The following is a 72,089-nucleotide window of genomic DNA, read 5'->3' on the forward strand; positions in this document are numbered from 1 at the left end:
GTTGACGCGATCGGTAAGAGCAGTGCGAGATTCCAAATGGGATGAGGACGCCAAGAGATGGAGGGTACAGGCCATTGAGGTAGATAAGTTGTACCCAGTGAGAGAGGTGGTAGGAGAGCGATTCGGAGGACAATTTGATAAATAGATTGCTGATGGATAGACCGCCTCCGAGAGTTGGGGAGATAGAAAGTAGAGGACTAGCGAGGGAAGAGGGGGCTGCCATAGAGGGGTATGTACCGCTTCCTATATCGGAATGGACACCTATCAAAGGCGAGGAGACACCTCAACATAGTACAGCACAGAGTGTGGTTGGAAGGTTTGTGGTACAGAAGACACCAACCACTGAGAAGGTTGAGTCTTATGGATTGCCAGATGCTCTCCAAGTACCTGTTACCATAGGACCTATAGTATCGATTTACAACCCTGAGAGAGAAAGAGAGGAAGAACAGATACGGTTAGATAGAGAGAGAGTTGAAATGGAAAGGAGAAATAACACGACAAATGCCTGGAGGCAATTGCCAAGACCAGTAACGTGGAACACCCCATTCGATTCAGCAGTGGGTCCCACATCAGGACAGGAGGATCAGAGAGGACCGATGGACCTAAGGGGACCACGGCCGAAAACTTTTAAAGAGTTGAGAGCTGATTTGAGGGAATGGGATGGGTCCGCAGAAGCACCGAGCAACAGGTCAAGAGCAGAGGCAGAATGGGGAAGTCGAGGCAACGGGACAGTATCTCACTGCGGGGCTAGCGAAAGCAGTCAGGAGCGTGAGGGTCAAAGTCAGGAGAACAGAGGAGTTACACGTCCTATGGATGATAGGGAACAGCAGGAGCGGAACGGTAGAGGTATCGAGTGTGAAGAGATGTCTCGTCTCTGGGAAAAGGGTGGAGACCAAATGGTACTAGCTTACAGAGATAGGTTTAGGTGCGCTCACCACGCACTTGGAGAAGATGTACAACACTGGAAGAGAGGGAACAGTGAGAGATCTCGCCATACATCGGGTAGTCAGAGATCACAGGCAAACTGTGAGGAAAGGGGGAGTAATGGGATGTCTTGCCATGCACCCAGAGAAACCAGGCAGGATGGGGAATGTAGGACCATGAGGCCCAATGGAGTGTTTCATCATCCGCCCCGAGAGGACGGAACTGCATGGGACCTGGAGGGGTGGGAGCATGGGAGGACTCCTCGTAACTCGCCTGAGCCCAGACGTAGAACCCGGAATTGGGATGGGAGAGATGTGAATGGACCCCCTAGAGCTAGCGCCATGAAACCGATTCTGGTAAAAGAGCGCTCTATAAATATTTTAAAATTCAAATTCAAATTCAAATTAGCATACTGAAAGCTGCAGTGAAGGCCAAAAGACTCGATGTTACCAGCTTAAAATCAGATGTGGATGAGATTATAGATGGTACGTTGGCCTTAGAAAGAATTGATTTGTACGAACAAGATGAGTTGCTGTTTATAGCAAAGGACATTACCCGAAAGGCAAGAGCAATTCATGGTGACCCACTTGTGGGACACCCCCGCGCCGCACGGCCACCAGCTGCTGCGTGTGCCCCCTCGCTCTGCCTAGCTGCCTCGCCGACGGCCTCGCGGCCGCTCTGCTTCTCCCCGTGTGTTAGTTTGTCAGTTTCCTTCTGTTTTGACCGTCACTTGTGCTTGTTTTGAATTGTCAGGATTTCTGTTTTGCTGTTTTTGACCGCCATTTGTGCTTGCATTTTTGTTGAGGTTTTTGTGTCTCTCCGCCTCTTGTGATCGTTTCTGACCCTCGTTCCCTGCCTCCTTTCCCGCCTTCCTCGCCGCGCTCCCTCCCCGCTTCCCGCCACCGCCATCAGCCCCGCCCCTTTCTCTTCTGTACCCTCCCCGCTCCCGCCTCCCAGCTGCTCCGCCCACCCGCGCACTTCGCCTTAAATGGCGACCGTGCGAACGCGCAGCGGGCGCGCCGATTGTGCGCCGAAGGCACGCCAAAGGTAAGCCCGTCTGCGCCCGTCCGCGACCGGATCGCGACCAGGGCCAGGACCCCTGGCCCACGAAGACCCCGACCGACCCGCCTGACGTACCCTGCCACCACCCTCACCGCTCTCAACACCGGCCGACTCCCGGATTGCCATCAAGCCACCCCACGACGCACCCACGGACCTTTCAGCTGCCACGCCTGCAAGTTCGCCTGCATCCGGACCTGCCTCACACCAGCACCCGCCAAGTCGAACACCAACAGCACCCACCTCAAGTGCATCTTGCTCAACACCCGCTCCGTCCACAGACACGCCATCGAACTCTGGAACCTCCTAGACGCCACAGCCCCTGACGTTGCCTTCCTCACGGAGACCTGGATGAACGCCTCTTCAGCTCCCGACATCGCCATCGCTATCCCAGAGGGCTACAAGATCATCCGGAGGGACCGCAACGCCAACCAGATGGGAGGAGGCATCGCCATCATCCACAGGAACACCATCCGTCTCACGACCAGCACCGACAACACCCTGACCAGCGCCGAACACCTGCATTTCCAGATCCACACCAACCCGAACACCACCCTCAGAGGCACCCTGATCTACCGACCCCCTGGACCACGCACACATTTCAGCGAGGACATCGCCGACTTCGTCAGCCCGCATGCCATCCCCTCCGCTGACTACATCCTCCTGGGAGACCTCAACTTCCATCTGGAGAACAACAACGACCGCAACACCAGCACCCTGCTCGACAACCTCGCCAACCTGGGACTCAAGCAACTGGTGTCCACCCCCACCCACCGCGCCGGACACACACTCGACGCAGTCTTCTCCTCCAGCAAAGACGTCAGCTTCAGCCACGCCACAGAGCTTCAATGGACGGACCACAGCTGCGTCCACTTCACCTTCAAGAGAACGACGACCCACCAACACCAGCAACAGGCCGCCCGCAGAAGCTGGAACAAGATCACAACAGACCAGCTCGCCACCTCCCTGAGCCAGCACCCTCCTGCCAGCTCAGCAGACCCCAGCCAGGCCGCCGTCAACCTCACGAAGTGGATCAGCATCTGCGCGGACGAGCTCGCCCCTCTGAGGACCCCGCCTAGCAGACCCGGCAGCAAGAAGGCCCCATGGTTCACCGACGAACTCAAGAGCTCCAATAAGAACTGCCGAGCCCTCGAGAAAGTCTGGAAAAGGGAACCGACACCGGACAACAGGACCTCCTTCAAACTCGCCACCCGGAAACACCACCAGCTGATCCGCGCCGCCAAGAAAACAGCATTCAAGGACCGGCTGGACAACAACGCACACAACTGCAAGGAACTCTTCAACATCGTGAAAGAGCTTTCCAACCCCAGCGCAGGAAACAACGACATCACCCCATCGCAAGACCTCTGCAACTCCCTCGCTTCATACTTCCACAACAAGATCGCGGACATACACAACAGCTTCAACAACCAACCAACGCACACCATGACCGAACAACCACCCCCCACCACCACCCTCCACGCCTGGACCCCGATCAGCACCGAAGACACCATCCGCACGATGAACTCCATCCACTCCGGATCACCGACCGACCCCTGCCCTCACCACGTCTTCAACAAGGCCGACGCCGTCATCGCACCCCACCTACGAGACATCATCAACACATCCTTCGACACCGCCACCTTCCCTGAGAGCTGGAAGCACGCCGAACTCAGCGCTCTACTCAAGAAACCAACAGCGGACCCCACCGACCTCAAGAATTACCGCCCCATCTCGCTCCTCCCGTTTCCAGCCAAAGTCATTGAGAAGAACGTCAACAAGCAGATGGCCGCCTTCCTCGAGACGAACGGATCCCTCGACCCCTCACAGTCCGGCTTCCGAGCCAATCACAGCACCAAGACCGCCCTCATCGCCGCCACCGATGACATCCGAACCCTGATGGACAATGGAGAAACAGCGGCCCTCATCCTCCTAGACCTCTCCGCGGCCTTCGACACGGTCTGCCACCGCACCCTAGTGCAGCGCCTCGACAACGCCGGAATCCAGGGGAAGGCACTGGAATGGATCATCTCCTTCCTCGACGGAAGAACACAGAGAGTCCGCCTACCACCGTACAAGTCAGAGGCCACCGAAGTCATCTGCGGCGTCCCCCAAGGATCCTCTCTGAGCCCCACCCTCTTCAACGTCTACATGAGCCCCCTCGCGGCCATCGTACGCAAACACAACCTCAGCATAATCTCCTACGCCGACGACACCCAGCTGATCCTCTCCCTGACCAACAACCCCGCCGCCGCCAGAGCCAACCTGCACGAAGGGATGAAAGAGGTAGCCGAGTGGATGACGACCAGCCGCCTGAAACTGAACTCGGACAAGACGGAGGTCCTCATCCTGGGTTCCTCACCCTCCGCCTGGGACGACTCCTGGTGGCCTCCGCATCCAAACCGACAGACCATGCACGCAACCTGGGCGTCATCCTGGACTCCTCCCTCTCCATGACCAGGCAAGTCAACAACGTCTCCTCGGCGTGCTTCAACATCCTACGCATGCTACGGAAGATCTTCTGGTGGATCCCCACCGAGACCAGGAAGACCGTCACCCAGGCCCTCGTCACCAGCCGGCTGGACTACGGCAACGCCCTCTACGCCGATACCACCGCCAAGCTCCAGAAGAGACTCCAGCGGATCCAGAACGCCTCAGCCAGACTCATCCTCGACATCCCACAAACCAGCCACATCTCCGGACATCTGAGAGACCTTCACTGGCTCCCCGTCAACAAAAGAATCACGTTCCGTCTCCTCACCCACGCACACAAAGCCCTACACGACCAAGGCCCGAGCTACCTCAACAGCCGAGTCAACTTCTACGCTCCCAAACGCCACCTCCGATCAGCCAACCACGCCCTCGCCGCCGTCCCCCGCATTCGAAGAGCGACAACAGGAGGAAGGTCCTTCTCCTACCTGGCCGCCAAGACCTGGAACTCCCTCCCGACCGACCTGCGCCTGACCCAAGACCACCTCTCCTTCAGGAAGAAGCTGAAGACCTGGCTGTTCGAGCAGTAGCGGCACCCCCCCCCCCCAGCGCCTTGAGACCCTTCGGGTATGTAGCGCGCTTTATAAGTGTCACTGATTGATTGATTGATGAAAAACTGTCTGAACTGGCAGACAAATATATGGTAGATTTGTCCAGAACAAAGACCCTACAGAGTAACCATAGGTTGCAGTATACAGACCAATATTTAGATGAGAAGAGAACTACAGGATTAAAAACACACATAAGGGAACTGATAACAGGAATAAGAGTGTGGAGGGATCTGGACAAATGGGAAGAGAGGTGGGCAAAAAGGGGCACTGTCAGACGGAGCACGAGTGTGATGTCTCCGGAAGGAAGAGTAATGCAGATGGAGGCATTTCCTCTGAGAGAAATATCGAATGGGAATTACGTACATGTGCCCTGGAGTAGAGGAGATTTAGCTGCATTTACCAACTCATTTCCGAAGTTAAGGGACAATCCGGTTGAGTGGTACAAGCAGGTAGAAAGGTTTGTGAAGATCTCAAAAGTATTGTGGATTGATTTGAACACCTTGTTTGACTTTGTGGTCCCAGGAGATTTGTGGACAGCATGCAAGACTAGTGTCGAATGGCCAGCTGCAGAGCCAGAAAGGGATGCTGCTACAAATGGACCGGCTGAAATTGTGATGCAAAAGTATGAAAGGGTAATAACTTGGCTGAAAGATAAGGTGCCACCACAAGACATAGATTGGGTAAAAATAGACCGAACAAGACAGGAACCCAAGGAGACAGTTCATGAGTTTTATGAGAGATTGCTGAAAACATTCAAACAATACAGTGGACTCGATGTAATGGACCCCAAAGATATAGGACAGTTTGTATCAAAGTTCGTTTTGGGGTTGAGATCTGATATTTGTTTAATGATTCAGCAACATTTGATTTGCTGGCAGAACTGACCACTGGATGAGATTTTGAGGTATGCAAGGTACTGCAGCAATGAAATAGATTCCAAAGCAAAGAAGCTGAAAGAAAAACTAATGGTAGTGCAGATGCAGTCAGCTGGAAAGGGCGGACAGCAGGGAACAGGGACAATGGGACGGAAATCGAGTAATCAGAATAAGGACAGTGAGGATAACTCGAGACCTAGAATTGACATTGCTACGTTGAAGAAAACGACAAAGTGCCACCAGTGTCAGCAGGTGGGACACTGGAGACGCGAGTGTCCCTATAACCCTGAAAACGGAGAATTAGAGGTAGAGGAGGAAGTTCAAGAGGTTCCAGTTCAATGGGTGACAGGGCCAAGGAACAAGGTGGCCAAAGGGGGGACTTCGGCTCCACGAGCTCAGTTTCCGCAGCCACCTAAGATTGCGACAGGGGGAAAGGTCTATAAACAAATGCCTCTTTTTATAGATGAAGAAAAGTGTTACTACATTGACCCTTTGACGGGACAACGGGTAAGCAAAGAAGAGGACTGTACCCTCGGGGCAGTTCTAGAAGTGGATCAGAGAGGGCCATTTGTTGAGGCAGAGGTAGCAGGGTGCCCCACAACATTCTTGGTGGATACTGGAGCTACTCGATCAACTCTGAGATCTGCAGTGGTTCCTGATCTACCAATGTCGGGGGAAACAATTCAGGTGGTTGGAGTCGCAAACAAGAGAATGAGTAGTCCTTTGACGGAACCAGTATCAGTGAGAATTGGAAACTACATGAATGAACATCAGTTTGTAGTATGTGATTCAAGTCCTGTGTGCCTGTTAGGAAGGGACTTGTTGTGCAAATTGAACTGCACCATATACTGCACACCTCAGGGAGTGGAGGTACAGACTACAGACGATGATGCGACTTTTAAGGTTGTTAATTCAAGAACATGCATAGAACTGTATCCAACTCTGACTGTGGAGGAACTTCCTTGGGATTTACGCAAGGCAGTATCATCAGAAGTATGGGACTTTACTGGAGAAGAGATAGGATTGATCAAAGGGGTAGAGCCAGTGAAGATCATGGTGAAACCAAATGTCGTTTATCCAAGAACACCTCAATACAAACTGTCCCAAGAGACGATTGCAGGAATAAAGCCTGTGATCGATTCTATGATTCAACAGGGAATTCTGAAGGAAATCGTGGGTAGTCCATGCAACTCCCCGATTATGGGTTTGCAGAAACCTAGTGGGAAGTTCAGAATAGTTCAAGATCTTCGAAAAATCAATGAGATAGTTGTTTCATGTTGTCCAGTGGTACCGAATCCATCAGTGATACTGTTTCAGATACCATTCCAAGCTGAGTGGTTCACAGTGATAGATCTTTGTCAGGCCTTCTTTTCAATCCCATTAGATGAAGAAAGCCAGTACCTTTTTGCTTTTAAAATGGAAGATCGCGTCTTAACATGGTGTAGAATCCCACAAGGATTCATAGACAGTCCTTCAATCTTCAACCAGCTGTTGAAGAAGAATCTTGAAAGTCTAGTACTGCCACGGAGCTCAGTTCTGGTCCAGTACATAGACGACCTACTTGTTGCGTCAGAAACAGAGGAAGCGTGTAAGACAGATTCCATCGCCCTACTGAATCATTTAGCTGAAAATGGACATAAGGTATCTCCGAGCAAATTGCAGTACTGTCTGACAGAAGTACAGTACTTGGGTCACAGGTTGGAAAAAGGAAAGCGCAAGGTGTCACCAGACTGAATAGAAGCGATAATGAAAATGAGTGCACCCACAACACAGAGAGAAGTCAGGATGTTTCTAGGAATGGTTGGTTATTGTCGACAGTGGATAGCTAACTTTTCACTGAAAGCAAAACCCTTACAGAAACTGACGCACAAGGAGGTGAGTGATCCGGTACCATGGGACAATGAGTGCTTGATGGCGTTCCTACAGTTGAGAGATGACCTATGTCGTGCTCCGGCTCTAGGGATGCCAGATTATGAAAAACCTTTTTCACTTTATTGCTGCGAGAGAGAGGGATGTGCTTTGTCAGTTCTTGTCCAAGTCCATGGAAATGGCCGTAGACCAGTTGCATATTTTTCGGCTACATTAGATCCGGTAGCCGCAGCGTTGCCCGGATGTCTCAAATCCGTTGCTGCAACGGGTGTCAGCATTGAGCGTTGTGAAAGCATTGTTATGGGACACCAGTTAGTGGTGTATGTACCTCATTCTGTGGAATTGTTAATGACCCGGACCAAGACACAGCACTTGACCAATAGTAGGCTCACGCGCTATGAGCAAGTTATTCTTGCTGCTGAGAACGTGACCCTTAAGAGGTGCTCTGTCTTGAATCCTGCTACGTTGATGCCACTTCCCAATGATATAGAAGGCGAAGAATGTGAAGATCACGATTGCCTTGATGTGACTGAACTATGCACGAAGCCCAGACCAGATATTGTGGATGAGCCATTGATCGACCCTGATGAAATTTACTTTGTTGATGGCTCATGTTTAAGAGACGATACTGGTCGGTTGAGAGCAGCTTATGCTGTTTGCACCATTACTGGAGTTGTGGAAGCCGCTTGCCTGGAAGGAGTACACTCCGCACAGGTAGCAGAAATCATTGCATTAACCCGTGCCTGTATAGCAGGTAATAAAAATAGAGTCACCATATATACTGATAGCCAATATGGTTTCGGTGTTGTTCATGATTTCAGGCAATTGTGGTCTCAGAGAGGTTACATGACCTCCTCTGGTTCGCCAATTCGAAATGGAGAATTTGTGCGGCTGTTGTTGGAAGCATTACAGGGTCCAGCCGAAATAGCTATTGTAAAATGTGTAGCTCATACAAAAAATACTGATTTTGTGTCACAAGGAAACAGATATGCCGATGAGGTTGCCCGCTATTGTGCGGAGCATGGATATTCGTTCACAAAAGTGGAAATAGATGGGGCTCAGGAGAAAACAGAACTGAATATGATGTTAGAAACTGTGGACACTTGGGAGGATTTAAGAGTAATGCAAGAGAATGCACCAGAATCAGAGAAACGGGCATGGGAAACAGCAGGTTGTGTAAGAAGCGAAGTGGATTTTTGGGTTTCAGCAGATGGAAGAGCAGTGCTACCTGAGGAGTTAGCGAGTCCAATGGCACGACAGATACATGGTCCAGTACACTTGGGAAGGGATGCCACGCTGAGGGTATTCAGGCAAACTTGGTACTGCCCTAAGTTTAGGATTGCAGCAGAGGCAGTGTGTAAACGATGCGTTACTTGTCAACAGTTGAACGTAGGGAAAAGAACACCAGTTACACTGAGTCACATTGGGAGGTCTGGGGGGCCTTTCAACAGGATGCAATTGGATTTTATTGAGATGCCAAAAGTCAACCGCCTTAGGTATGTTCTGGTGATTGTTTGCTTATTTTCCAGATGGGTTGAAGCATACCCTACACGCAGGTGCGATACACTCACAGTAGCAAAGTTGTTGCTTAGAGAGTTGATACCGCGCTTCGGGGTGCCTGCCTCTCTGGAATCGGACAGAGGGACTCATTTTAACAGCGAAATTGTGAAGATGCTTTGCTCTGCATTGAACATTGATCAGAAATTGCATTGTAGCTATCGACCAGAGGCCTCAGGTGTTGTGGAGCAGATAAATGGGACACTGAAATGTCGATTAGCTAAAGTATGCTCATCAACTTCCTTGAGTTGGCCTGATGCTCTTCCTTTAGTACTTATGAGCATGCGCAGCACACCCGACAGGAGGACAGGTCTCTCTCCACACGAGGTGCTGATGGGGAGGGCAATGAGACTTCCTTCTGTCCCAACTGCCGCATTATTGAACATTACAGATGACCTGATCCTGGATTATTGCAAAGGGTTGTCTGACGACATTCATTCTGTGTCTCTTCAGGTACAGGCTGCAGAAGTTCCGTCTTCAAGAAATTTGTGTCACGACCTGTGCCCAGGAGATTGGGTCCTGGTGAAGAAGCACGTCCGGAAGAATTGTTTAGACGTGCGCTGGAAGGGACCCTATCAGGTGATCTTGGTGACGAACACTGCTGTCAAGTGCGGAGGACTGCCTAATTGGATCCACGCATCCCATACTCGAAAGGTTCCAGCACCCCTGGAAGAAACAGCTCCTCTCACAGACGAAAATCCAATTGTGGAAGAAGAATCACAGGAGGGGATCAGTCAAGCTGTGGGGGTGTCTGAAGAAGTTGGGAGTGCAACAGATCTAGAAGAAGAAAGGCAGGACGGCAGTGAAACTGAAGTTGCCACAGAAGGAGAAAGTTGTTGTGACTACGACTCAGACACAGACCAGTACCAGAGTGATCAAGAACAGAGTGTGAGGACAAGAAGTAGGAGAACAAGACGTGGAGAAGTTAGTTGGCCCGAAAGAAAACAAAGGCCGAACTTGAAGCTGACTTCAGAAAGAACTCTTGCTCCTATATCCGAAGACTCAGATCCAGAAGAAAGTGCACAAGAACAGGAACAGGAAGGTCCGAGAAGATCAGGGAGAGTGCGAGTGCCTTGCAGAAGATATGCTACTCCTGAGTGGACCTACCTCGCTACAGATGTCCTCAGCGGGACGCAGAACTGGGAGGGTGAGAGAAGTGACCCTGACCAGAACTGACCCAATAATCACAGTGGAAGTAAGGTTCCTGTTACCAGGATTGGAGGTCGAAAGACTGCTGACACTCAACATCGTCTATCCTCCTCTCCTGAGCGGAATAAGAAAATTGATCTTTGAGACAGTTGAATTTCCGTGTTGCTGTTCAAGGTGTCCAATACTGGAGGGAATCCTTCTTCGTATGGAAATATTTGAGCTAGTGGTGGAAGTTCGGGGAACACGCATAGTCTCGGACTATTAAAGACTTTGTAAAGAACTTTGTAAATATCGATTGAAAGATAACCTAGCGCCGAGTGGAAGAAGAAAGAATTAGGGACTTTCCTTTTAGTGGATGGAGAAGGGCTAGGGTTGTCTGTTGCTACAGAACTCAGAGACTGTTCTTGCGGAGGGAAGTATCAGCTTCCAGGTGTGAACAAAAAGGAGAGACATTGTGCAAAGAAAAGTGACACTGGAGTCTAGCAAGAGACTTTGGCTGAGAACGAAAACCAGAGTTACACTGTTTTGAGATCATGGAGGCTGGCAACCCGAACCGCAGGGCAAAATGCATAGTAGGCACACTTTTAGTGGTAATGATTTTTCTTATAGTTTTAGTAGTTACTATATCATATGTAGTGGGACATGAAAATGAAGCAAAGGCAAGAGAAGAAGCTAAAAGAGTATCGACACAGAGGCCTACTACTGCTGTACAAAGTAGAGTTAACACAGAGAAGGAGAAGGCTTTGTTAGATGCTGAGATTAAGAGATTACACACTGATGAATCCCAGGGGAATTTTAAGTCAAATGCTTATGCTAAACTGCTGTACGAATACGTTGATGTCATGGAGGCGAAAAATTGCTACGTTTGCATGAAATTGCCAGCATCGGTAGATGAGGGTATTAGATACCACCATCTTCCATTGACTTATGGAATCACATGTAGTTTGCTGCTGAGCATATTTTATGAACGGGATGGGTTCGAGTATTACTTCTCGAACTTTGATTCCGTGTTGCCAGAGGTGCCAAACTATAAACATCTTAATAAGTGGGATTATTACAAGAGTGAAGACAGGTTACAGAAATGTTTCCTACCATGGAGAACATTAGACACTTCACATGCCCGAAGGAATAATTTGACATGTTCCGTGTCAGAAATTGAGAAAAAGTTTATAGGGCAGGTGGATACTCGATACAGGAGACAAAAGATTCTAAAGTCTTCAGGTCAATGGGAAACAGATTGGACTGAAGTAGAACGAGCACACAAGAGCAAGGGTAGCAGTGGTCCAATAGCATTAGATCGAGAGAAGAAAGGGAAACTATGTATACATAGGGGTCAAACCTATTACGAGAATGTGTTCGTGGGAGAAGTCAGCTGTGAACATGCTTTCCAGTTGGAGTACTATTCTAAGGATTTCTTGAAAGAGATGCAGGTGATCCCCAATGTATATTTTGTTTGTGGAGGAAATGCATATGTGAAACTACCAGATAATTGGTATGGATCATGTTATTTGGCGATTGTCTTCCCGAAACTATATCATGCTGAAGAATTAGAATCTAAAAAGGGAGGAGCTCAAGCAAGAGGAAGGAGAGATGCAAGCTCTGAAGTAATTGGAGACATATTTGGAGCTGCATTTCCTCTTTTAGGGTTAATACTGAATGACATCAAAATTAGAAGGTTGGCAACAGTCGTAGATAGATTATCTGCCAGCACTGCTAGATCTTTGATGCTGGTGGAGGGAGAGATGCAATCGATAAGGGCAATGGTTCTTCAGAATCGACTTGCTCTAGACGTTCTGTTAGCCAAAGAGGGCGGAGTCTGTAAGGCTTTGAAGGTCCAGGAATGTTGCACTTACATTCCAGACAATTCAAAACCTCTAGAGAAGTACATACGAAACATTACTTCGATTCACCGTGAGATTGAGGATTTGGCGCAGGTAAATGTGTGGGAAAAAGTAGGACAAGTAATGGTAAAGGTTGGAGGTTGGTTTGCAAACCTGGGAAAGGGTTTCGTTTGGTACATATTAAAACCTATCATCATAATAGTGATTTGTGTAATCACTTTGTGGGGATTGATGCGACTGTACAAATGGTATAGAGCAAACAAGTTGCAGAAATCCATGCGAGATCAGGGGAGGAGATTAGCTGCGATGCAGGAGAATCAGTACAGGAGTCTGAGGGCTCTAGAAGAGATGAAACGAGGGAATATTGCAACGACTTCAGTTTGACAATCTATACCTAAATGAGGGTGTTGCGATGATGATGACTACTGGAAGTCATCAAAGGGGGGATTGAGAGAGCGCAGATCTGAAAAATGTATAAGTGCACCATATTTACAAGCACGTAGTATTAGTTTAAATATAGATTGCACCAGAGTGTTATATTCATAGAGTGAAAATGGTAAAAGTGGTTTAGTTAGAATAGAAATATATATATCTGTGTGACAACTAATGTAGAAGTTTATAGAAATGTTAGGATGATGTGAAACTTCATGTTCCTCATGTTAAGTGACTATGTGAAGGAGAAACGAAACTCTGCAAACCATTGAAAATGTGTAGGCCCATGCAATTCACAGTAAACCTATAAGTGCTGCTACACTGACATGAGACGTGGACATAACATTTTTCCAAGGTATTATTAATCATAGAATTGAAATATATGTTTTATATAGATGTGTTACTTTATAGAAATGTGTGTTAGTTAGAATACTGTTTAAACACAGAAATTAAAATGTTTTCAGAGTGTAGAGGCCTGCTTCATGTAATTTAGTAGGCCTGAATAGATAAAGTTGCTTCTTTGATCTGCATGTGCTCGTTAAGGAGAGATCGCACGGAGCACAAACGAAGACATAGTTAATGACTTACAGATATGGTAGAGGCCGGAATTTGGGGCCCACAGTAGAACGGTTTGTTTGCAGGTGCGAGGGGGTTTAATCAGCTCGGTGATGAATGGGCTTTGTTCAGAGACGCCTGGCACAGGCCTGGAGGAGGCTTCAGGAATTTCCTGGGGGGTACCGACCAGCGGAGAAGAAGCCTGGGAAGCAAGGTCAACTTTAACGAAGGGTCCAGAGGAGCACCAGTGTGGAATTTACCGCCAGAACCGATACCACGTGAGGGGCGTCTCTAGGGGCGTTCCTATGGGAAATGTGATTTTGTATTAGGGACAGCACCCCGGGGAGTAGGCAGAGCAGATGATCTGGGGAGCCTAAGAAAGCGGATGGGTAGGCAGATAGACTGAACTTAAGAGAACGATTCACCAAGAAGACTAAGAGAAGTGCGTGATCTTCTTTGGAAGTCACCACAGCTGACACCTTTTTAGGTAAAGATCTTGTTAAGTAGGGATGTCACTTAGTCTAGTGTAGGGACAGACTAATCTGAATTTTTCCTTTTTGTAAATGACTCTTAAGTTGCAACTTATAGCGATACTTGCAACTCTCATGGTATTTGAGATATTTTTGATCATTTCTTTTTGCCGATTGAGAGCATTCCGAGAGTTCCTTTTCATATTGATACCTGTATACCTTTTGAATCTTATTCTGAGATGTTTGTATCTTCAGATATTGTTGACTTTATAATAAACTTTTGAACTCATTTGGTAGTCAGTGGTTCTTTAGAGTGGTTTAAGTTCTTAATTGATTAACCTAGTAGTGGATTGCCTTTTACTCAATGACAGGTACCAACGATCTAGTCGACCTGAATTGGGATCTGGAATAATAATAATAGACCAGAAATCCCGCGTTAACACCCTTTCACATGGCACACTTTGCTGGAGTTGCGTCACTTTTGTGACACACTCCAGCAATGCGTCACTTTTGTGCCTACAGATACGTCAGAAATACTGACGTATCTGTAACTCATTGCGGCGTGGTGCGTCATACTGTAAATATGACACATCATTGGTGTCGCAAGGAGGGCGCAATGAAAAGTGACACATCGCTGTTTTCACGCAGCGATGCGTCACTTTTTATAAATGAGGCCCTAAATGTATATTCTGAAAAATGAAAAGTGACTACTAAAGGTGTCGAAGTAAGCAATATTAACGTGATGTATGATTATTGATAAGTATTAAAGCATAATGAGCTAAGAATATTGCTGAATGATGTAATCTAAAAAGAGTTATATTGACAGTTACAGTTACTGTAGTCATTTTAACAGTTTTTGTGTTGCATGATGATTTATGCATATTTTGTCTCATTAATATATTAATCTGACAGATTGATTCATCACATAACACCCTTAAAATCATAGAAATTACATTGGATGAAGTCTAAATGAAAGACTAACGATTTAACATTCTAATATGTATGAAAGGGTCCACGTCCTTCAAGAACTGTAAAAGAATTTGAAGATGTTTTCGCACCTTTCATTGCAAACTCTGTCAATAATTATTTTATGTGGATTAGACTACAGGATAAAGTGAAGCAAGCATGGGTCACCATCTTGCTCAAGAATATCACTATACAGCGATTCAGACACCATAAATGAGCAACCCATTTCACAAGTGCCCTTCCTCCTAAAAGTGTTGAGGAAAACAGCAACATTACAATTCAAAAACTCCTTGAGACAAAGGATCTTAGGGAAGTGGCAGTGTGGGTTTACACCCGATATGGTTATCTGAAGAGGTGTAGTCTTCTATCCTGGACATTACGGATGAAGAAGACCTTGCGATATTTATGCTGAAGGACCTCTTTGTGGCTTTTCAAACACTCATCCACACCTTTATGACAGAAGGAGTCAGAACAAGCTGTGAAATGGTTTGCCTCTGTTTGTAAGCAATAAACTATGTATTCTCAGGCCTCAATCTGCACCAATATGATTAGGTTTTGGATTGCTTCACCCATCTCATCCTTGTTTTGAAAGGTCTCCACAAGATTTGTTGAGTAAAAGGAACACAACCTTATATGACTGCCCAATGACACACAAGTTGTGTTTCATCTATCTAAGGACACATATGCCAATCAGAAACTGTTTATCGAAATCTTTCTGGCAATAAAATTATTGATGAATAACAAGTAAATGAGCTACAATGAGGGTGAAACCATTTTTTGTGATTTTGAGTTGAGGCCATCCTTACACAGATTACCTGCTGCTAGCCAATCTTCTAAAGCCAATCCTTCAGAATCAAATTCAAGGAGTGTATTCTAACGTCGCTATATTGTTGATGCATTGCCAAGACAACCCATTTGTTTTCGGCAGCATTTGGGATTGAAATAATACATTTGAAACCTTTGACTTATATACCTCTAGCTCCGTGTCAACTAACTTAAAGTCAAAGGCACACCTCACCAGTTTCTGCCCATTACCATAACGAAAAGAGACTATTATATTAATAGACAAGTTAAAAAACGTAGGGCTTCCCATTCAATGCATGCCCACCTAAAATATGTCCTAGCTTCGAACAGGCCAAAAGTGTTGACACTTCTTACGTGTGTATAGCCAAATTGTGGAGTTATATCTCTAATGCTCTTAAAGAAACTAAAAACCCAGCCCAAATTTAAATGCAATTTTAGGAAAATTCCTATTTTTGCTCGGTTACTGATATTTTTCTGACTAAATGTACTGGCATTTCGGTAATGGGAGACTTCTACACAGGCCCCAGTGCATGTGCTCTGAGCATTAGATATGGTGAAAGGTGAGTCCCCTGCTGCATATGCTACAGCAACATGTGCTACACTAACATGGCCCAGGAAGTAAAACCGAAGCATAATACTGAAGGCCCAGATTTATTAAAATTCTGTTTTGAGGTTGCATCAGTTTTTTGGCGCAGTCCTGACGCAAAATATATTTCGGGATTTACAAAGCCATGCAAATCCCCATAGCGCTGCCTTGCCTTACCCTGCGTCAGGTAGGCATTACATGGGTGGTGCATGGGCATTTCTGTGCGTCCAGACGTTCACCCACATATTTTCAAAGGCTTGTAAATATGGATTTGTTCCAAAATGGCGTGACAACCTCTGTGTGTCATAACAAGGAGAAATATCTTTATTTCTCCTCATTATTTCTTCTTTGTACGTGAGCTGCATTGTGCATTCCGACGCAAACATTATCCTGACTACAACTCAGGCACCCTTACACCATGATGCAAGAGTGCCTGCGTTGGTGCTTGGCTGCCAGAAGTGCGTTAGCACTAGGAGACAGTATCGTTGATAATATGTCACTGTTCTGCTCTCTCCCTTTCACGCAACGCAGCAACTTCAGTTGCTGCGCTGCATTGTGTGAAAGGTTAGTACATATGCCCTTAAATGTCCCGTGTGAGCTGCAGTATCATCTTACACCATCCACATTGGTGACTTTAAAAATAATAGCTTCATAACTGCCAATGATGGCCTGAGTGAATGCAGCTTAAACTGCAGCCTGCACGTGTAGAAATGATCACTTTATACATTAGCTAAAATACTCCTAAGGTATGTCTTAGAGCCCACAAAGGCAGAGTGCATAATCTAAAAGGAGTGTACGTGCACAATATTGGGATCGGCCTGTCCTTGCATAGATTGTGATAGCTATAGTAAAAGCCTACTTGTGAAAACAAGCCATGAGTTGCTTTTCGGAGCAGCAACACAAACATGCACATTATTGTAATACTTCAAATCTAAACCTAAGGGCAATGTAAAGTTTTTGTTAAATGTACTGCAGAGGGGATATTGCTAAAAGTTTCTCAGCTCTGTCTGGAAGCCTGGACAGTAATTAGCTCTTCCTTCCCTAGTGTGAGTCAGTGATTAAATATTTCACGAGGCATGAGATAGCTTTTTGGAAAAGAACAATAGGTGTGAACTGTCGACAGGTCTCTTGTAGAATGACATAGAGGTGTTAAATACAGGCCATCCCTCTCCCAGTTCTTTTGGAATGAGGGAGATGGCTCTGGTATGAGAAATGCCTTTGATGTGGCCTGCTCTTTGACAAGCTGACTCTGCTCTCAAGGGGAAGCAACTCTGCTTTAAAATCATATCAGGTTGGTGTTCAAGGGTAGTACTTTTACTAAGACAGCCTATGGGTGTGAATTCCGAGCTCCCCACGCTGTCACTGAGGTCCTGGTATTTTCGAAAGACCCCAGAGCAGGCATTTCTAAGATTGATTGCACTAAGGGAACGCATCCTACTGCAAGTGGCTGGCATGTCTGGGAGTGTTTTTGGGGACTGGATTAGGATCTACCGCTAAAAGCTTGATACTGTCCACTGTAAGAAGAGCATCTCGCCACCAGCAACTTAGATTACTGTTGGATTTGGAGGAAAAACCTGGTGTTATATCTGCGCATATAGCAACTGAGAGCTGGACTTGTTCTCCATTGCAACCTAGGTCTAGAAATGCTTCTTAAAGGGAATATCATTTGGCCTCGTGTAGTCCCAGTGAGATTAAACCCGTAGGAAAGGCACTGTGTTGGAAGACCTGAAGGGAGAAAGTGGTTGATCCTTTCTCTCACTGATGACTATGGCCTGAGACCATAGAATCCTCCTCCTTTGTTGAGTATATGGAGGAGTGATCAGAAAGAACCTATTCAGCCTTTCCAAAAGAAGTGACTTGTAAAAAATGGGACCATCGGGGACTGGAATATGGTGCGAAAGCTCCCTATAAAAGACATTACATTGGTGTCCAAGATTTGCTGGGTTGTCTCGCTTGGAGCATTTTAGCAGGACGTTCGAGACTAGCACGGGATTGCTGGAATCCGGTGTTCTACTTCTTGAAGCTGTCGTCCGCTCAAGCACACTGCATTACACCGCTGGAGCATTATGAGCTCATTAACTCTTGTCCTTTTATTTGCTAAACTGATGTGCGTGTTTTACTGTTTGGCTTATTGGCTTTAATGCTGTCGGTTGCTGCTTAAATGCTTTGTTTTCTTGTGCCATCGCTACCAGAGGTAATCCCAGATTTTCTCACTGACGGTGTGTTTATCTTGCATGTCACGGGTTTACTAATTTAGGTCATCAATAAAAGCGGCCACTCAATGTGCATGGGGCTAGTAACATTAGTTACCAGTCCTATAAGAATTATGAGATCTGGTGGAACACTGCAGATCTGTTTAATTTCAACCAAAACTAGGTGAAAGTTTGGGGCAAAATGAGGATTTGCTGGTAGGATTTTGACCAAGAACGACCAATTACCCCAGTATTTTCGCATCCTTTAGCGGCCACTCAGGGTCTAACTCGTGATAGGTCAGATTTCCCCAGCTCTTGCTGATAGCTGCAGTATCGGTAACTCTGGTACCAGGGAAATAATGTCCAATTTACAGGACAGCTACTGCGGTCCTTGGTGGGAGCTCATGCCATAACCTGCTTGACAAATGTTCCGGAAGCACACAGCAATATCAAAACACATCTACTTGCACATGCATCAACGTTGGCTTAGAATTATGAGATCTGGTGGAACACTGCAGATCTGTTTAATTTCAACCAAAACTAGGTGAAAGTTTGGGGCAAAATGAGGATTTGCTGGTAGGATTTTGACCAAAAATGACAAATTACCCCAGTATTTTCGCATCCTTTAGCGGACACTCAGGGCCCAACTCGTGATAGGTCAGATTTCCCCAGCTCTTGCTGATAGCTGCAGTATCTGTAACTCTGGTAGCAGGGAAATAATGCCCAATTTACAGGACAGCTACTGCGGTCCTTGGTGGGAGCTCATGCCATAACCTGCTTCACATATATTCCGGAAGCACACAGCAATCTCAAAACACATCTACTGGCACATGCATCCACGTAGGCTTTTGCGATTCCTTAATTGCGATTATTAAGGAATCGCAATAAAGGAATCAGAAAAGCCTTTGCAAGTAGGAATCGCAATAAAAATAGCGATTCCAACTCGCAAATTGCTAGTCGCAATTAAGGAATGCTGTCCTATTCATTCCTATGGGCCTCCAGGCCATAGGAATGAATTGGAGATTGCGTGAGCAATTTACGAGTACCAGTAGGTACTCGCAAATTGCTCATGCAATTTCAAGGGTGCAAGGGTGTCAAAATGACACCCTGTTGCACCCTTGAAATTGATCTGTGCACATATGTTGCACACACACCTGCCCTAAGGGCAGGTGTGTGCGCAACATGAAACTTTTGTTTTTGCAAATTACCATGAAGTTCAACTTCATGGTGATTTGCTACTCCTATTAGCGAAATCGCTAATTTTTTTACTTTGATGCATTGCATTTAAGGAATCTCAATTTGGGATTCCTTAAATGCAATCGCATATTAAGGAATCGCAATTTAGAGATTCCTTAAATTGCGATTTTTGCATTTGGGATTATGCATCCCAAATGCAAAATTACCGATCCCAAAGGGGCAGATTCTGAGAATCTGCCCGTTTGCGACCAGTTTTTCCTTTGATGCATGTGCCTGCTAATCTGTTAGATGTTCCTATTTTGATATACAACACCAACTTTTTCAGTCATAACTGCAGTGATTGATGCTGTCTTCATTCTCATATTAGCAAGACACTAGTTTTGTAGTAGTACAATAGCTAGTGCAATGATTTGAACTTAACTTGTAAAGTGCTACAAGTAGATAGTACTCTGAAGAAATTTAGGAAACTCCAGCGAGTACACAGTGCAGCCAGTGCAGTGCTTGATTTTCATAATATACATATGTTTGTATGAATTGTGATTTGTATATCATAGACCTATCAAGCAGGGCCAAACTGGCAACCCGTCAACGCCCTGGGGGGCTAGTCTGTATAAATTGTCAGGGTGGCTTTGGGTTCCCAGTCCGACCTAGCTATCAAGGAAGCAGTGGCGCGATGGACAATAGGCGAAACCCCCACAGAAAAAAAAACATCACTCCTACCCTGAGGACATTACATTGGCTCCCATTAGGACCCAGCGTTCAATTTAAAACTTTAGCTCATAAATGTATACACAGGAATATCTATAATAGTTTTAACTCTAAACTCTAAATGTACTATTATAAACACACCTAATGCCCAATTGTAGGTATTTACTGATCCAACCGTCATTCGAACACCTAGGGTAGGAGATTTCTTTTACTTCTTCAGAGCTGTGAACTGTGGTCCAAACTGCCTGACAAGACTAGACTGTATGAACACCAAATACTACTTAGGAAGAATATAAAGACTCTACCCTTCTGATGAATCATGTTTCAAAGGGGCCAACCTTTGAAACAACCAAGGCTTTTGATCGCGTGAATTGGCGATATTTGGAGGAAATTCTGAGGCTATCTAACTTAGGAGGAAAATTCTGTAATGCCATAATGCAACTGTACAAAGCCCCCTCTGCAAAAATATTATTAAATGGAAGCTTATCAAAGAAGTTTAACATTTGTAGGGGGACAAGACAAAGGTGCCCGTTATCCCCACTACTTTTTAATTTATATATTGAGCCCCTAGCGGAAAAGATTAGGAAGCATGTCAAAATTATTCTGAATGCTGGATTTGGACAGCCTTTCTGAATCGTGCTGTCCGACACGAATCAGCAGTCGGAATCAGACTTTGGGGGCCCGTAGTGGGCCCCCCTGCACCCAGAGCCTTCCCAATCGGGCCCGTGGGGGTACCGATGGGTCCCCCCTTACCGGCCATGCACAGTGTGGCAAGCCCCAGCGGGTGCCCGCCACAGGGTGCCCGATTTTCCCCAGCCACCCTTTCTTCAATGGGAGCCTATGCATGCGGTCGGAACAAAGGCTCCCATTGAGTCAATGGGAGCCCAACCAAATCATATTTGGAGGCATCCAGATGCATCGGTCTGTTGGACTCTCTTGATCCGATTTCGTCGGAAACCATTCCCAAACCCATTCGGTCAGGAAGCTTTCCAAACCGCATCAGAATCGGGCATAAAATCGGAAATACACGTTCCCGATCGGATTTGGATGGAGCAAATGCTGTTAGGAGGCCTTCCTAACCACATCAGAATCAGGCCCTGAGGGCCCAATTGCGATCTCGCTAGGAAAATCCTCCGTACGACTCGGATCCGGAGGGCTTTCCAAGCGAAACGTGCTCCAGGAGTCCGAACAAGCGAATACAATGCAGCTGTATGCTTATGGACTCGGTTCGCTCAGACTTCCATTGAACTCTATGGGAGCCCGTGTACAGATGCGCACACTTGCTCCCATAGCAAAAAGGCGTGGGTGGGGAAAAGCGTACACCCTGTGGTGCCCGCCACACTGTGCATGCCTGGATCAGAGGGACCCTTGGGAACACCCCTGTGACAGATTCGGAGGGCCCCGGGTGAAAGGTGGCCTGCTTCAGACCCCCGATGTACGATTCCAACAGCCATTTCGTCTCGCTGAGACTGAGGCAAAGCGGCTGTCCGAATCTTGCATCGTGCTTGCTCGGTCGGTATTCAGTTCCATTGCGCAGCACGATTCGGCTATGAATGAGTCATACGGACAGTTTCAGGTCCCGGAAACGATTTGGTCGACTCGTTTGCGATCTTCGTATCGTACTTGGTCATTCTGACCTGTGTACGATTCGGTCGGAAACAAGGGCTACAAGTCGGATCCGGAAAAACCAAATGCGATTCAGAGTTCTTCCAACCGACATTGGAATCGGACCCTTAGAGTTAGAGCTGTTGGTTTATGAAGTCAGTGTTAGACTACACCTTGAAGAATAAAAAGTAAATTATGACACCTGTATTATTGGTTTCTATATATAAATATACATTCACATATACATGTTTTTTGGTCTGGGTTTTGAGACGGGTTTCATCATTTCACTAGACTATTTCTCTTCCCAAACAATCATACATAATATACATACATATAAAGACTTTCCATCAGCAGACTTCATCCATTGGTCTGTTACATTGACATTCACATTAATATTGCATATAGCATGGGGCAGTGGGGCGGCACGCTATACATATTGGCTCCCTTCACTTAGAGTGAAGGGACAAAGCATGTACATATTGTTCCCATCTGTCTAAATGGTTTGCCTCTCATTAGTTGCAAAGCTGGTCCAAAATGTGTTTTTCTAAATGCACTTTTAGTAATTTTAAATACCAGCTATTTATTTTGCCTTCCGTCTTTTTTCAAACGTTTATGTTATAAAGGTTTGATGACATTGTACTATTGCTGCTACCTGCAAATTTAGGTGCTTGGTTAGGTGGTGTTTTATATTTTTCACCTTGGCAAAAAATAATAAAATACATGGCACGACTGAAAGACTTGTTGATTAAAACATATCAGTCGCAAAACAGCTGCGTCAGTGAACATTTGTTAAATTTAGAATTTTTATTACAAGCAAAAGGTGGCCAAGCTTAGGTGACCCCATATTTTTCTTTTTTCCTTTTTATTTTTGTGAAATTGGCTTGCAGTAAAAGCACCAGCTTGCCAAGGCCAAGCCTATTGGGTCTTCCAATGTTTTTTCTGTAGTAACATTGATTGTGTCATATCTTGTAGACGAGTCTGCCAGACTGATTTAAGATCCCACCAAATGTAAAGGTGGTTAGAAGCAAAGTGCACAAGTTGAGCACTATGCACCACAACATGTTTGCTGACAGATACGTTCAATAAAATAGCTACAGATTTAATAAGCCTAGCATTTTGAGTATTTGATGTTGATACCGCATTTCTGAATTGTCGAAACGGTTTATTTCCATGTCTTTGTACTGAATCTTTGTTTCCTAGCATGGCGATCAGTTGAGATGTATTCATTCTTTTATATATGTGTTCTCCCTTACAGTAGTGTGTACCGTGTTGTTTAATCGTTAGAGCTAAGCACCCATTGGATGGGTATGCAGTAATTTCATTTTGTAACTGCAGTATACTACATCGTTCTAAGAGTCACATTTTCCAAGATTTTAGTTAATCAAAACACTTTTGATCCTGGAGCTCTTTCAATTCAGTTATTGAAATGAAACTTTTATTTCGGAGGACTGCAGTGTAAGAATATAACAAAACGTGTATACTCCATTGAGGCATATTCGTCCTTGAACTTAATACATTATGGTAGTTAATATTTCTAACAATGCCTGCAATGCTATTCATACGTCAATTCATACATTTGTATCACAAGCATTACATTGGTTAGTCGAATTTTTAAAAAAGTGTATTATTCTGAATTTGGCTCCAGATTTTATGCTTTTTCACTGTCAAGCTGAGTATGCTGGACGTGGTAGTAAATACTAGAGCGGAAGAAGGGCGAAGTGTTTTATCTATGGTCAGCTTTGTTCAGTGATCTTAGGACACTTTTATGTTGCGGCGGACTGAAATGATTAATTCCTCACAATGCTTACAGTCGTCATCTTAAAAATTGGTAATGGGCTCACCCTTGCGTACAAGATGGCCTTCTCTTGTGAATCATAAAGAATACTCAAACTCTACATTACCAACGTTAAAAAACTGGTTTAAGTATTTAACTTGCAGGGTGTAAATACAAATTACATTAAAGACTCAAAGTACATATATTTTATTATTTGCTGGTTGTAAATTATTTCTAACAGTATACATGCAAACTAATATTGTTTACAATAGTGCATTCAAGGTTTATATTTACTGGGAACCGGGGGGCATATTACCAACGATTAGCGATATTTATCGCTAACGATGCTTAGCAACAAATTTTTTAACGCTAAGCATCGCCAGAAATTATCGCAGAGATAACTTGCTATTAGCAAGGTTTATCTCAGAAGTGATAAAAATCCTCGCGCTAACTGCCAAATGAGAGATTATCGCTGGAAAACCAACGATAATCTCTAGAAGTTTGGCATTAGCTTGATGATAGGGGCTCACAAACTTAGCCATGATATCCACCTTCCATAGGATATCATGGCTACGTCAGGAAAATACCAGGTGTAAAAAAAGCAGTGCTAACCGCGGTTAGCGCTGCTTTTTTTTATCACTAACAGGGTTAGCGAAATCCTTGATAATAGGATAAATGTCGCTTAACAACATTTCTCCTATTATTTTGCTCTGGAACGCCCCCTTTGCATCTCATTAGAGATGCAAGGGGAAGCATAGAGAAAAACGGTGCTAACATGCGAATTTGCGGGTTAGCACCCTGTTGCTGATAGGGAGATAATTTTATCTCCGCTTTCTTGGCTTTTAAAGCCAAAAAAGCGGGGATAAATCCCTTGATAATATGCCCCCCAGTGCTTAGTTTATATTTCTATTTTATTACTTTTCAAAGAATAAACAACTTTATAGTTTTGTTTATTGCATTGCAATTCAATACATACCACTATAATAATACCCCAGCATAGCATACATGCACAATCTTGCATAAATATATTTTTACGGCCAGACTCTGACAAAATTCAGGAATCTCATGCTCTGTAGACATATTCCTCTGCTTTGCGAACATGCAGTACCTCATTAAGAGTTGCCATGTAATTGATGTGGTATTTGTCACACTTGATAAAATCCGACTCTAGCCAGTTACGAGTTCATGGGGAATAACATGCAGATGTTTGTGTTTACTGCACAAAAGTGTGCACGTTGCACCAACATCTACATTCCACTAACTGCTGTGCATTTTTCCCCTGATAAATATTGGCAGGTTTGATACTTGATTCCGTGTGGAACGTCTAAACTTCTATGTGACAACTATAAATGGAAAACTGCTCAGATCCCACAAGTCTGAATTGGAAAATGAGCTGCCTAAATTGTTGAAGCTCTCCTCTAACTTACATCATGCTTGCACATGGAGAAGCCTTTGAGTATCGAGTCCATAGATTATAGAAATAATATTTCTGCCCTTAAAACAAAATAATACTATATACTGATCCGATATTTAGTTTTTGCCAACATGATGTTAATGATAGTAGGTGAGGTGTGCACACAGAATTTTAAAAGCCAGCTTTCCTTGTTATCCGTAAATATGCCTTGGGAGGGGATGCAATGCTGTGGATAAATTGCTAATCCTGGAATCTAAACACTTAGGGCCAGATTATTCTAGTTAGACAGACGGTGTACTCCTTTCCAAACGTCACAGAGTACCCTGTCCACCAAAACCTTGGTCTGCCTGCTCAACTCTAAGTCTGTTATACCATCAGCCTTCCTACGGCAATGCCCCACTGAGTCCACCACCAGACAACTTACTTTAAAACCCAATAGTGGAGGGGCCGGTGTAATAAAATGTTCAGACTGCCCAACCTACTGTGGGCTCTCAGTGTGAGGGGAATTGTTTCTGTCTTCTACCGCCAAGAAGAAATCTGGCTATCATGAACAGAAATAAATAATGACTTCCACAAACAGGAACAACACTCCCTGGTGTAGTGTCATTATTTGCTTGTTTTTCAAAAAGAGACTCCCACTTTGAAATGCAAAATGATTGGTGGATAGCCATCAAAATCGGCGATAGAAAAAGAAAGACTATTCTCAAAAAATATAAATACGGAGCTTCATCAGGTCCAGTAAAAGGTGGGTGGTGAACCTACCCCAAACCAATGATGTGATGTAGGTATTCCACTAAGGTAAAGAACCCGGTGTAGAAGTAGATAGGTTATGATTGTCCACCTAAAAATGTGTAAGTAAACAATGAAAATTAGAAGATAGCATATCTCATATGATATGTCATTGGATTCCTGAGAAGGCCAGTTAAAACGGCTCTGCCTGTAGACGTGTACATGCTTTGGGTAGCATTCACAGTTGCCCGAAAGATGTGGACAGTAAAAACGGTCATCTCTTATAAGCGGTGTGGATCCATTGGGGACAGTCAGGTGCAAAACATGTTGACCTGATTACACTATTTCCTATTTACAGCAAGTTGGGCACATTACGCTCCACCAGTAGCTTTAACCAGTTTCTTGCTCCTTTTAATCCAGTCAGGAGAACCTCCACATTAAAATAGTTGCTTGGTATCTCCTAGACTATTTTATTCTCTATTCTCTTACTTTTGACAACCTACAGGCCCATCACATCCTTGCACACACCTTTTAATTATACGGCAATACCAAAAAAGATGTCTGCCAAAGTGACCCTATGTAGGGCCCGTAGGGCATTGCAGCCCCAGCCTGACAAGGAGCGATGTACAATGATGAGGCATGAATGACATTATTAGGGTTGTGGGAGGGCAAAAATGAATAATCTGTAGGATCCTCCTCATGCTCTAATATTTATATTTTTTTGAGATTCATCCTTCTTTTTCTTTGACCTCTCCTTTCTTTACCAACAGTACATTCATGGTTGACATTACGATTGTTCTCGGAGCATGGGTGCAGGACCTTTATTGTCTTCTAGCCCCCCCCCCTTTCTCTTTGTCAGTAAAATCGGCAACCAAAACTGATTGACAGACTACTACAAATCAAAAACTAAATCTGGCGCTTGATTTTTAATAATGGCTACTGCATTTGACCAAAATTATGGATATCTGTAATGGGATGCCCAACTGTCCAGTGTCTTCTATGCATGTTTCCACCCTCCCTCACAGCCCACATACTGTTTAGTGTCCAGGACTTCATGTTCGGCATGAACACATTATCAATGTAATTGACTACAATAGCAATTGTTTCTCTCATTTTTAATAATGCTTTAGTAAAAATTGGTTTGGATCGAAATATATTACACTATTTGTGTGTAGGACAAGGTAAGTATATACATATAGATATTCAAAGAGTCCAATATAAAAAGAGTGGTACATCATCTGCTGATAGTATACTAAAATGTTACTTTACTCAACAGAACATAATTCTCCAGCTGAAGCAGATTTAATTATTTCAGGCCATGCCCAAAAGGCGGGTTATATTTCTCCACTTATTCTCCTTTTCTTTTAATTAAAACAACTAGTGAATTACTCTGGCAAATCATTAAAAAAGAAAAAACTGCATTGAGGAACCTAGCATATAGCAGGTAAATCAAGACATTGTTACATTATTGTGACAGTGTGGAACACTTATTCAATCTGCAGCAGTATGTAAGTTCCCACGGCATTGACCACATTTTTAAATAGCACTCATTGTATAGTTTAATGGATGTTAATATATTTCAGCTGCATGCACTATGAATACAGAGCTACGTAGTGGTTATGTAAACAATGATGAAATGTGTATTCTTTTTACATTTACTTGTCTTTATCTCCGAGTTCTTCTTGTAGATAAATATGTATTTCTTATAAATGAAGATTCTTCATCTTACTGAAAACGAAAATTTCTGTCTTGCTAAGCACTAAAGATTTAAGACAGGGATGTCCAACACTGGTCCCAAAGGACAAGGTCAATACTAGGTGTAGGCAATAAATTCTGTTTAACCAATGGAGTTCGCAGAGTTTTTGCCACTCCGTATTACACTTGTAACGTGGAGTTCTGGCCAAACTTTACCAACCGACATGCGCTAGAGTTTTGTTCCTGCACGTGGCTCGCCAACAGTGAGTTAGCGAGCACTAGCGAGAATTGCCATCCCATAGTGGCATTTTCAGGTGCCTGGAGGGAACCTAGCAAGATTTTCTCAATATAGGAGGAGTCGACCATTCATGGTGAAAAAGCTGACGTTCGAGTAGAAAATCTACTCCAGCAGCAGGAAAGAATAGGCGCCCTCTGGCGTGCCGCATGGCGCCGTTCGCGCTGATTTTGCAGCGCAGAACAAGCTCCCGGAGCTAATAATCAGCACAAGGAACAGGATGTGCTGATTTTCGCCCAATCGCTGAAGTCTGCAGAATCTCACTGAGTTTTCATGTAACTCCACGAAATTCCTCAAAGTGACACTCTGAAAGTTCCGCCCATCCTACTCATTACTTAATTTTGAAACCATTGTTTCTGAATGAGAATCAGATACATAATCAGTAGTTTTCATAAAACTCTGTCATTGGGACAGTGTTTCCAGATCAATATTGGACAGGCATCAATTAAGTTATATTCTACCAGACTGTTTAACAAACATAAATATACATGTATGCTTGCTCATGTGTATATTTACTCCTACACCTAAGTATTATGCTCCACTCTTTTGCTCTGCACCTTTTCCCAGTGGAGATTTACACCTGAGTGTAGACTTACTTGTCTCCACCACCTCAAACAAGGGCACGGAGCCTCCTACAACAGAATTTATGACTGTAAAGCTACTTTTGCTGCCTTTACACCTCTTTATGGAGAGTCCTGCCACTGAGGTAAAGATCTCACTTTGGGAAAGCATATGGAAAATTATTAAAGTTTATTATTATATATATATATATATATATATATATATATATTCTCTCCCACCGATCTCCGGTATAGTCGGGTTTCTGTCGTCGGGCGGTCCGAGCAGGGACACCGGAAGTCCCAAATGTACTCTCCACAATCTCCTCTCCTCCAAGAAAGATTACTCGGACACCTTCCTTATGCAAGTAAAAATATAGATTTATTTGGCACAAACAACGCGTTTCGGCAATTAAGCCTTGATCACTCTTGTAGATCTCCACGTACACAGTGAAATTTAAATCCATGAATATAGAAATAAACATAGGACTATTTCATAGGTAACTTGTGAATGACAGTAATCATGTCGGCCATTTTGTAGTGTTGTTAAATACCCAAACACTATATAATACCATGCAATCAGTTCAGAGAAATATAGACAGAATGCAAGTTAATACTTTCATATTTGGCAGACATTCCCACAACATCATTGGTGATCCGTCTATCGACAAATAAAACAGTGATGTGATATTTCATGTTGTAATAAAGAAACAAGGGTAAACGGAAGGTCTTGCCCAAGTGGGCTTGTCACCATTAACACAACACTGCGTCTTACAGGGGTGGGAACCAAGAACTGTCCCTATGTAAACTTGAATCGACTTACATTATTGATTTTGAGAGCATTGTGCCTAATGGATTGAACATCACTGAAGAATTAGCAGTACATTTACATTAAACAAGAATATGAATTTGGTTATATGAATTAGAGAATCGCAGCTGCTGTTTTAAGTAATTTTAAAATTTCTATTTTCTAGGTGCTTCTACTTGTTTAGGACGATGTGGCCATACGAATGTTCATTATGCATGAAGTTTCTATCTGGTAGCGGAAATGCGAGATATGTGTCTTGTGTTGGAGTACCTTGCCTCCCTTCGCCCACATGGGCTAGAGGACAGATGAAATACTTTTTGTGATCTGTAAGACGCAGTGATGTGTTAATGGTGACAAGCCCACTTGGGCAAGACCTTCCGTTATTCAAGTTATTAATTGTTAAGAAATCATGAATGATTACATATCATTTTTCTCACTTATAATGTGTGCATGTTTCCCCCTGTTTATGACACCTTTAAGGCTGCAGTAACTTAAGAAGTTTATTTTGGAAATTCAAATTCTCATACTCTTTTGGGAGTGTGTTTTGTATCAGCATTTCCCTTCCCAAAGCCCTACTTAAATTTCCCTAACCTCCTTCCCGTTAGGAGTATCATTCCCCATTTTTCCCACCGCTCTCCCTTGTCCTACATTTACTACAAGGTAGTATACTTACATGTGCAGAGACCGCAGCCCAGAAAGTATAGGAGAGGTGGAGGTCTCCCGATGTAAATTTGTGAATTGCATTTTGGAGGACTTGTTGGATATTTACATCATGCGACTAAGGGGCTCATTATGATGGCGGGTGGACATCAGTCCGCCCGCCATCATAGAGGTGCTGGGACCGCCCGCCAGACATGCAGTGGTCCCACCAGTCCAATTAGGATGCACCCACCAGAATGGCAGGCGCATCCTAGCCTTTTGACATTGTGGACGGTGCTGCTGGCTGCAGCACTGTTCGCAATGCTCATCAGCACCGTTCTCAATGCCAAAATGCCACGATGTGCACTTCCATGCACAACGTGGCAGGCACCACGCGGTGCCTGCCACCTTGCGCATGGGAATGTACCCCCCAGTGCACCTACACCGTCCCCCCACATTGAGGGGGTCCGCAATGGGCCCCCAAACCCAATCCCCACCAGCCTTTCCATGGCTGCGGTGCCACCATGGAAAGTCATCTCAAAGGTCACATCCTAATATGGCGGACGGTACCTACTAGGCATTGCCACCATATTAGTGGCCCTTTTCCATCCGCCAGGAAATCGGTGCGATTACCACCGGCGGAAAAGTGGCGGACGGAATTTGCGTCTGCCTGAATACCCACGCCATTCTAATTTGGCGGTGGGTGAAATGCTCAGTGATGGCGGAAGGACCGCCGACACGGCGGTGGCGGTCCTTCCAACCATCATAATGAGCCCCTCAGTTCTTACATTACTAATGAGTCTGAGAAAGTGTTATTGGTTGTGTCAACAGAACCAAAACTGAGAGGTTTTGAGTTTCTTCCTCACCTAGGAAGTTTCAATCACAATAACTTTTCGAGTGGGAAATCCTCCAAATTTACAATGGACTGTAAGTGTGAATGCGAATGATGCAAAATAATCTGTGTGTATCATTTATCACCTTAGGGGGAATTGTGGGCAAAAAGTAGAGAACATACCTTGTTCTTGTTGCCTTTTAAACCATTTTTCATTACATCATTTTATCTTCATAATCTTCTTGTGTTAAATATAGGCAGATATTTTCTTTCCTAAAACTCTGTATGCTGAAGCATGTTCTCCATTAAAAAGTGCCTATAAGCTTCGAACAACACAAAAAGCTCCAGAGAGTTGCAGAAGAATATTAGCTCAGTCAATCCTTTAAATTATTAATTATTATACCAACAGTATTTTGAAGTTGATGGGTGTTTGTTTGCACTATCCAGCGCCGTTTTTTCAGTAACTGCCAATTCAGATTTGTATTTGAATATCCTACACAGTATCAGGAAAATGTCAATATTATTTCGTTTTATTATTTATTACCCGCCAAATGCTGACCATACAATCAGGTGTGAGGAGAGACATGTATAGAAAACAAACTCTTGCTTTAACTATGAAAGAAGAACTACTAAAAAGATATTGCTATCATTTCGATTTATTACGAATTACAGAAGGTGAGGATGGTTGTGCTGCACAGGTGATACAGTTCCAAGTGAATGGCCATGCAGGAGAGCTAAGAGTATAATGAAAACTAGTCTGCTTGAAGTCTCCCTTTAAAGGTGGAATGGTGTATTTTATTTACTCCAAGGCCAGAGCAGAGGATTGTTACATCTGTGTGGGACTGTGGAGATATGATCCCTCTCCTGTGACAGGCATGTGCTCATGCTCCTCTCTCTGACTGGGCAGACCTGCGTGGCAGCTTCTGCTGGTGCGCTTGAGTTTTCTAGCATGTTCAGGTGTCTACAGAATCTCAGCAGCTGATGGCGTCTTCTTTCCATACCGGCACTCAGCCGTTCGGTGCCTATGACAACTGTCCTCATTTTATCTTTATTTTGTATTCACAGCCACTAGTTGTAACCAGGTATTGCACCCCAAAGTGTAATCCTGTCTCAACACGAGTATTGCTGCGGTGGTACCACTGGACACCATTACCCTGTGGGCATTGTGCAGAACTGGGGCTGTGACGTAGTAAAAGAACCACAAATGATGAATGGAATGCAAAACAAATCCAAACATTCACCCCCAGTCAAGAGATCTGGGTTAAATCGATCATTATTTTGCTCACCATGCCACCCGAGTTTAGACCTGGCCATATGCAAATCAGTCTTGACCCTGTGCTTCATGGAACTAGTCCAGGACGAACTGCCAAGCCAGGACCTCCCTGGACCGTAAACATGCACTCGAGGTCCGGTTTTATCAGCCAGGATAGCTTAAATCCAGTGAGCCCGGGACCCACGTCTGGGCATACTCGCAGCACTTAGGACGAGAAAGCAAAAGACACACAGTTGATGGACGAAATGCAGAACAAATCAAAGCATTCACCCCCCAGTCAAGAGATCTGGGTTAAATTCATCATTCTTTTGCTCACCATGCCACCCCAGTTTAGACCTGGCCATATGCAAATGAGTCTAAACCCTGTGCGTCATGGGAACAGTCCAGACCGAACTGCCTAGCCAGGTCCTCCCTGGATGGGAAAAAAGCATCTTAGGACTGGTTTCGGGGTTTCACCCCCTCATCAGCCAGGATAGCTTGAATCCAGTGGCACAGTGAGCCCAGGACCCACGTCTGGGCATACCCAGTGCACTTAGGACAGGAAAGCAAAAGACACACAACTGATGGATGGAATGCAGAACAAATAAAAATATTCACCCCCAGTTGAGAGATCTGGGATAAATCCATCAATCTTTTGCTCACCATGCCACCCCAGTTTAGACTTGGCCATATGCAAATCAATCTTGACCCTGGGCCTCATGGGAACAGTCCAGACCGAACTGCCAAGCCAGGTTCTCCCTGGACCGGAAACAAGCATCCTAGGACCGGTTTTGAGGTTTCACCCCTCATCAGCCAGGATTTGATGCAATTCCGTGACAGTCAGTCAAGCATGTGGAGTAAACTCTTTGTAGACAGCCATAAGAGAAAAAAGGTGACCAGGAGTGTGGTGAGTAGAGGCAACAATATTTCCTCTAAAACTATTGTGTAAGGGTTTGTGAAAAGTAAGTATTGCCGTCAGCAAAAAAGAAACAGTATCAAAAAATGCAACTGTCGGTGGAAAATGTGAAAAGTGGTGGGAAACTAACCCTGCGTTGCCCTAGAGGAAGTGTGGGGGGTGGGGGGGGTCGTACACAGTGCCTCGCACTCCATGCTCAACAAACCCCTAGGAGAAAGTAAAAAAATAAAGAACCGGACATTTTTCTGTTAGCCCTCCTCCATAAGAGATTTTGTTGGGAAGCACTTTGGGGAAATAATCTAAATATGGCCCCACACATTCAATATGGAAGACAGCTCTTTCGTTCTCGAATCAGAGAAGCAGCTTACCTACCAGCCATCTATGTCACTCAAGCCCCGATTATCTTCATCTCCTGAGAGCTCTCCATTAAGCTTGTCAGACCAACAGAAAGAGGCTACTTCAACTGTTGGAGTCGTTCTGATCGGGGGCAATCATGCCCACAGGATTTTGAGGTTCATCACACAGACACAATAGAGGGAATTCACATGTTGAGGGTAATCCCAACTTTAACGACAATCACAGAATCAATCTAATCAGCTTTTATTTTCCTCTATGGACACCTCCACTGCCCCAGTAGACTTAAGTAATGATGAAGTCAAAAAAACTAAACGGGATTCTGAAAAGTATATCAAGGGAGTTACAAGCAATAAATATGTGTATGCCATCCACTGTTTGACCAACTGAGAGGCTCCCAATCTAAGCGGCATATTACCAAGGGCCATTTCACCGCTTTTTTGGCTTTAAAAGCAAAAAAGCAGCGAAAATGACTACAAGGGGATGCTAACGCATTAGTGCATGTTAGCACCCATTTTCCCGACGCCTCGCTTTGCATCTCTAATGAGATGCAAAGTGGGCGTCGCTGGGTAGTACTCCTTGTAAATTATCGCTGATGTGCACGTCACAATATTTACAAGGAGGCCCATGCATTTTTGCAGACATTAGTTTTTTGGCAAAACCGCGCTTTTCGCCAAAAACTAACGTCTGCTAAAATGCTGACTTAGGTATACTTACCATTGGGGGTGGAGTATGCTGATACAACCACAGGGTTTCCCCGGGTAGCCAATCGTTTCCTGCTTGGAATGCTCCCGGCCTAAGTCATCTGATGCACTGAGATTTTTTTCAGTATATTCTCGAAGAGAATATTATTATATGTTTCCAAGACACTTGGCTATCAGGGGATAAACTAGTTTTCCAAGGTTTTACTCAAATTTATTTAAAAGCAACCCCAAATAACTCAGACGTCATTCTGATAGCTTGATAACGATAATTTTGCTACAAATAGCAAGAAATGTGACCCAATTTCAAACTAATTGTGAGGGGTTGCAGGCTGGTAGAATTGAGCTGTATAGTAAAATGAAAACCATAGAAAACATTATAATTGTAAATGCATACATACGTTTACACGAGAGTCCATATAATATCAGGCATTTCCGGGGTCGCAGGACGCCCTTCTCATCGCAACCCAAGCCAAAGCATATAAATCAGTCTTCTCATTCCCAAGGTCGGCAAGGAAGTCAAGGCTAAGATTGGAGCTAGGCCTGTTAAGGCCTGACTTGATGTGCTAAGGGGAGAATATAAAACTATACTTAAGAATTACAAGGGCCCCAACAATTCCTTAAGACATCAACTGAGAGTCATCTTCGAGGGGCCAAGTTCAGTATGGCACACCCATCTCGGCAAAGCGCTCAAGACTTTAAAGATCGAGGAAAAGAGCATACCATTGCCTGAAATCCCACTAAATGCCTGGAAAAAAGCCATAAACAGACAAGTCAGCGAAACCTCATTTGATCTATTTTTTAAATCTCTTCGCTCTAGCCCCTACTTAGTCCCGCTGAACAGCTCCTATATGGTAGGCAAGGGACAACCCTACCTAAACAAGGCTCTGACATCAAAAGCCCGAACCAAAATTCTCGCCATGAGATTTTGCACATTAGGAATCACCAGTTGTAACCCCGCATGGGCTCGCAAGGGGGGACTAACTAACTACAGAATGTGCTCCTACATGAGGGAATCCTGGCTACACCTTCTGTGCTGCTGCCCCGCCCTTAGGAACAAATGCCAAGGAAACCAAGACATGCAACAAAGCATCAGCCTTGTGCTTTTCTAAAACAACCACGAGTACCGTGGCGAGACTGGGGAAATTTACTCACTTGATTAGAATGGCTTTAAAGGCTGCAAACGAACACAATTAAGCCAGGGTGTCCAGCACGGTTCCATGATGAAATATCCATGACAAAAATATCGCCACAAATACATCGTCTACAAAAATATCGTAACCATATACTTAAACAAGGATTTACACAAATATCGATATTTTTTTATCGACTACTCTAATATCGTTAACAATTATATCGACTACATAAATATCGACTACTACATTATCGACAATATTTAAAATAACATTACCTTCTACACTAATATCGACAACACTAATATCGACTACCTTTCTACTTATAATAATATAAAAAAAATATCGTCATTTTCTTTATAACCTTATATACACATTACCTTTCTGTTATTCACTTTTTCATAGTTATTTAAATTCAAAAAAGCTTTTCTAACATATATGTATATACAATATGTATTATTTATTTATATATAATAAGAAAAAATACATTAGTAATATAAAGTATGTATGACGTTACAACGCATACTTTTACAACGCATACCTTTACAACGAAATTTTTACAACGCAAAAACCATTACAACGCATGTATTTACAACGCATGTTTTTACAACACAGGTACCTTTACAACGCATACCATTACAACGTAAGTATTAGTAAATATATAATCATTTTTTAATATAAATTAATTAAAATGAATAGATTTTAATTAAATTTAATTTAATTTCATTTAATTTATTTAATTAATATATTAATTATTTTTTTTACCCTGTACCCCAAAAACACAAAACTGAGCCTGAACCCTAAAAATACCCCTTTACCCAAAAACTAAAAACTGACCCTGACCCCTTAAAATACCCCTTTACCCAAAAACTAAAAACTGACCCTGACCCCTTAAAATACCCCTTTACCCAAAAAGTAAAAACTGACCCTGAACCCTAAAAATACCCCTTTACCCAAAAACTGAAAACTGACCCTGAACCCTAAAAATTCCCCTTTAACCAAAAACTGAAAACTGACCCTGAACCCTAAAAATACCCCTTTACCCAAAAACAGAAAACTGACCCTGAACCCTAAAAATACCCCTCTGCCCAAAAACTGAAAACTGACCCTGAACCCTAAAAATACCCCTTTACCCAAAAACTGAAAACTGACCCTTAACCCTAAAAATACCCCTTTACCCAAAAACTGAAAACTGACCCTGAACCCTAAAAATACTCCTTTACCCAAAAACTGAAAACTGACCCTGAACTCTAAAAATTCCCCTTTACCCAAAACTGAAAACTGACCCTGAACCCTAAAAATACCCCTTTACCCAAAAACTGAAAACTGATCCTGAACCCTAAAAATACCCCTTTACCCAAAAACGTAAAACTGACCCTGAACCCTAAAAATACCCCTTTACCCAAAAACTGAAAACTGACCCTGAACCCTAAAAATATCCCTTTACCCAAAAACTGAAAACTGACCCTGAACCCTAAAAATACCCCTTTACCCAAAAACTGAAAAATTACCCTGAACCCTAAAAATACCCCTATACCCAAAAACTGAAAACGGACCCTGAACCCTAAAAATAGCCCTTTTCCCAAAAACACAAAACTGACCCTGAACCCTAAAAATACCCCTTTTCCCTAAAAGCCAAAACTGACCCTGAACCCTAAAGATATCCCTTAAAAAACCCCAAACATATTACATTTTAAATATAATTATATACTTACCAATACTTACGTTGTAATGATATGCGTTGTAAAGGTACCTACGTTGTAAAAACATGCCTTGTAAATACATGCATTGTAATGGTTTTTGCATTGTAAAAGTTTGGTTGTAATGGTAGTGCGTTGTAAAAGTTGCGTTGTAAAGGTTGTATACCAATATAAACATTTAATTAATATATTAATTATTTTTTTTACCCTGTACCCCAAAAACACAAAACTGAGCCTGAACCCTAAAAATACCCCTTTACCCAAAAACTAAAAACTGACCCTGACCCCTTAAAATACCCCTTTACCCAAAAACTAAAAACTGACCCTGACCCCTTAAAATACCCCTTTACCCAAAAAGTAAAAACTGACCCTGAACCCTAAAAATACCCCTTTACCCAAAAACTGAAAACTGACCCTGAACCCTAAAAATTCCCCTTTAACCAAAAACTGAAAACTGACCCTGAACCCTAAAAATACCCCTTTACCCAAAAACAGAAAACTGACCCTGAACCCTAAAAATACCCCTCTACCCAAAAACTGAAAACTGACCCTGAACCCTAAAAATACCCCTTTACCCAAAAACTGAAAACTGACCCTTAACCCTAAAAATACCCCTTTACCCAAAAACTGAAAACTGACCCTGAACCCTAAAAATACTCCTTTACCCAAAAACTGAAAACTGACCCTGAACTCTAAAAATTCCCCTTTACCCAAAACTGAAAACTGGCCCTGAACCCTAAAAATACCCCTTTACCCAAAAACTGAAAACTGATCCTGAACCCTAAAAATACCCCTTTACCCAAAAACGTAAAACTGACCCTGAACCCTAAAAATACCCCTTTACCCAAAAACTGAAAACTGACCCTGAACCCTAAAAATATCCCTTTACCCAAAAACTGAAAACTGACCCTGAACCCTAAAAATACCCCTTTACCCAAAAACTGAAAAATTACCCTGAACCCTAAAAATACCCCTATACCCAAAAACTGAAAACGGACCCTGAACCCTAAAAATAGCCCTTTTCCCAAAAACACAAAACTGACCCTGAACCCTAAAAATACCCCTTTTCCCTAAAAGCCAAAACTGACCCTGAACCCTAAAGATATCCCTTAAAAAAAACCAAACATATTACATTTTAAATATAATTATATACTTACCAATACTTACGTTGTAATGATATGCGTTGTAAAGGTACCTACGTTGTAAAAACATGCCTTGTAAATACATGCATTGTAATGGTTTTTGCATTGTAAAAGTTTGGTTGTAATGGTAGTGCGTTGTAAAAGTTGCGTTGTAAAGGTTGTATACCAATATAAACATTACCAAACACTATCATACACTCTTATCGGATTACTTTAAATCACATTTCACTAATTTTAACATTGTAATAAATATTTACAATTAAAATAAAACACATATAATACATTTGGTAATAAAAATCGAAAACAATTATTGATGCTACTAACTCTTTACAAAATAACGGCTTTCAAATTCAAACTAATGTTGTCAGCCAATGAATTTAAATTATATTTAATTGAACCAATCAAATATAACCATTAATTAACTCACTACTATAAATACAATTACAAACTTAACTTAAATTACCATTTTTTGGCCAAACTTGGAGGAAAACGGTTACCTTGCTGAAAAGAAGAGAATACACACCTACTACAACGACTACAACACAGCATACTACAACTCAAGTAAGTCAAGTCCCATTTCATTTATCATACAAACCTGTCGAAAAGTAGCTAAACTCCCTAAACTAAAAACATGGTCTTTATATTTGTTTAAATATAACTACAACATCCTATCAACAACCACCACAAGATAATAATTAAATGAAATTATGAACTGCCTTATCCATGTCTACTTAGAAAGCTTTTAAATAATTTAAAAAAGTTGCAAAGTAAAGTTGCAAAAGACTTGATATGTTATTACCTACTAATATATCCTAATACAATAAATAACACAAATTAACTTTCTTTTACAGAATATACAAACTTCATCTACCAATCTACAACTAAACTAACAACATCTTCTACTACATTAAGTAAGTATACCCACTGTGTCTATTAATAATCAGAAAGAAAAAATAAACAACTATAAAACTAAATCATTTTTTTGTATTATTCTTTACCACAACTACAGAACATTAAAGAGTGAAAATCTACATATAAGAAGAGAAAACATAAAATTAGCAGGAAAACAACATTGTAAGTACGTTTTTGCACTTTTTCCTTTTAACGTACACATCTCAAGAAATGTTTATCACTTTTACTAAAAAAACATATATATGTCTTCACAGATCTACCTTAGACATGGCAACAGGAGCTACTTTTATTACTTCTCAAAAAGGGAAAATAATGCTGAGCTACATGGGTTACACCTACACCCAAGAAAGAATAAAAGGGAATAAAACTTACTGGAAATGTAGTAAATATTACTCAACTGCATGCTATGGTAGAGCAAAGACTGTTGATAACAATGTTGTAAATGTACATGAGCATAACCACCCACCCAATGTAACAGAAGTCGAAGTAAGAGAAGCACTAGAGACATTGAGAGAAGCTAGTACAGGCTCACAAGAAACAAGCACCACTATTTTGAAAAATGTTTTAAGCAAGGTGCCAGAACATGTCACAGGACAGTTACCTTCAATACCCAACTTGAAAAGATTAATTGCTAAAACAAAACGAGATTCTGATCCAACTCCACCAGCACCTGAAACTGTTCAAGACATTAAAATATATCCTGAATATACTATTACACACAATGAAGATAAATTCTTAATGTATGATAACCACAGTCATGATAAAAGAATGTTACTTTTTGCAACAAATAGCAATTTGCAAAAACTAAAATCGTAACTAAAATCGTAAAAAACAAACAGTAACTTTGCTTATCAGATTAAAAAGTTAATTGCATTGGCATTTGTACCAACAACAGAAGTTGCTAACTATTACAATTTACTACTTGACAGCCCTTTCTACCGCACCAATGAGAAAAAATTAACTCCCTTCTTAGACTATTTTGAAGATACCTGGGTGGGAAGATTACATCGTTCTGGCCACCGCAGACAACCTAAATTCCAAATTCCATGGTGGAATGTGTATGCTAGTACTATGGCACAGAAAGCCAAAACTAACAACGCGGTCGAAGGATGGCATAATGCCTTCCAAGCCACAATAGGAAGAACACAACCCACACTTCATAAACTAATCCAAAGCATCAAAAAAGAGCAAAGCTACCAAGAACTAAGAATAGAGCAATCTCTATCTAAAATCGGCCCTAAACTAAGTAAACAAACATTAAATATGTACAAATACCTACAGCAAAAAATAAGAATGTACCCAAGTATCGAAGGTCTTGAATACTTAGAACTAATAGCCAAATCTATCCTTTAACAAGCAACACATAAAAACATTTCAAACAATAAATAAAACAAACTTTTTTTTAATGTAGTTAAATTATGTCATGTAAAAATAAATGTAATCTATTATTACAAGACGTAATAAAACGACATTGAAAAAAATTGCACAATATAGCACAATCCACCCCAAACAAAAATATAATAATAACTTAACTGTTCTGCAGCTGTAGAATGTGTTCCAAGAAGATGGTTTCAAGACGAATAGAACCAAAATCAATCCACATGTTTTAAAAAAATCCCCACAAAATGCAAAAAATACAACAGTTTTATAAGGGTCCCACGTAGCAATACTCTGGAGAACGGAACCATAAAAAACCCGGAAAAATAATCACGATAAAAACGCTCCAAAATCCCGAAAAATCAAGAAATGTAGAGAAACATTTACCAGAAAAAGAAAGCCTAAACATAACATATAAAACATAGGAAAACACCTGAACTAATTCATTTACACAATGCATAAACCTTAATTTCATAAGAAATATCTAAGAAAGTACGTTATCAATAACGACCTTAAATAACACGTATTTTTCACATAAACTGTAAAGTACAACACATAGCAACACGTACACACTACAACTAGCTCTATAATGTCTTAAAATGTAGTTAAAATTAATGTAAAATAAACTTACATTCACCAACACGAAGCAGCTCCCAACCGCGAGGTTCCGTTTTCTCAAATGACCCAAACAACGATGTAGATAGACTAAAAAGTGAAGTTCAAAAAACAAAATGGCAGCACAATAAAAATAAAAATAGGACTAAATCCCCATTATTAAAAATAAACAATAGAGATGAATAGCAATTTATTTTCCATGTTTTGTAATAATTTACTTATTGTTTGTAAATAAACATATGATTAATGTAAAATATACAATAATATATTTAATATATTTATATATTAATTAATTATTGTATATTAAAAATATGTTTTTGATTGTTAAAAAATATTTTTTATATGTATAAAACTGAGCACTATTTTATGTACATACTTTAGAAAAATACAATTACATGTAAATTAATTAACATATTAAATTTAAAAACATAAAAATTAAGATTTGATATACTAATTAATGTAATATAACAATGTATATATGACAAAAATTGCAATGTAAAATGTAAACAAATAATTGAAAAAGGTGTATTAAAAATATGTAAATGTTTGCATCAACAAATGAAAGTATGAATAAAAAAATGTGTACAAAACTATATTACTATTGTACTTAATAAATGTTGACACTTGTGATATGTATGTAAAAATTTTGAAAATATTCATATTTGTTTATTTATAAAAATAATATTACAACATTATATATAATAATAATTCAAAAATTTTTTTTACAAAATAATATTTAAAAATTTTTTTATAAATAAAAAAATATAAAACATAACTCATAGAAAATACTTAACAGTAAGCAACACTAAATAACTATTTTAACTCCAATCATACATAAGTCAGATAAAGTGCTGGACAGGAAACCATAATAAATAACTATTCTAACTCCAATCCTACCTAAGTCAGGGAAACTGCTGGACAGTAAACCATAATATTTGTGATATTATAACACATAAACATCACTTTATATATATTAATAACAACTCTTATCTATTATACTACAAAATAGACTATTAAATTACAATCACAAAATATGTTTTTTTGAACATAACAATAACACATTTTTTAACCAAAATTTAAATTTCAAAATTCGAATTTTTTATAAATTTTTACATAATTTTCACAATTTTATAATTTTTAACCCAAACTTTGTTTTTTTGTTTTTCGAATCATTCTTAGCATATATTATAAGAAATACACAAACATAAAATATTACACACTTGACTTATTTTAATATAATTTAAAAATTAATTTTCTAATTTCAAATTTCAAATTTAAATATAGAAATTTCAAATTTCGAATTTTTTATACATTTTTACATAATTTTCACAATTTTATAATTTTTAACCCAAACTTTGTTTTTGTGTTTTTCGAATCATTCTTAGCATATATTATAACAAATATACAAACTTAAAAAATTACACACTTGACTTATTTTAATATAATTTAAAAATCAATTTTCTAATTTCAAATTTCAAATTTAAATATTGAAATTTCAAATTTCGTATTTTTATAGCAATTTTATTTTTTATTAAACACTATATAAATAAAACCCACACTTAATTACAAAATTATTATATAATACATTCAATTTCAATTAAATATAATATTTTTTGGTATTTCAATTTATAATTTTTTAAAATTAAATTTACATTTTATGAAACATATTTTAATATACTACCCACCCTTATCCCCTATATCACCAACAACCCACTACTAAATCTTTTTAAAAACCCATTAAATAAATAATTCTGTTATTTAAATTAAATTTCAAATTTCGCCATTCAAAATAAAAAATAAATAAAAAATTTCTACATTTTTACCATTCTATACATATTATTTACACTACTTTTTAAAATTACTACACACCCTTATCCCCTATAATACCAATAACCCGCTCCTAAAATATTTACAAACATTTAATTACTTTTTACATTTTGATCCCTATAATAATAAAAATAGACATTTAATTAATAATATTTAAACATAAAACACATTTTTCTACACTTATATAACACATTCAATTATTTTGACGATATTATATTCAACGATATTTCTCTAAACGATATTCTATACAACTATATTTTATTTTGACGATATTTTTGTCATTATACAAAATCGATATTTACAACAACGATATTTACTTCAACGATATTTTTTTAATTCGATATTCTTACCTCGATATTTATGCTAGTCGATATTATCCCGTCGATATTCCTGCTTTATACCGTCCAGCACGGCAAAACAAGGGGGATAATGCAGCCTCCCCTCAAACAAGTGTAGAGCCCTGATCCTACTCACCCGTCCTACAGAAACGGCACCATATCTATGGCTCTAAATGGAAGGACCAAAGAGTATGACCAATAGACTGCCGATTTAGAAAACCACCAAGGTTTTATGCAGGTGTCTTGAAAACTCTGTGCAAGGACTCATGACAATGACCCAGTGATGGCAGATTTGGTGGGTGTTGCGGGGAGGGGATATAGTACATGAACAACAAACTTTAATCGGTAGATTCCATATTTTTACTGTGACCATTCTTTTATCTGCTTGTTTTCATGCTTTTTTACTGTAATGATTTTAATTAATTGTACAGTTAATAAATACATTCAAAATTTATGCTGCTTTTTAATGATTGAGATCACATCTTTGCAGCACTCTCAAATTCCGTAATGATAATTCTGGGTGACTTTAACTTACAGTAGAAACACAGCCTGCAAAATTTCCTCTTGCCGAAATTTCAAGATGGTGTTCAACATGTTAAAATATCTGGATAAATTGAGATTTTTCTGCTTAAACAGCTGTTTAAACTTTGACTTCCCAGCAAGCCATCACTCTGGGTAATCAAAAAGGCTTGATAGGCTATATTCATGATCAAGCATGGCACTTTGAGCTAATTGTGGACTTTTAATCTCTTACTACAATGAACAGTGGTCATCACCCCTTTATTTATTAAAAAGATACATAGAGATTCTATAATGCTACTGGATTTAGAATTTCTTAAACGCCTCACCACATGGACAAGCGACCATAATCTAATGCTATTGATCGAACTGCAAAGAAAGTTGGATTTAAGTAACCTGACAAAATATGATGGGAATAGGCTTATTAATTACGAGTACTCGATCAAGGTAGTGGCCAATAGCTTGAAAGTAAAATAGATGGCGATATGGTTTGATTCTCAATATCAGGATTCGAAAAAGAGTTCAAGAAAGATGAAACATATATGAATTGCCATGTTAGCGAATACTGAGAAGTACAATCACAAAATAATGCATAGTAAAAAGCCCAATATTATATGGAAAATTAGGAAGAAATAGTGACTGTAGTTACAACAGATGATGTTCACAAATTCTGGGAATTAGTATGCTCACGTGTTCACGGCAAAGATATTAGGGCTGAATTTGTATGATTCCAAAAGAAGACTGGGTTAAGCATCTTCCCTTAATTTATGAGAGTATCAGTGAGGATGTTCCCTGGGATGTTCTTTTGGCTGATAATGAGGTTTTTTCCCTAATCTCTGTAGCGTCAGTAGAAAATACCATCGCTTCCCTAAACTAACAAGCGGGACTGGATGATTTACTACCAATTACAATTAAATCAAACAAAGAACGGTGGTCAAATTTCTTAGGGCAAACAAAGCAAACACAAGGAGACAATGGACGGAGCACTGAAACTTTTCAGACACTCGCCCCCATCACATAGCTGGGTTGAATCCATCATCGTTCTTTAGCTCACTTCGCCACCCCAGTTCAGGCCCAGCCATATGCAAATCAGTCTTGATCCTGTTCCTCATGGGAACAGTCCAACCCGAACAGCCAAGCCAGGTCTTCCCTGGACCGGAGACAAGAATCCTGGGACCGGTTTTGAGGTAACACCCCTCATCAGCCAGGCTAGCTTGAATCAAATGGCAAAGTGAGCAAGGGAACCAATGTCTGGGCATACACTGCCAACTTAGGGTGAACAAAGCAAACACAAGGAGTTGATGGACAGAGCGCTGAAACTTTTCAGACACTCACCCCCTGTCACGGATCTGGGTTGAATCCATCATCGTTCTTCAGCTATCTTCGCCACTCCAGTAGATGTATCCTACTAAACATCTTTCACATTTGCTCTCAGAATGAAGAAAATTTATGAAACTAGAGAATATTATTTTTTATTTATGGAATACTCCAATTGGCAGCATTTCCACTCAAGTAGGATAAGACAGAAACTACAGAAGTCTAATCATCTGGATACATTGAAGGTCACCACACAAGAAATATAACTGTCACTGATTAAGGAATGATTCAAACTTTCTTGGGTCTCCACTACTTGTCTTCGGTAGAGCTTAAGATGTTATTGTTAGAACTTGAACATATGACTCCATATTGGCCATACAGTCTTTTATAGATGGTGGCAAGTTCTGAGTATCTGTAGTTTTAGGTCCAGTTGGTTATGGTACATGACTAGCATCCTTTATATCAAGTTCTGATGAATAATTTATTTTAACTCATATTGTGGAATTGTATTCTCAAACCACATTCAACTAACTTCTTGTTGTAGTTTAGTTACTACTGTCAGAGTCAAGTTACTGCTAACCTATTGATCCGCATTTTGCTGCACAAACCATGTAGAACCCACCAGCTACCTTCCCTGTCCATAGTGCCGAACACTTCCAAGACTATGTTTGATACTGATGGTAAAGAGATGGCAGGGGATGGGGGTCTGAAGGAAGGCACACAAGAGACAATGTCGGTGTGTAGTCATACAGCTCACCTCATCAGATAGAGGCCCTCTCGGATGCTTTGCAGTCTCTCACAAGTGATAGTACTTTTGTACTAAATGGAACATAAGACTAATGTTACTGTCTGTGCTTACTTCAGTTTCAGTTGCATGCGGAGCAGCCCAAACCTCTCTTCTCTGATGACGAAGAGAACCACACAGCAGGCAGCTCCTCCCAACACAGCTGCCTCCCAGGACCCCCACGACCCTCATGACAGCCAAACTAGATGCCATATTAAAAAAGCCAGGAATGGACTCATCCAACTTGTCCAACTTTAGGCCAATTTCACTTCTGCCTGGATTTTCGAAAATTGCAGAGAAGCTGGTTAACCGTCAGCTCTCCCACCATCTTGAGTCTAACCACCTGCTAGGAGACTCCCAGACCGGTTTCCGTCCCGGCCATGGAACAGACACTGCCTTGCTGGCAGTAGTGGAGGAGGCAAGGAGCACTCTGGATACAGGAGGGTCAGTGGCAGTGATCCTCCTGGACTTGAGTGCTGCCTTTGACACTGTGAGTCATCAAGTGCTCCTCCAACGTCTGTCAGAGGTAGGTGTCTCAGGGACGGCCCTGAAATGGTTGGGATCCTTTCTCTCTGACCGTTTCTACCAAGTCTGGGAAGGGTCAGAGCAATCTGCCCTAATCCCTCTGCAATGTGGAGTCCCGCAGGGCTCATCGTTGAGCCCTACTCTATTTAATATATACATGACTCCACTTGAAAGAGTGGTCGCCCCCTCGGGGGTGAAGATCATCAGTTACGCTGATGATACTCAGCTGGTGGTTGGCCTCACTCAGCTGGCGGAACAACCCGAGGTTTTACACGATTGCCTCGCCAATGTTTATCGTTGGATGTCTATCTCTGCCTTAAAGCTCAATGGAGGTAAAACCGAGCTGATGCTCCTGGGCAATCCCAGTCCCTCCATCATTGCAACCTGTTGGCCTCGGTCTCTTGGCGACCCACCATCCCCCAAGAAGGAGATCAAGTCCTTGGGAGTATGGTTGGAAGAAGATCTGTCCTTTAGGACTCATGCCAGGAAGACCGCAGGAGTTTGCTTTGGCTTACTGAAATCAGCCCGAAAGGTGCTACCTTTGCTTCCTGATCCAGCAAGGAAGCTGTTGATACGTGGCCTAATTCTATCGAGGCTCGATTATGGGAATGCGCTGTTTCTTGGTGCCCCCGAAGCGACCTTCAAAACCCTCCAACAGGTGCAAAACGCAGCTGCGAGAATCCTTATGGATGTTCCCAGACGGCAGTCTGCTGCTCCTGCCCTCAGAGCGCTTCACTGGCTCCCCGTGAAGGAGCGGGTGAAATTTAAGGCGCTATGTACAGCCCATAAGATTTTACATGGCAAAGGCCCCCCTATCCTTGCTAATATGGCCCGTCCCTATAAACCTCCACGTCTGCTGCGCTCGGACCAAAAACACCTTTTGCAGTCAGCGAGAGTAAGAAAAGCTCGTTCTGGGGGCAGGCGTTTCTCGGTACAGGTGGCGTCTCTTTGGAACTCTCTGCCCCTCAGGATTCGCTCAGAGCCCAAGATCCTACCATTTAGGAAACTCCTTAAGACCCACTTGTTTCCACAGTAGTGATTAGCTGAGTTTCCCCTTCTGGTCTGTTGCGCCGGGACGCCCCTGGGTAAGCTGAGCGCATTATAAATTTCATATTATTCATACGGGAGTGTCTAAGTCCCATCAGGGACCGCTCACGGTCCCTAACGGACACCCACAGTCCACTCCATGCTCCCCAATGGACCTTGGCTGATATAGCTGGAGCCCTGACTCAGAGACTAGAGCAACTGTCCAGTCAGAGTGCCACTAGGGATGTCTTACAGGTGTTGGAACACATGCGGAGGTCAATGGAGGCCATGGAGCGGACGCAGGCGGAAAGAGCGGCTGCCACGGCTGCACACCAGCGAGAGGTAGCTGACCTCAGGACCATCCTCATGGCATTGCTGCCACAAGGCCTGGTGCTGATGCATGCTGCTGCTACCACTATATCCACATCTCCGCCCCCTGAAGTACTTGTGCCACACAGTGTGTAAGACCTTCCACCTCCTTCACTGATGTGTCAGTGTCACAGTGTGGCAGACATTCCACCTCCGGCCACTGATGTGCCACTGCCACACAGTGCTGGAGACAGAACACCACCACCCACACGTGAGGCACATGAAACTGCAGAGGATGAAGATGCGGATGAATCTGCCATAGTGGTAAGAAGGACGCAGTAGCATGCCTCACCACCATAGGGCCTGTTTCTGCTTGGTTCTGCCCTCTGCATCATCACCTTCCACTGTCCCCCAATACACTCACCATGGACCTCGACATGGATTGCCATATTCTGTTTGGTCGCCAATGACACACCAATCTGACTGCGAACTGAACTCTTCCTCTTCCTTTGGACTTGTCATTTCCTGAAGGACTCTGGCTGGCCCTCTATGGGCCAACATTGTAAAGTGGGGTTTGCATGGCCCTGTACAGCTCCAGCTGCAACACTTCAATGAATGTGCATTAAACATTCATAATCGCGCAGATGTGTCATGTCTCTGGTTTCCAAGTGTGGAAGTAAGGATGAAGGTAGGCTCAGTGATTCCCCCTTACGTCCATGTTGCTCATGTCGTGGGACTTGGATCACAGGGTGACACATTGCTGAATGTGGTCCGGATGGCACCGACACAAAAACAGGGACACACGCATTAGTTACTTCATTGTCCAGCCCAGTACGGAACCACTCCCAGAGACCCGGGGTCATTGCTCACACCGTTACGCTGGACTGGCATACGCCAGGCCAGCCCACTCTGCTTATGCTCAAAAGGGGGGACAGCCCTAAATCTGCCAGGTCTTCCTGGTAGTGATATGGTGATCACAGGTCTAGTTGTCAGCATGCCACAGCCACTCCCTCATAGCTGGTTTACACCCACACCACACCGATTCAGCACACGCGTCACAGGACATGTGACCCTGCCAAAAAAAGGGGCGGGCGCACGTGGTGGACACCATTTCCACTCTCTAGTTGGGTGCATCTGTATGGTGTACATGTAGGCATGTTGGCCTAGGGCCCTGCAACATTACATTCTAAGGGCCGGAGGTGACATGCTGTTGTCCGCACCACAATACCCAATCATACAGGATACATGACTTTTGGGGCACAGACTTGGTGGCACCGGATACACTGCAGCCGCCACAGGCACACCACCACGGGACGGTGACTTTCGGTGCACTGAGGTAGGGGCACCTTAAGTGCTGAGCGGGTGTGCAGCCTTCGATGATGCTCCGTCCTGTCGGTCTGGACTGGTGTCGATCGATGTGAGCCCTGCAAGAACGCAGTGTAGGCCTGAGCCAGCGGGCAGTGCGTGCCCACCACGATGTGGCATGGCTTTGCGGGTCACAGATTTAGTGGCACTTGAAGGGCTGAGCAGGTGTGCAGCCTGTTATGATGCTTTGTGCACTGGTATGTCCTCTGTCATAGCGAAATCAAGACCCAGAATCAAATGTGAGACATGTTGGCCCGCGGTGCGGGGCTGTATGATGTGGAGGGTGCCATGTTTGCGGGCCCCGGGTTAAGGGCTTGCACCAGGACGTGATGCGCCCTCATTGTGACACGCCGGTTGCCGAAGGTGAGCAGTGAGGCCTGGGTGCAAAGGGGCGGGCATGAACCGCTGGGCAGCAGGAGGGGCTGGGGTGCAGCTGCCTAGGTGCCCAGGGGAGTACAGGCGATGATGTTGTGTGCAGTTGTATGTACTTTGTCATTCATGTATCTGGACTCTGTTTCAGATAACAGATCTGTTTCAGATGTGGGACCTGGTGTTCTGCACTACATACCGGCACATGGTTGGAGACACACCAGTGTCAGCAGGTGAGCAGGGAGGCCTGGGTGCGCAGTGTCGGCAATCTCTCTCTCTGTCCCTCTCTTCTTTTATCTGTGTCTCTCTCCCCCTCTTTCCGTCTTTCTCTCTCTCCACTCTCTTTCTGTCTTTCTCTCTCTCTCCCTCTGTTTCTGTCTTTCTCTCTCACCCTTTCTTTCCATCTTTCTCTCTCTCCCCCTCTCTTTCCGTCTTTCTCTCTCTCCCCCTCTTTTTCTCTCTCTGTATCTCTCTCTCCTTCGCTCTCTCTCTGTCCTTTGATGTGTGCAAGACCCACCATCTCTTCATGATTTTAGTTTTGCAGGCTGTGACCTACAGATTGTCCCGAGGAGAACCCCCATATGTCTTCATTTCTGTTCTGTGGTTATTTGAATAAATTGTAATTTGTTAATGAGAAGGTGAATATGTGTTGCTCATTTTTGTGACGACACATGCATGTCACCAAATGTGATTGTGCGACATCAGGCGGATTATTTAGTACATGATTCTGTGTAGTTGATGTGGTATGTCTTTGACCGGGGGGGTTACCCGGGGAGGGTGGTGTCCTGGGGTGGTGCCGGTGGGTGTTGTGGCCCTGTTGGGGCTCCCAGCTGCATGATCAGTGGCTCCATGTCATCTGTTGTACTTCTGGTGAGGTTGTGGAATGGGCTCCCTTTGCTGGTGCAGGCTGTCGTCTCACTGTACACTAGGCTTTATCGCATGTTTTGGGATCTTATCGCCGATCTGGCTTGTCATTGAGAAGGTTGCAGAGTGGTGTTGTCACAGCTTTTGGCACAGGAACGCCTACTCTGCATCTTATTAGCAATAGTTGCCGGGGTCCTCTGTGGCAATGTTTTTGCAGCTGCTATTGCAGGTAAACTTGTGATGTGGGTTGCTAGCACCAGCTTGTGAATGGGGAAATACATTTATAACGACTTTGGCTGTGATAAAGTGCCGATAACTCAGCGATAGCTTCTTGAGAATATGCCCCTAAGAGTGTGGACAATTGATCAAACCCAACTTAGCATCAGTTTAGACACATGATTCTGATGCACAAAACACAAGAAGGGCACGTCTACATGTAGGCTTTTTTCTGCTGAGAACAACTTTGTATTTTTTACACACACTATTTTACTCTAGTAATCATAAAGGAGAGTATCAATAAAATGATGTACTTGTGTTTCTCTTCTAATGAAATCATTATTTCAATAGGATGACATTTTCTAGAGCCTTCCTTTGTATTAATGTGTGTTAAAACTAAAATGGCAAAATGGCAATTTAATAATGCTACACAATGCAATGTATAATGCTGCATATTTGCCAATCACTTGCTGCATGATTTAGTCAATCCTGTGACATAATTTGTTCCTCTACTGCTACATCATTCCAGTGGCTTTGCTTATTAATCACCATAAGTTGCTACTAGACGCAGGCATGAAGTGCTGAGAAAAGACAAAGCAAAGATTACCTCCAGCCATGAATGAAGGGCTTCAGATACTTCTACAAAGGGCCATAGCTCACTTCCTACTTTGCGCCTAGTTTATGCAGCTGTACTTGGCTATCATCTGACAAGCGTGTAATATCTGACCTGGCATGTCACATGCATAGCTACCAACTGTCCCGTATTTGCCAGACAATTGTACTTTGGAGAAAATTGCAGGTAACTGTGGCGGTAATTTCAAACTTTAGGCCAAAGTAGCCGAGTTGGAAAAATCTCCAATGCAGCTGAACAGGAACATTTTTCCAGCTCAGCTACTTTGGCCTTGATCCAGCGCTCCGCATCATATCATTTTTCAAAGTCAGGGCCCAATTTCTATTACCCTACAAGCTCCTTTGCGCTGGGATTAGTGTGATTCTAAAAATGATACCAACTTGCCAATCTCCATTATTATGCATTTCCTAATAACCAAATATGGCAATGCAATCTTTATATTGATGATCATGTACACAAATCAATACTTATGAATAAAATACTCTAATAAAGACAGACTTATTTGTATATTTATAATATGTATCCAAATAATGTAAAGTAATATCCATTAAGTACCAAAACACAGCACCAATCATAGTCACAAAGCAAACAACATCAGAAGAGAAAATGACAAATTCATAATCAATGACAATGCATTATGGAGTGGATAGGAGAAGAGACAAAAGATTCAGAGATAAAGTACAATTGCAAACGTTTTGCAAATTAGGATATCAGGCTATACTAACCTAATTAGGAAACACTATCTCCTGGCCAGGGAAACATCAAGGGCCCCTCAAGAAGATTTAAAGAGGCAAAGACTAAGTCAGGAAACACAGGAAGAACAGCAAACCGCCAAAATTCAACGCTCTCACCCCAACAGTTAGCAAAGATGTCTGTCCAAAACCCCTCCCTCCAGGCACCTCAATTATACCCTAAAACCTCACAGACCAACCCACAGAAGTATCTAGTTTTGGTCATACTTCACATTTGATTGGTTAAGGAAGGGGGTGTACTGTCACACCACGCTCTATGCACACATACATTTTAAAGACTTCTTTGTTTTTAATTATCCATATGACATCAACATTTTTCTCCCGAGTAAATAAAGTTCAAGTCTCTATCATTTTTTTACTCTTCTCCGGCAGTTATCTATTACTTTGTATAACTTTTCCGCTGAGCGCCTCTCTGCAGAGGAAGCTTTCCCCCACATTCATAACATTGTTCTCTTCATTCGGATCTTGGCAGGCACTCAGGATTCGAAGGACAAAGTCAAGTTCCTCTTTCCCTCTTGCTCACATTTTCCCATGTTTCTAGGATTTAATTTTCAAAGCAGCTGACTTTAACCCTTTATCTGTCATGCAGAATGAAACCCATGCTTGTTTCTACAATAAACAAAACTCAAATATTTATTTTTTATTTGAAAGGCCTTTCTCTATGCACCAACCCAAATGCTGCATTTATCCCTGCGCAACCCGTGTTAGCATTTGCATTACAGCTGTTATTAATAATGTGCACTAAAACAGCGTTAGTCTTTTATTTTCCATTAATCAAAAGTGTTTCTGCGGCCTACTTCAATAATTTAGTTCACGCTTGCGCAAAAGCGTTGGCCCATGTTAAGTTTTTCCCGTTTATTTTTCACTGCACATGGTTAGTAAATGTTACTGAGGGTTCAATCCGAGCAGGTTTTATATTACGCGAAAACCCTGCTCCATCAATCCCCCTTTGATGGCATTTTAAGTCATCACCAAAATACCCACTAGTATAGATTGTTATTCTTTAGAAGGCAGATGTTCTCTCACGTTTAATCATTATCCCATCTAAATCCTTCATGACTTCATAATAATTCCCTTTCATATCCTCTAATTCTATTTCTTTTCTCTTTCTTTTCCTTGTTCTACATTTATTATCTAACATATCTCTTTTGCATCTACAACATTTATAGATCAGAAAAATCATTAGTATTGCTGTAGCAAAAGGTGTTAGTATTCTTCCCAAAACACTATTCCCAAAGGTGGAAAACCAATTACCCACTGAGGAAAAACTCTTACCAAGTTTTTCCCAAGCACCATCAACCTTCAATTCAGACAAATCTTGATGAAGATTCTTTATATACCCCTCAAGACTTTTACTCTTATCAGGAATATAAGTGCAACATTGTGGTATTTTCAACATTTTGCAGACTCCACCCTCTTTAGTCAAAATTACATGAAGGGCAAGTCGATTTTGCAAAACCATAGACCTTATTGCAACCATTTCAGTAACAACCATTAAGAATCCTTCAGCAGTGTCTGTTGATAAATAATCAACAACTGTGGACAATTTTCTAATTCTGTGTGAATTCAGAATAACCCCAACTGAAGGTATCAATGCTGTAAAAATATCTCCTACTATTTCTGAAAAACTCGCTCTACTTAATTGATTCTATGATTCTTATCCACATGGTTTATCTTCGGAAAGACTATACCAAGATAACAACATTCATACCGATGTACAGGCAACCTATAATAGGCATTCTTATCACACACATGATAAATTCCTAAAAAACAGGACCAGTTCCTTCTTTTATTCCTCTCCTTCCATGATTAAAAAGGTATGGTCACATTCATTAGAACCAATGAAATAATTATAGTTATCAGTCTTTTGTCTAAGCAAGGAAAGCTTCCCTCTATGTAAGCTACATGTAAGATTGTGTCTATGTGCATATATTGTGTTTAGTGTCTATGTAGTATGAAAACATTATCCCATATATTCTGCATTTCTAGCACTATTTATCTTATTCATGTTCTTTCTAATAGGAATTTCTGAAAACACTAAATCCATATTCAAATAGAAATATAGCAATCTCCCTGTCTCGTAAAAGAGACTTGTTAGTACACTACAAGACACACCGTACGTTAAAGGTAGGTGATGGTAAGTCACCCCCTCTGAAACAGACAACGGTAATTGCATGCACACATAACAATCTCTCACATCCTTTGTATCCAAATATTCATACAATAATTTTGTGAACACATTCAATGAAAAATCATTAATTGATTAATCATGATGATAGACACTGTCATCTTCCATCTCTATATTAGTATTTGGAACTTCTTTAAGAGTTTTAGTATCTTCTTTTTCAATCATCACACTATTAGTATTAGTGTTATTCTGATGATTAGTTACCATTAAGACAGGCACGATAACAATTAGAATTAACCATAACACCATTAGTAGTAGAATACTAAATAAGCAAACCTTAATACATCTACATTTAAAACTACGATGTCGGAGGCAAGATGGCGTCCGGCTAACATCACCGCTGTGATGCTCCGCTGAGTATCCCCCGGCAAAATCCCTTAAAGACTCAACAAACTTACCAAATCGTATCCATGAAGGCTTGACAACTCTGATAAAGGAAATTGACAGGCATGCGAAACGCACAGCAAGGGAAAGTGGTGTCCGTTGCACTTACCTGCTCACTCCGGCTGGATTGCAAGCTCCCTCTACTGCTACCTCATCTTGACGATGTCTGTCAGGCTCTGACCTCTTGGATGCGAGTAGGTCTGGACAAGCCCTACGCAGGCCAACCGAGTGGCGGATTACTCCGCAGAGCCAGCTGGAAGTGCAAGCAGATTCCGAAACCGAAGCGGACCGGCTCCATACTCTGGCAGGACGACGGATTGGTGAGCGGCTCCCCCGCTGAAGGCAGGCGAATCCCGGAAAGGAGAAGTGCTGCCCAATCCAGAATCTGCTTCACGGGACTAAAACCACACATGTCCGGTAAGGGGGACCGAGCTGTTAAACCTAAAGTCCCCTTTGCTAGCGCAAGTACCGATGCACAGCAAGGATCAATCTCTGTGCTTCCCCGTCAGAAGAAATCAGACGTGCTGAGACAGGACTCACCGAGACAGGAGGCACACTCAGTTAGAGGCAAGGCAGGTGGCGATAAATTGCTAAAAAAGGATGTAGCAGTTAGACCCCTGGCGAAAGTACCTCGCCAGCCAATTCCACCATAAAAAAGACCCCGGGATGCCAGCCATTAATCACCGCTAGCTGTGAGCCTATGAATGGAGAGGGGGCCACTTCAAGACAGGACAAGCAGGACAAGCAGGTAGGGGGGGCCGCGAACAGCATTACACAAATCGCTGCAGAGCTAACATCTCACGCTCCCACGAAACCAATCTGTCCGGACCACCTGCAAACCCCCCGCCATGTAACGGCCTGGAATCTCTTATCACCAGCCCACCACATTCCCCCTCAGGTCCTTCTTTAGGGGCGGAAAGAGCAGAATCTCTACAATTGTCTCTTGCTACGGGGAAAGGGCAACAAGGAAATTTATTGAATACACCGGATAACATTGATCTTTATTATTCTCTCACCGATGATTTCGTAATGTCGGATGTAAGCATTTCCTTATCCAGCGAGGAGGAGGGAGGAAACTGGTATAAAAGCTCTAACTCTGATCTGCAGAAGCAGCAACCTCTCTCTAAAAAACTATTAAAAAAGAGAGACATAGTCCACCACAGAAAATAACTTGACTCTTCAGATAAGGAAGCTATTCCTGAGCTGAAATGGGACTACAACGGGACACCTCCTCTTATGACACACTCCAACTCTGCTGATTTTTCAGGGGGAACCAGACTATTATTAGCGCGAATATCGAATCAGAGGACCCACAGGGCAAGCAAAACAAAGAACCTGCTCAAGCTGACATTCTGGGCTCTATCAAAAGTTTTCAAGCCAAGGCCAAAGCTGATAGTCGCAGGTCCCGAATGGCAGCAAAAAAACTTCAAGGGGCAGTCTGGTAGGTGGGAAGAACTTGTGCCGAGATTGTTGATCGAATGGCAGCAGTAGAAGAAAGGACGGAACAACTTGAAAAGGATGTCACCTCACTCCATACTAAGTCTGATGAACATGAAGAAGCGGTCAAAGACATTATGTGGAAACTGGAGGAACAAGAAAATCGCCACCGGCGCAACAAGCTCCGCTTCCCCGATATACCCGAAGGCATTGAAAAGGATGATGCAAGGAAATACATGATTGCGCTCCTCAAAAATGCATTCCCGGAATTGCAATTCTGGGACTGAGATAAAGAGGTTCAAAGAGCTCATAGATTCCCCTTGATGATCAAGAATCGCAATGTAACATCTCAACAACATCCTAGAGCCATGCTGCTGTTCTTCGGGAACTTCTTACTTCGGCAGGCGCTCTATGATCTAGCCCGGCCTACCTATAAAAGGACCTTTGATGGAGTAACCTTTTTTACCAGGCCAGACTTTGAACACGCCACGGTAGAGAGGAGGTGGCGATTGAGACAACTATTCGATCCCTTCCAGAAATTAGGAGCAAAGTTTTTTCTTCAAAATCCGGCCAGATTAAAAATTGTTCATCAAGGACATACCTGTAGCTTCATTTCCGAGATTCAAGCTAAAAGCTACCTAGAAGAAATCTCAGGACACAAATAATGCAAGTAATGCAGAAATTTCAGGACACAAATAATGCAAGTAATGCAAGTAGTGTATAAGACAGAGCCCTAAACTGTGGGCTATCTTTCCTTTTTTTTTCTCTCTCTTTTTTAAAAAAAATATCCCTATTAGATAGTTCACTCACTTTTTTTAATATAGGGGTAGGTAATGCAGTAATTATAGGACACAAATAACGCAAGTAAATATGAGTAATGCATGAGACAGAGTGCTAAACGGTGGTCTATCTTGCTGTTTTTGTGGTTTTGCTTTTATTATTGTTTTTCAAAATATCTTAGATAGTTAATTCACATTTTTATAGGGGTGGTCTCAGCGGGCTCACTGGGTACTGTTCGGTGGATGTCACGTCCCTGTCCCGGTCGGGGTCAGGTAACCTCCATTGGTGGTGGAGGGCGGGGGGGCAGCTGGGGCAGGGGGGGGGCAGTGGTAAGGTCAGACAGGCTTTTTAGCTACAACAGGGAAAAGGGAAATTTTAACGGCTTAGCTAATATTTCGGCCATAGGTAAAATAGAGTGGATTACTCAGAACAAGCTACATAAGCTAGGGAAACACTATTTTGGGATGTTCTGCGTATTAAAATGGGGATACTAAAGATTATGTCACTTAACATCTGTGTATTAAATGATATTAAAAAGAGACAGGCTGTTGTGGTAGGGTTACAAACAATGGGTGCCAACATAGTTTGTCTGCAGGAAACTCATATTGAAGGATCGCAATTACATCTTTTAAAATCACTGGGGTACAATCTGGTTTGTACTACCTCACAAGGAGCACGGATCAGGGGGTAGCAATTCTAGCTAAAGGCAGGGGATATAGCTTTAGTCGGTCTAAAACAGATACATTTGGCAGATGGGCAATTACGGAGTGCCAGGTCGAACAATCACAACCACTGACCATCTCCACAATTTATGGGAGCAATAGTGACGATCCTACAGTAATTAATGAAGTCTCCAACGAACTCACACATTGGCCATTGCCATTACTTATCTGTGGGGATTCTAATTTTAACCTTCCCTTCGACTGGTCAATGGGAGACAATTGGCAGTATCACGGTCGGAAACCTAAAGTCTTTAAAGCCATAAAACAGCTGTGTCATATGCATGGGCTCACTGACGGGTGGCAAATCTCTAATCCTAATGACCTAGGTTACACCTTCCACTCAAACCCACATCGTATACATGTTAGGCTTGACTATTTCCTATTATCAAACTCATTAAGATCTACAACACAGATAGAGAAGCTACCCCGCGTACTCTCTGACAATAATCCTCTGCTATGCACCTTAGGGCTAATACAAATGAGCCAGATACCAAGAAATTGGACATTTGATAAATCCCTGCTTTTTGAAGATGATTACTGCAACCACTTGCAAGAGTGTATTCCCAACTTCTTAAAGGACAACGTTGGGAGTACTACGACAGAATTTGTGTGGGATGCTCTAAAAGGAGGGATCCGCGGAGAAACCATGCAATATTCAATAAGGGCTAACAAACAGGCTAGAGAGTCCCATTGGGTGCTACAGGAAAACTTGAAGGGGTCTGAAGGAGAACTCATAAGGGCAACCCGAGATTCGTTAACGGTGGAAGAAATTTTCAAAATTCAGTATCAAGTGGCAATTAATAAGGCTGCTATTATGAACATCTTTACTTCCAAAGCTGTAAAACAAGCTACTGCCCACAGTGAAAAGGTATATGAGAATAGCGAATTAGTAGGCCATCAACTGGCTATACGTATAAGGCAACAATCATCACAGAATCTCATAAATGAAATACAGGACCCAGTAGAAGGCTTGGTATCAGAGAGATCAGAGAAACATTTTGGCGTTTTTATAGCACCTTATACTCAGAAGAGGGGGAGGCAGACTTAGAAAGAATGAATGAATATCTGGATAAAGACACACCCATTAGGCTTAATGAGGAAGAGCAGGAATCTTTAGAGGAAATTCCGAACCTGGAAGAAGTATTAAAAACAATTAAAGATCTACCTAGAGGAAAAGCAACCGGTCTGGACTCTATCCCTTTAGAATTTTATGTAACCTTTCAAGATCAACTTAAAGACATCCTGCTAGATCTATGCTTGTATGTACTTCGAGGGGGACAGCCCCCAAGCTCCGGGTCAAGGGCCAAAATAGTCATCTTCCCCCCAAAAAATAAACCTCCGGATCAGAAGGGTTCTTATCGTCCCATTACATTAATAAATGTGGATTCTAAAATATACTCTAAATTAATTGCAAATTGCATTTCACCAATAATTCACAAAGTCGTCTCAAAATTGCAGCATGGCTTTGTGCCCGGAAGAGGAACCACAGACCATATTCAACGAGTGATTAGCCTATTTGACAGCTCTGATGTGGCAGGAGACCCTATGGCGCTAATTCTTTTAGACGCTGAAATAGCTTTCGATAGGGTCTCCTGGCCATTCCTGTGGCTCGCAATGTCTCGGGTGGGATTCAAACAGGGGTTCATCCAAGCTGTGCAAAAACTATACATCAACCCCCGGGCCATGGTCATGGTTAATGGTAATCTCTCCAAAGAACTGATAATTTCAAGAGGAACCCGACAGGGATGCCCATGTTCGCCATTGCTGTTCGCAATTTACATTGACCCCTTTATCCGTAGATTGGAATCTAATGGAGGTATCATTCCCATCTCGACTCAAGGGTATTTGACTAAGACCCTTGCATACGCAGACGACATTGCCATAGTTACCTCCGATCCAAGTATAGCTCTACCCATCATTGAAACAGAGGCAAAAGATTTCGGCAAAGTTGCTGGATATGCACTCAATCAGAGTAAAACTCAAGTGGTCCAGAATAACAAATGTGTTATGACAGACCCTTGTGTGACAGAGAAAGCCACCTACTTGGGTATTTGTATCACCTCTAAACTCGGAAATCTGGTTGACCTAAATATGAAGCCCATGTTAGACACAATGCAAAAAGATCTTCGCCACATGGAAAATCTACATCTATCTCTGATAGGCCGGGCAAATGCATTAAAAATTGTATACTTCCCTAAAATTTTACATATGTTTAGAGCAATTAATTTAGAAATCTCAGAGTAATGGTTTAAAGCGATGGAACTAACTTTTACGAGCTTTATATGGGCATACTCACAACCCCGACGAGCTTATAAGTTCCTGACCCTCCCCAAAGAAAAAGGCTGATTAGCCCTCCCAAATCTTAAGGCATCGATGCTACTATATAATCATGAACTTTTTCAACTAGATGGTACAGAGACAACCTTAGGGGGGGACCAGCCTTCAATTCATCAGTTAGTACTGGGTAATCAGAGTAGTGGCCATCTATGGCGATATCTCTATAATAGCTATCATAAAAAAGTACGGCTGAAAACCTTGTTCGGGGGATTTAAGGCTTGGAAATCTGTGAGGAAATTGTTGGGTATAGGGTGACTGTCATACTATTCTCCTCTAAGTAACAACCCTGCTCTTCCCGAAATTTTTAGAGATGTATATATTAACAAATGGAATTCAGCCGGAATCACACATATTGGGTGTCTCTTTTCTAATGAAGGGCTATACTCTTTTGAAGAATTAAGAGAGAAATATCAATTGGATTGGAGGGATTTTTTTTAAATATCTCAAAATTAGAGACTTTTTATTACAGCGGATTAGGGGAAATGCTCCATTTGATAAAATAATCACAGCCGAAACGTTAAAAAAAAACACGATTGGGGGGATGTACTCTCTTTTACTAACTCATTTTCCGGATAACCTCGAGAAAACTGCACAGAAATGGCAGGGTAAAATAGCCATCACTACAGAAGAATTCAATTATGCTTATGGCATGTCTCAAACTATTCTTATGTCAACTAAACTTCAAACTCAGTTTTACAAGACCTGCTTTTTCATGTACTATACCCCAGACAGAATAGCTAAATGGGGGAGTGGGAGGGGGACTTACAGTTTTAGATGTATGTATCCAAATGCTGACTGCATACACATTTTCTCTTCCTGTATAGGATTAACCTCCCTAACACTAAGCATTGAGAGATTCTTGTCGGCTGTTTTAAAAACTGAAATAAATCTGTCTAATGAAGTGGTTCTACTAGGGGCAACAAATCTCACCAATCCTAGTCTAGGTCATGAATTGGTTTTTATTGCAATGGCGGTCTTAAGAATCTGTATTGCATCTGCCTGGCTAGATCCCAACCCCCATCATTTCAACAATGGTTTGCCAGGCTTCTAGCTATTTTTAATTTAGAAATGGTTATTTATAAAAGAAAAGGCAGGAAGCGACGGGTCAGGGGGCTCAGAATCTGGAACCCTTTACTTGAATGGTCACAATCCCAAGGCAATTCCTTGTAGCATGTTGTGCTTATTAACCCGAATTAAATTATAAAATGGAAAGTTAGTAAATAATGCTCAGAATGTATCTGATCAAACTATATTTGAATTCTCTAAGAAAGTGTAATTTTATTTACCTTTGATTGTTTGAATTATTATCCAGCATTAATCTCTCTTTTCCCCCCCCCCTTTTTCTGATTTTTTTTTGCTTGTTTGACCAAAGAGGGGGGGGGGGGGGTTGATGAAGGGGTTGTCTTGCTGTAAAATGTGAAATCAAATAAAGATGTTAAAAAATAAAACTACGATGTTAATGTCCCGGCTCTGCTTAATCTGCCATTTCTAATAAAAAAATTATAATAAATCTAAAAAAAATTAAAAAACTAAAAAACTCTAAAAAATCTTCAAAAGCCATCCAAAGTAGTGTAGCCTCACACTTCAACTTTTTTAGATGTTCTTGTTCTTCAGATTTCTTCTTCAATCTTTTCAATAAACTTTCAATGTTCTACCTTCTTTGCACCTTTATTTACACAGTTCTTTTTAAGGTTGATAAAAACTGTCTCTTTCACTTTGCATTGTACCAACGTCTTGTTTGCTCTGATCTGTATCTTCAACTTCTTCTAGCACTATATATGTTTATTCCGGAGCTGTGTACTTTTTATATGGAACCCTTATTCTTCTTGTCTTTCTAACTGTTTCTTCTTCTGGTTCACTTTATTCAACCTGATCTGATACTTCTGTTATTGTCTCTGGTGATTTCTGTTTCAGAGTGTATTTCAGTATTTTCACTCCTTTTGGCCACACATCACATTTTCTCTCTCTTTAAGCCTGTACTGCTTCTTCGGTTTCGTTGTCAAGATCACAAGTTCTCCTATTCAGTTATTTTTCTTCCAGTCATACTTGCTCTTGATTTTCATTCAACACTTCTCCATTGTCACTTTCAACAGCAGTCTTACAAGACCCAGTAGCTGATGCCCACTTTATTTGACTTTTCTTCTGTCCAAGGACATGTTCCACACTTTCAGAACCTGCAGCCAGCTTCAGACTCTATGGCTTCACGTTCTACAGCTTCTGGCTCTTCTTGTCTTACCACCAGTCGCTGTTCTTCTTCTTCTTGTCTTTCAAGTGGACTTGGGACTCTTCTTTTATGACTTGGGTGTATCCAATTTGGCAAGACAGTACACTTTACTGCTGTCGTCGTGCCATTATGATCTGATAAGGCCCATGCTATCTAGGTTCCAAACATGACTTTCTCCCGTGTTTCTTCACCAGGATCCACTCACCTGGACTTATATCATGTGCTTGCTCCTGCTGTGTTGTGGTTGCAATCTCTTTAACCTGATGAGACACAGAACGCACCACATCAGCCAATCCTTTGCAATAATCAAGCACTAGATCATCAGTAATATTCATTAGTTGATTTGCTGGTTCAATCAGCTGTCTCATTAATCACTTCGTGTGGGGATAATCCAGTCTTTTTTTATCAGGAATGCTTCCTAAACTCATCAGTACCTGACATCTGGCCATTTCAGTGTTGTGGATGTCCACACCTTAGACAGTCTAGATTAAATAGTGCCATTAATTTGCTCGACCACACCTGAAGCTTGGTATCGATAGGCACAATGCAGCTTTTACTCAATTTGTAATGCTGCACTAATCATCCAAATTATTTCTTAATTAAAATGAGAACCTCTATCTGTTTCTAAAGAGACTGCAAATTCGAATCTAGGTATGATCTCTCTCAAAAGCAGTTTAGACAAACAACAACCAATACATATTTTAGTCCATTACGAGGAGGGAGCTCGATGAAACCGGCTTGCAACCTCGGGAAAGGTCCAGCCGCCTTTCCAGTTCTTCTCCAACTAACAACTGTCTTCCTCCCTGGATTCTACTGCTGGCATGTTACACATCTTTGGCACAGACTTTCTGCAATGACCCTGAAATCTTTTACATCTTTACTATTTTGTATCAGTGATCCTGAAGAAGTCCAAAATCCCTGTTGCATCCACAATTGACCAAAATCATGCACCACCCCAAAACCATATTGACTATCCGTAAATAGGGTTATTTTTGGCGATTATAGAGGCCCTGGTCAACGCGACCAATTTAGAAATTCAGGCCGAATGTATCCCTCTTATACGAGATGCTTTAAGAACCATGGCCACTGTACATACAGCATATGCAGCCCCAAAACAACTCTTTTGTCCCACCATCAGGAACTCTGCTCCCAACTCACACAAGTAGCAGCCACTGCTTTCAAACAACCTGGCAATGCTGCAGCCACTGAATCCAAAGTAGCAGAGAAATATGCCACTGGACTACGTGCCATTCCATGTGTCTGTGTCAAGACTGAATGCGCATACCCATCTTTCTCACAACAGAATAATGCAAATTCTTTACCATAATCTGGCATTTCCAATGCAGGTGCTCGACACAAACTATCTCTTAATTCCATGAATGCTTTCATTCTCTCCTCATCCAACTGAATCGTATCAACCACATTCTTATGAGTCTACCTCTGTAATGGTGTAGCTGTCAATGTGAACCCATTTATCCATTGCCTACAGTATCCAACCATACCCAAAAACATTCAAATGTCTTTCTGCGTGTTGGGAGGTTCCATTTGCAAGATCACAGCAATCCGATCTTGTGATACTTTCCTGGCTGCTTTTTCAGTTTTGTGTCCCAAATATTGAACCTCTTTCTTACAAAATTGTAATTTTGCTGGTGGCACTTTATGCCCACCTTCTCCCAAATGATTCAGTAACGCAATTGTATCTGCACCACATGCCTCTCATGTTTTTGATGCTACCAGTAGGTCATCAATATACTGGACCAAAACTGAGACTTCTGGCATAACCAATGACTCCAGACAATTTTTCAGGATCTGATCAAAAATTGAAGGACTCTCTGTATACCCTTGAGAAACTCAGCACTATGCCAAGACACCGTCTCCGAACCACAATGTAAATAAATACCGGCTATCCGGATGTAGGGGTATTGAGTAAAATACTTGACACAAATCAATCACTGTGAACCACTCCACGTCACAAGGAATTTGATGAAGAATCACTGCTGGATTGGGCACTATTGGACAACAAGGTACCACAATCTTATTCACCTTTCCAAAATCTTGCACAATCCTATACTTCCCACTCGGTTTCTTAATTTCCATTATAGTTGAATTACATGGACGTCCAAGTATTTCTCTCAAAATTCCTTGTTCAATCATCTGTTCAATTACAGGAGTAACTCCCTCTATAGTCTCAGGACTTATCTTATACTGTGGTGTTTTCGGAAACTCTGCACCCTGTTTGACCAAAATCTGTATAGGATCAACACATTTCATCAATCCAATGTCTTTCCCTGAAAAATCCTACACATCAGCTGTCACTGTATCTTTCAATTCAATAGGCAAGTAATTTACTGTAAACAAAGGATATAGATCATGAACTTCTGTCCCTTGCTTTGCCATCATCATTTTAAAAGCAACATCTAAATTTGGAGTTTGAAAAGCAATACCATCCGGTGTACAATAGATTGTACAATTAATTTTGCACAGCAAATCCCTACCTAAAAGGCTCACCGGACTCGAGTCACACACCACAAACCGATGCAAATCTTTGAATCTCCCAATATGAACCTCCATTGGTATAGTTACTGGAGTTTTAATATGCTTATTTGAAACTCCGGCAACATCGATAGTTTCTTCTGAGAGAGGTAGGTTTAGAATTTCTGCTGTTCTCACAGTAGAACGGGTAGCACCAGTGTTCACAAGGAATGTAATATCATTACCTTCTACTTTTCCATCCACAAAAGTACCAGCCTGATCTACCTCCAGAGATGCACCAAGCACACACTCTTCCTCCCCCCTCAGGCACCGTCATTGAGATGAATCTGAATCACTCTCAGAACATTGCAACCAATATTGCGGAACCATTTTGATACTTACCAACTTGTTCACTCGTGTGAAATCCAGCATTCGCACTGTATCTCTGTACCCAAGCATTCACATTATTTGGCATAGGTGCTTGAGGAACTTGTACTTGTTGTACCTGTTGTACCTGTGACGTAACTAACTGTAGATGCTGCTGCAATTGTTGTTGATTCACAACCACCTCATTCTGCAGCTGTGGATTGAAATTTTGAATCATTCCAATACTTCCTAGCAAAGCCTTACACTCGTTCCTCCAATGTCCTAACTGACCACATCCATGACATGGAAATTTCTTTTTCCTCTCTTCTTTATTACCTTTCCCTCTACCTTTTCCTGGTAACTGTACTTGAACAACTCCATTCGGTACAATATTCATAGGCACTTGACCATTGTGAAAATTCGGATTCTCTCCTTTCACCTGGAAACTTGCTTGTGAACCATCAACAAAACTCCCATTTTTCTGATTTGCCACTTTCACCTGTGCCCACATCACTTTCTCTTTCAATTTCTTCTGTCTAGATTCAATATCATCACTACAATACTTTGCATTCCTCAGAATCTCATTGACTGTCTTATTTTGCCAACAAATCAAATGCTGCTGAATCGTATCACTAATCGCTGGTTTCAGTCCAAACACAAACTTATAGACACATGTACCATACCCTTGCCTGTTATCCTCTCAAAACCACTATACTGTTTGAACACTTGTAAAAGCCTTTCATAATAAGCATGTACTGACTCTTTTGACTCCTGGGTTGTCCTATCAATCTTAACCCAATCAGTTTCTTTCGGATCAATATTACCCTTCAAACAATTAATCATCTGATTACATTTTCTCATCACCTCTTCTGATGGTGCTCCAGTTTTAATATCTTTTGACCAATCAACTGCAATTTTACACTGAGCCTACAAATCAATTGGAAACACAATAACAAATAAGCCATCCAAATCTTTTAGCAAAACTTTTGAAACTTTTACAAATCTTTCTACTTGCTTATACCACTCAACCGGTTTCTCTCTCAATCTGGGAAACTCATTTGTAAAAGACAATATATCCTGTCTTGTCCAAGGGATATGAACATATCCACCACCCAGAACTTCTCTCATCGGATATATCATTCCAGCGGGCTCTATCTCTTTCAATGGAAGCTCAGGAGATGCAACCACACCCTTATTCACAAGAGCCTCTTCTTTCTCTCTCGACCATCTACCCTTCCATCGTTCTACATCGCCCCATTTCTTCAAAGTATTTATCAACTCCTTTATCTGCAACCGTTTCCAGAAGCATTCAAATTATCCAAGTCCTTGTCACTGAAATCCAATCTATGCGTCTCTTGCAAAGGTTTTGACTTCTCAATATCAATACCATATTCTTGTGGCGCCTCTGCCAACTTTTCATGCAAATATTTTGCTTTCCATGTAATATTCCTGCACAGGAATAACAACTCTTCATCCTGATAAGTACTCAATCTCTCTGGACTAATGATATCAATAATAATTTTTTCCAGATCTACTCTCAATCTACCTATATCCTTTCTTGGTTTAGACTTACTAGGTGCCATTCCTTTTATCCATTCATCCAACTCCTCCAGAGAAGGTCCCACTGAACCGGTACACCCTGACATTGGAGATGTTTCCCTCACTTTTGGCAATATTTTTCTAGGTTCTATCGGTACACTCCCTTTGGTGTTTCAGTCACATTTTCATTTACTGGAAGATCAATCAATGACATACTCGTCTCACCTGACTCTGATGTGCTACTATTCCTAGCACCATTCACTGGAACCGTCAATGCATGTACTCTTGAAATATTTTGACCCTCGCTATACAATGGAACTATAGGACCAATCGTCACTGGAACTGACAACGCTTCTGCATTCAAACAGATCTGATTCATTTTCTGAGTCAATTCTTCTTTTGCCCTATTAAGCATTTCAATTTCTTTTTCCTGTGAAGTTCGAGATACCTGTGTAATCTGTAAAACTTTGGGTGCTTCAATTTCAGTTAAAGGTGCACTTGGAGTAACCCCATCTGGATTCTCCTGATATGGTGGAGGTCTTTTCAATAACATCTCTTCTAATAACTCATCATCGATTTCATTCAGATCCATACCGAATTCTGAAGTCTCTACATTATTCTTTTTCTCCTTACACTTTCCACCAGCTTTATCCTCAGCAACTAATACTGGATATAATCCATCTAGGATCACATCTCTCTTCCATCTCCTCATTTGAGCATTCCACTTAGACTCTGAAAACGATCTCATCGTATTCTTATATTTTAATCCATTCCTGTTTCTCTCTCTCCTGTACCCTCATGCTCCCATTCTTCCGGCGCCTCATATTGCATAGGTCTAGGATTTGGTTTCAAGGAATTCATTTGCCTTCTCAAATTCTCTAAAATCTTTACATTGAAAGTACCATGTTCTGGGAAAGCTAACACTCCATAATCTTCGGTATACCTCACCCAGTTCTCCAACCATGTACACATATGATACCCACGCTCTAACATCATAAACGAAGCAGGTGATATTGGAGGAGGCACAGAAAGCCCTTCTCTAGTCACATTTGGTCTATCATTTTTAAAGAAATCCTAAATCGCTTATAACAACTTTGTTTTTCAACACTTAAAAAAATACTCCGGGGAAACCAGGAAGCCTTCCGTAATCCAGTTCACTCTATTGTCTCTTGCTCCAATACCAGTGCAACTCACACTAACCAACCAATCAGAGCACAATACACACTTGCTACTCTGACAAATGCCAGAACGGCTTTTTGTGGCGTCAAAATAACTCCTGCTACTGACCTTCCCTTCACAATAATAATACGGCAATATAAAACTAAATATTTCGAACTAGATTTTTATTAGAAACGACACAATACCGCGCCTTTGTCTGCTCCACTAGTAAACAAATAGTTCAATTACTCAATAGGATTTCTTTTACTTCCAGTAAAATAATGACTAGCGCCACTCTACCCTCAAACAATTGAAAAGAGGTCTTGGTATAAGGCCAGAGTTTCAGAAGAGGACCTTCCACTATTCCATACACTCTCCTAACAACAGAGTAAGTCCCTAAAATAACATTGACAGCCTTTCGCCATTCGATATTGCAACAGCAGAGAAAGAACTTCTAGTGTAGTATTTCTCGATAATATGACTTTCAGCGTGGTATCTCTCCACACTATGACTACCACATAGGCTTAATATAACATCCCGGGCTCTTAGGCTACTTCGTACCCGTACTTCCAATATACATAAAGACAAGACACTAACTCTTCATATTAGTAATCAAACGTCATTAAATCAATTATTGATTTGCCTAAATAACCAAACTAACCATCAATTTTCTGCTACCAAAACTGATCCAGCGGTCCGGAACTTATAATTTTTCAAAGTCAGGGTCCAATTTTCATTACCCAACAAGCTCCTTTGCGTTGGGATTAGTATGATTCTAAAAACTATACCAATTTACCAATCTCCATTATTATGCACTTCCTAATTACCAAATATGACAATGCAATCTTTATATTGTTGATCATGTAGACAAATCAATACTCATGAATAAAATACTCTAATAAAGACAGACTCATGTATCTGTCATGCAGAACGAAACCCATGCTTGTTTCTACAATGAAAAAAACACAAACATGTATTTTTCATTTGAAATGCATTTCTCTACGCCCCAACCCAAATGCTGTATTTATCCCTGAGCAACCCATGTTGAAGGATGAGGTGTGGCGACGCGGCCAGGGCGACTGGCGCTGGAATTTGGGGATCACGGTTCGATCTCCGGCGGCAGGTTAGCCCAGCACCATGTGACTCTGGGCAATAGCTTGCTTAATCTTCCCAACGGCCCCCAGCGCCTAGAGACCCTTACCGGTGATTGTTTGCGCTTTACAAATGTGGATTTATTATTATTATTATATGTTAACGTTTGCATTACAGCTGTAACGTGCACTAAAGCAGCATTAGTCCTTTATTTTCATTAATCGAAAGCATTTCTGCGGCCTACTTCAGTAATTTAGTTCGCGCTTGCTCATAAACATTTTCCCATGTTAAGTTTTTCTCATTTATTTTTCACTGCACACGGTTAGTAAATGTTACTGAGGGTTCAATCCAAGCAGGTTTTATTTTACGCGAAAACCCTGCTCCATCAGCTTTAAGTTTGAAATTCCCGTCTCAATTCCCTGAAATTCTTTCTTTAATGAGTAGACCCTATAATCTGCACATTGAGAAGCAGGCAGAGTTAAATTAAGCTAATTATGGGCGTTGAGCAGAGCTTTGGGTCAGTGGGTGTGGTAAATTTTAAAGTAAGTAATTGATAGCCGGATGATCCGGATGCTGCCGCTAAAGCAATATGGGACTGGATCCTCCGCCCTTTGGACACACTTATTCCTGGTAAATGGTCTAAGTGGCGTAACACCAAATCTTCCTTGGTATAATGACAAGCTCGCTAAAATGCGTAAAGCCTGCAAGAGGTTGGAGCGGGCGTGGAGAGGAGATTATGACCCAATCCTGAAAGGGTGCTATCAGGAGGCCACCAAGAAATATCACAGGGCTATTCAGAAAGAACTTACAGCCTACTTTGCAGACAAGATCAGGAGCAGCAGTGACCCCACCAAGAGTATTTTTTCCATACTTAAAGATCTTAAATCGGCTGGGGTATCTGCAGCACCCTCTATCACGTCAGATGAGCACTGTGAGGCTCTCGTCACCTTCTTTGTCAACAAGGTGGACAACATCTATAAGACTATTTGTCAAGTGGATATGTGCTCTGACCCTGTGGGTAGACCCCTTCCCACTCACACGCTTGTCACTTTTGCGCCGATCTCCCAGGATGTGCTGCGCTCATTATGCAGCAAGGTTAAGTCGGGCTCTCCTGCTGAGCCCATGAAGCCTGATCAATTTATGAAACTGCTACCTGCGCGTCTTACAGCTCTGAGCCAGGTAATTAACATGTCCCTGTCTATGGCAGTTGCCTCTAGAACTTGGAAGCAGGGCAGGGTTGTTCCCCTGTTTAAAAAACCTATCCTCGATACAGCTAAATCTGAGAACTTTCGTCCTGTCTCTCTCCTGCCGTAGGCATCTAAGATCTCTGAGACCAACATATATTCCATCTTGACAGGTTTTTTGGAAGAGAATAACATACTTGACCCCTCTCAGAATGGCTTCCATCCAGGTCACAGCACAGAGTCTGCCCTCCTAGCGGTGCCCGAACATCTGAGGGTAGAACTGGATGAGAGACGTACTTCGTCACTGATCTTATTTGATCTCAGTGCCGCGTTTGACACGGTCTCCCAACGGATATTGCTGCAAAGGTTGGAGAAGGCTGGTATTATGGGCCTGGCACTGGACTGGTTTGCCTCTTTTCTTTCTGAGAGGACCTTCCAGGTAACGCCCCCCCTCGTTTCACATCCATGGTTCATACTATTAAGCAGGGTGTGCCAAAGGGCTCAGCTTTGAGCCCAATGCTTTTCAACCTGTATGTCCAACCATTAGCAGCGGTGGCCAGGAGCAGAGGGATGACAGTAGTATCATATGCAGATGATATGCAGTTGGTAGTTGCACTCTCCGATGACTGTGTGCAGGATGCTCAAACGTTTTGGAGTGATCTTGCTGCTGTCACTGAGTGGATGACTGCCAACTGCTCTCAATGCCAGCAAGTCTGAGGTTTTGCTGGTAGGGAAAGATCCTGAGCTGTGGAGTGAACGCTGGTGGCCTGCTACCCTGGGTTGTGCACCCACACCCAACCAGGTGGGGAAAAATCTAGGTGTCTGGGTCGACTCAGCTCTCAGCTTCCAGGCCCAAACTAGGAAAGTGGCAGGGACGTGTTTTGGTAATCTAAAGGGTCTCAAACCGCTGTTGGGTTTTTTCGATCCATCCATCAAGCAGGTTATTGTCCAGGCCTCCATTTTGTAGAGACTGGATTACGCCAGCTCGCTCTACCTGGGGGCCAGCATGACTGAGATTTTGAGACTGCAGAGGGTCCAAAATGCAGCTGCCAGAACTCTTCTTGGCCTTCCTAGAACCTGCTCCAACACCAGCGCTATTCGTCGGCTACACTGGTTGCCGGTGGCCAGACAAGTTGAGTTTAAGTCTCTCTGCATTGCTTTTAAGAACTTGAATTTTTCCTCTCCTGGCATCTTGCCAACCTGCTTTCATCATCCACACCCACCCGCCAACTCCGTTCGATAGGTCATCACCTGGTGGTTGTTCCCCGGGTAAGGACGGTACGTGCTGGTGGGCGCTCTTTCCGCACACTGGTAGTTAAACTCTGGAACTCACTTCCTATACACATTGGCAGCATCGATAATTACCTGGCTTTTCATAAGGCCCACCTCTTCCCTTCACTATAGGCCTCCTTCTGTCGATTTCCTCCCTTTCTGTTTGCTATTAGCGATGGGACACCCCTTTGCCGGGGCAGCTGTGCGCTCTATAAAACTACATAACATATCATAAACAGGGAAAGGTGGGTGAGACTTTCATTGACTTCAGCCTCATCTGAATCAATAAATTCATCAATTTGATCTAGTCACATTTATTTAGTAGTCATTTTCAATTAGTTCATTAGTTGGAGTTGTTATGCTTGTGGGCGGTGTGGAATTGTAGTGGGCAGTTTCTTTTCCCTGATATTGACAACTCCTGATGTAGGAGTAATGTGGTTACTGTTACTGAGGGACTATCTGAAGGGATGCCTCAGCATCCCCCTTCATTTACAAACTACAGCTAGGAGGGAACATCATTAGAATTGTACTTAACATTGACAAATATGGTGGGATTAGAAGGTCACAGACTACAGATGGAGCAAACTCCAACATTTGAATCCTCTTTTTTCTGCCATCGGCTTCATAGTTTTATTTCCAGATCGACTGAATACTCTGATAATTTCTCTCCATAATGAAACCCAAGAAGCATGGAATCGCCATAGATATATTTACTCCAGTAGGTCTTCTGTTTATCCTTACTTTTACAATCACCTCACCGTGTTCCTTTAAACTTCCCACCCCTTCTCGATATTTTGAGAAGGTTCATATTTTACAGATGTTCTGATTGTAATGCTGACTCATTTGAACAACTGAGTGTACTAGCTAGTAGATATTTTGATTTCCTCGTACTCCCCTCATTGTGTCCTTACTTTTACATCTTTAATTATGTTATGTACTTTTTAGCAGGCCCAATTTTATATATGCTAAACTTTCATTACGGAGTACGTGTTTTCATTTGTGAGAGCACCTAGGGCCCGATGTAGGTAAATCCCATTTACCGATTTTGAAATACCGAATCCTACCGAATCGGTATTCAAAAATCGGTAAATGGGATGTAGGTCCCAACATCTGGATTCGTTACCGAATCCTTAACAATTCTTCAATTACCGATTCGGTAAATACCGAATCGGTAATGCCCATTCATTCCTATGGGCTTTGAAGCCCATAGGAATGATTAGGCATTACCGATTCGGTATTTACCGAATCGGTAATTAAAGAATTCACAAGGGTGCAGGGGGTGTCACTTTGACACCCTCTAGCACCCCCAAAACGGGCATGTGTGCAATGTGGCACACAGACATGCCCTAAGGGCACGTCTGTCTGTCACATGGCACATGTGTACATGCACAGATGTGCATGTACACAGGAATCGGTT

This window comes from Lissotriton helveticus, chromosome 8 (assembly GCF_964261635.1).
Source record: "Lissotriton helveticus chromosome 8, aLisHel1.1, whole genome shotgun sequence".
In the NCBI taxonomy this organism is placed as follows: Eukaryota; Metazoa; Chordata; class Amphibia; order Caudata; family Salamandridae; genus Lissotriton; species Lissotriton helveticus.